The sequence below is a fragment of the Heteronotia binoei genome, chromosome 2 (assembly GCF_032191835.1).
Source record: "Heteronotia binoei isolate CCM8104 ecotype False Entrance Well chromosome 2, APGP_CSIRO_Hbin_v1, whole genome shotgun sequence".
In the NCBI taxonomy this organism is placed as follows: domain Eukaryota; kingdom Metazoa; phylum Chordata; class Lepidosauria; order Squamata; family Gekkonidae; genus Heteronotia; species Heteronotia binoei.
In genome coordinates, this window is record NC_083224.1 from 54,227,025 (window position 1) to 54,299,113 (window position 72,089).

General features: G+C 43.3%; 1 protein-coding gene across 1 annotated transcript; it reads left to right on the top strand.

Annotated features, from left to right (window-relative positions):
- The first annotated feature begins 18,646 nt into the window (after positions 1-18,646).
- On the top strand, positions 18,647-41,052 carry E2F1 (E2F transcription factor 1). Its single transcript, XM_060230992.1, has 7 exons — positions 18,647-19,335; positions 25,472-25,562; positions 26,302-26,521; positions 29,910-30,062; positions 30,959-31,073; positions 33,003-33,207; positions 36,161-41,052. The coding sequence occupies exons 1-7, from the start codon at positions 19,108-19,110 to the stop codon at positions 36,409-36,411; spliced, it is 1,263 nt and encodes a 420-aa protein (XP_060086975.1). The 5' UTR covers positions 18,647-19,107; the 3' UTR covers positions 36,412-41,052.
- The last annotated feature ends 31,037 nt before the right edge of the window (positions 41,053-72,089 follow it).

Consider the following 72,089-nt stretch of genomic DNA (forward strand, 5'->3'; position numbering starts at 1 on the left):
GACAATGCATTCGAGGAGCATCACCTTTGCCTGAACCCGAAAATACAGGTTTCAGGGCAATGCCAATATGACTCCATGAAGGAGTCCCAATCAGCTTTGGTGTATATGGGCCAAGTTGCAACTGAGGACGAGTTGCAATTATGCTATTATAAATTCACTTTATGTGCAACCTATGCTCCCCAAGATCAATCGATGTTTTTGCAATATTTCCACTATACACGGCTGTGACTTTAATTTTTCCACCCCAACATGGACAAAGCAAGAAATGTCTTTGTCTCCCGCATTGTATCAGTGTATTTCTCACATCTCCCTTGGTCTTGGTCTAGAGCTCATTCGCAGCCTACTCACTCACCCCCTCTTGAATCAGGAATTGCAAAAGGTCAAGGAGACAGGGGAAAATGCCACCTTCACTGTCTTACACAATGGAGCACAGATTGCAAAAATCTCTGCCAACATTATTTCTGTTGCCAAACACACTTGGTGGGAGGTATTTCTTGGATGGAGCCCTACAGCTGGAGGCATTCTAAATGTTATGCTGCACCCCATTGTTGTAATCTTAATTTTTCAAGTTATAGTAGCGGTAGCATTCATAGCTATAGTTTGCTGGGTCCGCAAGCATATCAAACACATTGAACGCTTTGCATACTCCCCACCCTTGGAACTACTGCAAGCCAGGAAGTAATGTTGAATACCCATCAGTTCCCCGCCCCCTTTTGTGTTTTAATCTTTTCTTTACTGTATTGGGTGGTCGGGGTCCCAACCCGAAGACTAAAGTCTTCGTCAAAAAATTTTGGGGTCGTTGTGATCGGCCCTGTGCAGTTTCTGTATTGTAGTGCCTCCACATTATAGAGTTTGTCATCTCTGACCTTCAAGCGGGGTTTACGCCGAAAGCTAAGACTGCTCTTATGCATGAGCCATACAAAGAAAAGGTCACAGGTTCAACAGGCACTCCTGCTTTCCTGTCAGGCAAGCCCGGGTCAGGGTAGACTCACTGGAGGCCATGGCCCCAGCCACTGAAACATCAATAGCACCCAGGTCCTACCATGCAGAGACTGACTTTCATGATAGCATGCCGATTTGAGTGTGCCTAACGTTCCAACTGATTAATAATACAGTATCGCACTCCTTTGCATATTATGTATATATTCTGTAAATTATACCTGGTGGTAAGGATTGCTGCCAGAATAAGCCTGAAACATCTCTCCCATGATGCCTCAGACAACTGTTTTACATATGCTCAGTCCCATTAGAAAATGAGGCATGCTTAGAAGAAATATGGCTAATACTGGAGGATTGTGGGAATGAGGTCAGGAGGCTTGACTATGCAAATGGCCTTCACTCCCGAAGTTCCTGCAAAGGGGGGCCACATTAAACACACTGTTTTTTACAATTGAAAGAGAGGAGACCCTGATGTCAGGATCTCCTGGGAAGCAAAGGGGAGAGGAATGGACCTTCCCTGGCCAGTTAGTGGTCAGGATTTGGTCCCCGTTTTGTGGGAGCCCCTGTCGAAACGAGACCCACGTGGGCTTGCTTGATGATGGGAGAGAAGGAATGCAGGCTTGTATTGCCGAGCCTCAACCTTAAATTGCTGAGTCCCCTTGAGTTCATAATGAGCCACCAGGACTGAGAGAGAGTTGTGAACGGAAAGAGCTTTATAGAAATAAGTCTAGGGGTTGTGTTATTTTAATGAATAATTGTTGAGTTTGATTTATGTTCCCAAGTGCCTTTATGCAGAATCGCGACTATTTTCCCAGAAGCCCAGGAATTTGCATATGCCTGCTCCCTCTGCTGATCATGAGGCCCCAATATTCCATTTATGGGAGAGAGCAATTAGTCACCAGGGCAACTGTTCCGAATCACTAGGCCTGAGCTTTTATCACTCAGTTTTTCTCCTCATGTAAGGAAAAAAAATGTCAAGTGATCTTAAGAAAATGAATGGAGGCTTTTTAAGGCAACAGACATTCAGACTTTGGGGGAATGTGGTGGTGACTAATCACACTTTTTGGCGTACTAGAAATATTAACTACTACTATATCTGAATTACTAATGGAAATAGTGGGACAGGCTATTATCCTGAGGCATGGGAATGTCCCTGATGCTATGAGATTATTTTCTGCTTTTCTATTTTTTATCATACAAGGGATGATTATCCATTGGTCAGTTAACACCATCCTCAAAGCCAGTAGTTTTTATGGGTCCTGCAGGCAAACATGGCTTGGCTTGCAGACTTTATACAAAATTCATCAACCTGGCCAGCTGAAATTATATTCTATGGAAATATGCTGCTTGATTTCAGCATCTGTAATGCAGCATTTGGCAATGAAATGGCTGGATTTTTTTAAAAAAAAGATGATAATTGTACTGAGATTTAGATCAGGAATTGGATCCAGACAGCATTTGGGCTGGTGCAAAAGGGAAGAGGGCATGCTGTTTGACCAACCAAAAGGCTATGTTAGGGATCGTGGGTCTTGCATAGATAAAGGTCATACGTGATGGGGGCTGAAATAAGAAAGAATTAAAGAGTTGAGCTAAAAAGCTGTCTGTATCCTGCCCTGAAAGTCTCCATCTTTCTGGTTACATATTTCTGACAATACTGGATATATAGAAACATATACTTAATAATAGGCATTAGTGCTGGCTAGAGTGTTCAACAATGTGTAGGAGAAAATAATGTGTAAACAATGTGTAGCAGAAAATAAAACTATAGGCTAGTAAAGCCTGACTTACTGCCAGCATAACTTTTGTTCCATCATGATAGTATCCAAATAAATACAAAACAACCAATTAAGTTTTCTGTATAATTTATTAGATTTTCTCCCTTTAAAGTGTTATTTTAAAAACCTGTTTTTATACCATCATAAATAAATTTACAAATGTAATGGAGAACACTAAAGGTTGGATACATTGGCTTTACAAAGGATACAAATTTACATTCATTGTTGTTTTCCTTGGGATTTTTACAGAGCTGATTCAGATTTTTCACACTCAAAAATCATTACAGAATAAGAATTTTGTAGAAACTTTACATGTCTGTCAAATGTAATTTGGCACCTGCCATCTTCATTAAAATATGTATGTAAATTACAGAAAGCAATCAAATATGCATATTAGCTGCAGCTGTCCATCTTATGACTATATGTTGGATTTAGCCTTGCATACTGACTAGCAGTGCAATCCTAAACAGGGTTACACCTTTTCAGGTCTATTTACTTCCAAAAAGTTAGAAGACTGCAACTCTGAGTAGGATTTAATTGCTTAATTAACTGGATGTCACAATAGTATGGAAAAGATAAACAGGTTACCATATCTTACTGTCATTTGTAGTGCTAAGAATTAGAGATATGAACCCCCAAAGCAGATTAACAGTGTGATCCTAAAAGTATTTTCCTGAAAGTAAGCCCCATGGTAGACCTGTTTGGGATGGCAGTACTAGTCACACTTTAATGTTTCTAGACACAATAAAATAACTGTGAGTTACAGCATATACACAGAGACGGCCTCTTTCTGCTTGACTGGTATATGACAGGCTGCCCCACAGATGGTTATCAGTGTAGATTAGGATCAAAGGGCAACCTTGCTGAAGCCAAGCAGGTTTGTATCTGGTTAGCGCCTGGATGGGATTCTTCACAGGAATCCTATGTAGGCACCTTGAGATCTACACTAGAAGAAAGGTGGGATGTACATGTAGTGAATAATAACACATTATCTCCTGTGCAATATTGAAAAGATGCACCTGCATTTCTTTCTCTTGTTTCACAGAAAACAGAGTACTTCCATTCTAGAAAACAGATTTTAATGGGGGAAACTAATAAGTGTTGAGGAAGGATAGACAAACTCATGTTTGTCAAAAACATCTTAATGCAGCCAATTTCATGTTTCCAAACCAAAGCACAATTGCTGTAGTGGGTTTTTTAAATAAATGATGCATACTATGCTAGGTTTATGAGCTGGATGCATGGACGATTGCATTAATTTTAGCACCAGTTTGTAGATTATAGTATCAAAACGATCTTTACAGGCTTAATATTGTCCAAACAGCACCTCCATGGTCCACAGACATATGGCAATCATTGCTGTGTGTAAAGTGTGATCTTTGAAAATAGAAATGGACCCAAAGCTTCTATGGCCTTGAATACTGTAGTTACGATCCATAGAGGCATAGAATTATCGTGGCAATAAACTGAATATTAATTGGTGAATTGGGGGAAATAAATAGAAAAGATGACAATTTCTCCCACATCCTCAATACTGTGGTACCTTAAAACTACCATTTTTATAGTTATCATTATTTTAGTAAACTTTCATGGATCAGAGTCCATTTCATTCAATACATTTAGTGAGTTCTTACTACAATTGAATTCTACAGAAAAATGTATACCTATTCTTGTTAGTCTTTAAGGTGCCACAAGACTCATATTCATTTTTATTGCAACAGAAGATGAAGAGTTGGATTTATATCCTGCCCTTCACTCAGAGTGGTTTACAATCTCTTTCCCTTCCTCTTCCTACAACAGACACCGTGTGAGGTAGGTAAGGCTGAGAGAGCTCTGAGAGAACTGTTCTTAAGATAACAGCTCTGAGAGAACTGTGACTGGCCCAAGGTCACCCAGCTGGCTGCATGTGAAGGTGTGGGAAATCAAACCTGGTTCTCCAGATTAGCATCTGGTGCTCCTAACAACGACATCAAACTGGGTCTCACCAAATTAGACACACGTGGCTAGTCCTTTGGAACTGAACACTGCCGAGTATTTTCTGTTCTGGCACTGGCAGAGAGGTGGCACCCAGTTCAATTTAATATCAAAATGCCAATAAAGACAGTACTGGGACTTCCTGTGAGTAAACTGCTTCATATACGTGGAAGGAATTTTGCATTGCAGTTATATAGGGAAAGAACAGAGCTGGGAACTGTGAGGTATCTTTGGGTTACTTTGCTGAATCTAAGCATTCGTAGAAATGTATTTTTGACCAGCAACACTCTTGAACAAAAGCAAATGAAGGGTTGTTGCTGTTTGTTTTTCTGATGAACCTCTGCAGAGATAGAAAACAAGGGCCATCTTTCTGAACATGCAGCCTCTGAAGTTATTTTAACCCAATCACAACTTTTAAAAGAAAGTGCATCCTCTTGTCCTGTAGGCTGTAATACAGACTGCTATGTTCAACCTCCATTGCAGGTTTACTGTTAATGTTACCTAGCAGCATGTGGTGTCCTTTCCAGTGTGATTTGTTACATATGCAAACTGCCACTGCAGCCTGTAAACACATCTTATGACCCACCTCTGACAGACTCGTGCACCATCATTTCTCTGCGGTGGACTGGCTGCTAGACTCCCTGGCTGTCTCAGGGGTTAAGCGGATCTGTTCACCCTGAATAAACTTGCTGCTTAAATTTGAAATTTAAACTTTTTAATTCCATTTGGCGTTTCTGAGCTCCCTGCCAACAGGGGCTGCTTTGCTTAGAATATGACATTGTTTGTGACAGGAGGATGAACAGCTGGTATAGCAGCTGTGCCCAAAAACTGCACAGTAAGAGAGTGGCAGAGGCACTATGGGGGAAACGAGAGCAGGGCAACCACAAAACTCTGCCCTAGTTTCTCACAGATGGGGTGGGGGGAAATTATCAAACCATAGGCTGCATCCATCTGCTCTAACTGTTGCAACTGTTTGCAAGCATTAGCGATGATCAGGATCAGAATCAGCACTCAGGCACATTTCCTGACCTTCTGCTAAGCAAAGCTGAGAACTCATCTCAAGATACAGTTCCCAGTTTACTTCAAAATGGCATTCCCCCACTGCCTTCTGCCAAAGAACAGGTGTGTCTTGCTGGAAAACTGCAGAAATGTCTAAAAATAGCCACGTAATTGCAGATAAGCAGCAGCAGGAGGAAAAAAAATACTTTGTTTCCTGTGGGTTACCCATTTTGATTTAAAAACATTAAGTAGCTTTTGCCCTCTGATTTAAAACATTCTGACTTGCCCACCATGTGAATTTATTCCTTTTTTAAAAAGTCTTTTGTGTTTACTGCCGTTATGTGTTACTATACCAGATATCATTAATTGGCCAAGTTTTCTTATTGCGCTATATATTTAGCATCAACAGTTTAATAATATAATAATAAAGTTGGGGAGCGACTGTGGATCCATGGAGCAACGTCTGCTTGGCAACCAAAAGTTCCCAGGTTCAGTCCCCAGCATCTCTAATTAAATGGACCAGGTAATAGGTGATGTGAAAGACCTGCCTGGAGAGCTGCTGCCAGTCCAAGGTAGACAAAACTGATCTTGATAAACCAATAGTCTGATTCAGTATAAGACAGCTTCATGGGTTCAATAGAGAGAACAGAGAAAAGATAAGCCTCTATGCTTAAAATAAGTAAGATTATAAAGGTCCGCTTCATGTGTAGCTACAACGGGACAGGGTCAGTTTCCTTGTGTTTGATCCTATGTGGTTGTAACCTATTTATTTACTGTATTTATAGTCTGCCTTTCTCACAGAGACTCACAGCAGATCACATAGCATGTCAATAACGAATCGATACAAAGAAACAGCTAGTTAGCCAATTCACAGTGACATTCCCAAAGTTGTACAAAGTGAGGGGGGAGGGAACAGATCAGCACTCAAAAAAAGTTATAGCACTGAAGTTATTTGTGTTTGGGTATAGCTTTGGACTAGTGGCAACCTACATCCTGCAGGGGCCACTGGGCAACTGGCAGGGGGAGATAGCTGTGAATTTCCTGCATTGTGCAGGGGGCTGGACTAGATGACCCCTGGGGCACCTTCCAGCTCAGTATTTTATGCTTCCAACCAATTTTGAAAACATGTTAGTTGAATTTAATAAAGAGAGGAGTTTTTCAGCTGAAGGAAAATCACCTGGGAAGGAACTGTGCTTATGAAGTTTCCTCCCACCACTAGAAAATATTACCCAATTTAGCTTCTATTGACTCTTTAACCAATGTATCATCTAAAATTTATTTCTAGTGCTGTTAATGTAAAGACTGTGTTATCTGCTTCCTCCCAAATGTCTAACCTAATACTGACTTTATCTGAGTTTTAAGAAATCACTTTTGACTTTATGGTGACCCTATAGAGTAAGGACCTCCAAAACATCCTATCATTAATAACCATTCTCAGGACATGCAAACTGAGGGCCATGGCTTCCTTGATTAAATCAATCCATCTCATGTTGGATCTTCTTTTCCTGCTGCCCTCAACTTTTCCTAGCATTATTGTCTTGTCTAGTGACTCTTTGTCTTCTCAGAATGTGGCTAAGGTATGAGTCTCAGTTGAATTATTTTAGCTTTTAGGGAGAGTGCAGGCTTGATTTCATCTAGAACGAACTTACTTGTCTATTTGACAGTCCATGGTTTCTGTAAAACTCTGCTCCAAAATCATATTTGGAATGAATCTGCTTTTTCCTATCAGCTTTCTTCACTAACCAACGGTGATACCCATACATAGCTCTGGGTGGGTAGCTGTGTTGGTCTGAAGCAATTGAATAAGTTAGAGTCCAGTGGCATCTTTATGAATTATGAATTAACTTGATCTTGGTCATCAGCAACAGATTCCCTACACTTAAGAATCTTTTTCAGCTCCCCTCCCCCCATTCTCAATCTCTTTCTGATTTCCTGATTGCAGTCTCCTTTTTTGTTGATGATGGAGTCAATAGAAAATCTTGAACAATTTCAGTTTCTTCATTGTTAACCTTGATGTTGTGTAATTCCTCAATAGTAATTACTTTTGTCTTGATGTTCGGCTAACATTCTGTTTTAGTACTTTCAGCAGTAGTCATTTCAAGTCTTCACTATTTTTTGCCAGTAATGTGGCATTATGTGCATATCTCAAATTGTTAATGTTCCTTCCACCAATTTCCGCTTCACCTTCATCTAAATCTAATCCAGTTTTTTATATGTTCTGCATATATATTGACAGGGTTGTTTTTGTAGAAAAAGCCCAGCAGGAACTCATTTGCATATTAGGCCACACCCTCTGACGCCAAGCCAGCTGGAACTGCCTTCCTGTGCTATATTGAACAGATAGGGGGATAAAATACATCCTCAACACCTTTGCCAATGGTTTCTCCATATTCTATCCTAACACTAGCCTCTCGTTTGGAATATGAAAACCATCAGGTGCTGTGGGACACCCATTTTTTTTAAACCAACCATAGCTTTTCATGATGCAAAACCATCAGGTGCTGTAATCTGTGAAACCCAAGCTGTTTTTATTCTGAAATTCTCTCATATGCTGCAATAACCAATGTAAATTTGCAATATGATCTCTGATGCCTCTTCGCTTTCTGAATCCAGCTTGAATATCTGGCGTTCCATATATGGTAAGTCTTTGTTGTAAGATTGCTTTACTCACATGAGAAATTAATGTGATGGTCTGGTAGTTGCTGCAGTCTTTGGCATCTCCTTTTTTTGGAATTGGAATGTAACTTGAGCATTTCCAGTCTGTGGATAACTGTTTCCCCCCATATTTGTTGGTACAATCTTGATAAGATTTTGATAGACTTGTTTCTGTGGCTTGGAATAGCTTTGTTCATAACCCATCTACTCCTGGTAATTTTTTTCTCCCAATTTGCTCTCAGTGTAGCTTTCACTTCACTTTCTAAACTGTAGGCCCTTCTTCAAAAGATTCTTCTTGGAAGGAATCTGTCATCCTTTTGTTTCTTTTGTATAGTTCGTCAGTGTATTGTTCCCATCTTTTCTTTATTTTGTCCTGTTCAGTTAATATATTCTGTGTTGATCTTTCAGCATGTCTAACTGTGCTTTAAATTTCCCTTTGATCTCTTGGATCTTGTGAAACAGATCTCATTCTTCCATTTTGTTGTTCTCTTCTATTTCTTTACACTGGTTATTATAATAACTGTTATGACTCCCTCACAACCACTTAGGGTAACATGGCTCTCTTTGTTTCTACATGCAAGTCGCTAGAATGCTGCATTTGGGCATTTGATTCTGTTTCTTCACCTTTTACTCTTGCTTCTCATCTATCTTTAGCAATTTTAAGAGTTTCATCCATCAAGGCTTTTCATTTCTTTTGGCTACAGTAATAGCCTTGAACATTCTCTGGTTTCAACTCATAGTTCTGGTTCCTGCTCACTTGAACGTAGCAAGGCAAATCTGTTCTTTACATGGTCTCCTTCTTTACATACTCCTCAGAAATGTTGCTTAGTTTGTATTTTGGCACTATGAATGCTTTGGGGGGTTTTCTTCAGCATTTTTCTAATTTTCGATATAACAATTCATGGTCTGTACCATGAGCAGCTCCTGGTCTTGTTTTAGCAGCAAAAATAGAGCGTCTCCATCTTCTGCTCTGATTATGTAATCTATTTGATTTTATATCCACTGTCTACTGATGTCCACATATACAATCAATTGGTGGTTTCCTGGAACATGTGTTTGCAATGAACAAATTGTTACATTCACAGAATTCTGAGTCACTCTCTTGTTTCATTTTGTGTTCCTGGCCCAAATCTTCCAACAATATTTGATTCTGCTTTGTTTCCAACTTTTGCATTCCAATCACTTAAGATTATCAGCACATCTTGTTTAGGTGTGTGATCTATTTCTTCCTGGATACTTGCACAAAAGCTTTCAGTTTCTTCCTCATCAACATCTGTATCTGGTGCATAAACTTGAATGATGGTTATACTCAGGGCTTTTTTTGAGCAGGAATGCACAGGAACACAGTTCCAGCTGACTTGGCACCAGGGGGTGTGGCCTAATATGCAAATGAGCTTCTGCTGGGCTTTTCCTCCAAAAAAGCCCTATGCTAAACAATGGTGATGTCAGGGACTGTGACCTAATATGAAAATGAGTTCCTGCTGGGCTTTTTCTATAAAAAAAGACCCTGGTTATACTGATAGGCTTTCCATGAAGTCTGATTGATACTATTTGGTCAGACTTTGCATTATAGCCCCTGACTGCCTGTGCTACATCTCAGCTTTTAAAGCAACTCCATTTCTTCTGTGTTTCTTATTCTCTGAGTGAAACACTTTGTAGTTTTTATGACTGAAAATGTGCTACTGCAGTCCATTTTAATTTGCTCATTCTAAGATCTGTAATGTTTAAATGTTCCATTTCTCATCTTACCTTGACTCCAACTTTTCATGTTCTCATACTTCTATGCATCAAACAGCTTTGGACTTCCCTTTTGCATCCATTCACATCAACAGCTGAATGTCCTTTCCACTTTAGTCCAGTTGCATCATTAAGGAAAGCACTCCTCTTACGTGTTCTCAGTTCTTCCCCAGTAGCTGATTGAGTGCCATCCAACCTGGAGGTTGCATCTTTCAGCACTATATCTTTTTTTTCACTTTGAATTGCCTCATCATAGGATTTCCAAGGTAAGAGTTGATCAGAAGTGGTTTACCATAGCCACCTTCTGTGTAGTACTAACCAGAATTAACTGAAATGGCAAAAAATCCTCTGCCAGTGTCACTTCCACTACTGCTGCTGCCCAGTAGCTGCCCTTCAAGGATTCCTCTGCCCCCATCACCATTGGAACTGTCTGTTCTCTTCTGCTGATGCAGCTGTTGATCCCTGAAGGGGGTGGATGTATTGGTCTGGTGTCTCAGCTGTGACTATTCTGTCTTGGGTAACTCTGTTAGGAGTTTAGACCTCTTACAGAATTGCTCTCAGGTATGCTGACATACAAACACCCACACCATAGTAAGATGTACATCCAAGAGGAGATGCTGACTATACCCAGTACCATTTTACTCTTTACACCTGCCTAGCAACTCTACACAAGATGCAAATAAAAGGCCTTAAGATCATAGCCTGAAATGTATCCTCCTTTTCTTTTACAACCAGCCTGATGAAGAGTTCTGGAGAACTCCAAATTTTGCACGCAGTCTTGTGTTGTTTTGGTTTCTCTTAATAAAAATGGTATTCTTTTTGGCTTTTGTTATAGGAGTTTTCCATTTAACCTAAGACCTTACAAGCATTATATTTATTGCACAATGAAAAGATATTGTGAAGTGTATTAGCAAGTGAAGAGTTAGTCATTGCTTAGTCATTCCTAGCTATCAGCTCAAATGTATTACAAATGCTGATACTGACCTAAAGGCTCTTGCCTAAGGTTCCTTCTGCAGTTTCGGAAGTTGAAGGAACAGGTCTGTGGCTTACTCTGGTTGTCAGGGATTGTGCCAAAATTGCTCTAAACTTCCAACTCAGTTCTAGTGAAAACTACGAGATTTCACAGTAGAAGTAAAAACACCAGTTTTGCTTTTAACCTAATCTGGTTGTGTAAAGCTTAGTTTTTGCAATCAACCAGCTCAGTGTTCAGGCAAAGTGCTTCCTTATGAAGGTCTAATTTTGCAATCCACCTGTGTATTTAGTTCCCCATTCTTCTTGCAAGTAAAATTGCTCAACTGGAATGAGGGGGAGGAGCTGCGCAAAGTGAGGGAGGATCCTCACTATTTAGGGCACCAACCTATGCTTTGAGTTTCAGTATCTATACAAGCCCACACTTATTTTCCAATGAGGGAGGCAAATGCACGGGAATGAAAGTGTGATTCAAAGGACATACCCTGAGTTGCCCTGCGCACCTGTTTTCAGAAGAAACAAGAACATTCCTTTGCTGGAATAAAATCACCAGCTTGACTGGATTGAATTGTCATCACTAAACAGATTGCTGTCATTTTGGGTTAGCAGGGCAAGACCTTCTTCAGCAGTAAATATCAACCTCTGTTATCTAAAACTGTAAAATAATAAATACAGCTTTGATTACTGCTGGATATATACAGAAATAATAGAAGACCAATTCCCTTTCCAGTTCAACAAACTATGTATTTATTTTGTCCTGCATTTCTAAGGCTCTTGGAGCAGCATATATGGATCTTGCCTCCTCCAGTTTATCCTTACAAAGACCCTGTAAAATAGGATAGGTTGAGATGCAGAGAACAAAATCCCAGTCTCACTCCAACACCATGATTCCCATGCCCCCAAACTGGTCAATCTCAGTGCTCAAATTTGGCTGTTCTGCTGCAGAGCAACTTGACTACCCTTTGAAACCACACTCCCACCTGGCACCAAATCAGTAAAGAGTCCACCTAGTTGGAAACACAACTACACATGGGCTTACTGTTATAAAGATCTCCATAGTGACCCTTTTATTGTGCTGATTTCAATATCCGTCTGTTCTGCTTTTGCTCCTATTTTCATCACAAATATTCTTTTTATTTATCTTAATAGTGAAGAGATCAGGAAAGAGTGAGGTGACCTTGCATCTTAGAGGGGAAAAAGCATTGCCCCAGCTTTCCCAGATATATCTTGCAAAATGCTAGATGAGCTACCAAACTGTTACCAAGGAAACATGAATGGGTGGTGAATAAACTTTGAATGAACCCTAACCCAAATCCACATTATGCAGAAATTGCGCTGGGATAATCACTTACCCAAGTCATTAACATGGGTTTGGGTTAAGTCATTACCCCATAAGGAAAAAACCCATTCACATCTGAAGTAACGTTACCCTGGGGTTGTTCTTCGGTTACAGAGAACAAACTGTTTATGGTAATTGTTCCTTGGGGATATAGTATATAGGATTGCCAGTGACAAAGTCATAGAACGGCAGAATTAGGAGAACTGCTATCCTGCAAGTTACTGCCCAGTATGTGCATCTGCCTACAAGTTACTGCCCAGTAGAATTGCAAACTACCTGAAAAAAACATTATGTATTAAAATGTTTGATTGCCACATTCAAAGCTGCATTAATTTATCTGGTTCCCCTTCCCGCAAAGTATGCATTAAAGACACAAACAACCTTAGCGTAATTTATGTCTGCATTAAATTATTTTTTCACTTTTCATCCCCCTGAATTTCACTTACTTGGTGCTGCTCCATTGGATTAGCGTCTGACATTTTTTCCCTTGCCATACCCACGTAGACACTAGACACCATGTAAGCTACTCAGGAGACAGATGAAATCCAGATCCACCAACTGGGTTGCAAATTTTCCTCTGTGCTGAATCCTATGCACAGTTATGGGTAATCAAGTGTTGAATGATACTTTTTGGGATACCCATAAGTGTCATGGAAGGACTTTCATGTAGGACTTGGCAAGAAAGGAGGAAAGTGAGGGCTCTGCTCTTTAATATCCTTCCTGCAGTTTCTGTCATGAAATATTTTTTTATGAAGGCCAATATGGGATAATTACTAGAGTTGCCTTCTTTTTCCTTGTGTCTGTAACAGGAAGAAATAAAACCATTTATCAGACCAGTGATGCATCTAGTCCAGCATTCTGTTTTATACAGTAGCCAAACAATTGCCCTGAGGGAGGGCCAACAAACATGGCACAGAGGCCAAGTTCTTCTCTCTTAGCACTGGAATTCAGAGGTTTACTGCCTCTGGGTATGGAGGTTCCTTTTTATTCACCTTGGCTTATAGTCACTAATAGACCTATCCTCCATCTATCTGTCTAAACTACTTTTAAAAGCATCTGTGCTTTGGCATCATTGCCTCCATGGGTAGTGAATTCCACAATTTAATTACTCATTGATTAGAATCATAGAGTTTAATCATAGATTAAAGGTTTCCAGTTTGGTGTGGTTAAGTGTGTGGACTCTTATCTGGGAGAACCGGGTTTGATTCCCCATTCCTCCACTTGCATCTGCTGGAATGGCCTTGAGTCAGCCATAGCTCTGGCAGAGGTTGTCCTTGCAAGGGCAGCTTCTGGGAGAGCTTTCTCAGACCCACCCACCTCACAGGGTGTCTGTTGTGGGGGAGGAAGATAAAGGAGATTGTGAGCCATTCTGAGATGCGGAGTGGAGGGCAGGCTTATAGTCACTAATAGACCTATCCTCCGTCTATCTGTCTAAACTGCTTTTAAAAACATCTGTGCTTTGGCCATCATTGCCTCCATGGGTAATGAATTCCACAACTTAATTACTCATCGATTAGAATAAAAGAATCACAGAGTTTAATCACAGATTAAAGGTTTCCAGTTTGGTGTAGTGGTTAAATGTGCGGACTCTTATCTGGGAGAATCGGGTTTGATTCCCCACTCCTCCACTTGCACCTACTGGAATGGCTCTGGGTCAGCCATAGCTCTGGCAGAGATTGTCCTTGAAAGGGTAGCTTCTGGGAGAGCTCTCTCAGCCCCACCGACCTCACAGGGTGTCTGTTGTGGGGTAGGAAGATAAAGGAGATTGTGAGCCACTCTGAGATTCGGAGTGGATGGCGGGATATAAATCCAATGTCTGTCCTGCTGCTGCAACTATTTACCATAACCTTCATTGGGTGCCCCCAGTTCAGTATGTCTTCCCTAGCCTTAAACACTCTGCATTAAAATAACACTGACCTCAATTAGTAACTTGGTTCATACTTTTAGCACAAGTCCACTCTGGCAGTTGTAATCCAAAAGCTACTCCACGCCATATATCGCTGCTCTAATTTTTGCTCAGAGTCTAGTGTAGCTTATCAGCCAACTGCACACTGGAAAACATATGGGAGGGAATGCCACAATCAAGACCACATTTTGTGGGTGTATTTTCAAAGCCAAACACTTATTTACAGATAGGAGTAAGTTCTTTTTCTTTTTGGTCTCTCCACTTTTTTTTTTACATGAGCCTACCATAGTTGCTCAGAAATAAATACTACTGTGTTCAATGAGGCTTACTGTCAAGTTAGAAATCCAGCCACAGTGAATTTCTATGGAAGGAACAACACAGTAAGTAGGATTGCCAGCCTCCAGTTGGGGACTGGAGACCTCCCGCTTTTACAGTTGATCTCTAAATGGCAGAGATCAGCTCTCCTGGAGAAAATAGCTGCTTTGAAGGGTGAGCTCTATGGCATTGTACCATGCTGAGGCCCCTCCCCTCCCCTTCCCAACCCCCCCCCCCCCTCCCCAAAGTCTCCTCGTATTTTCCAACACAGACCTGGCAACTCTAACAGTAAGAATCCTTTTTCTTTAGACATCCTAACAGATTTTCAACACAGACCTCATCTCAAGAAAGATATTAAAAGAAACAGAGGCAGTAATGTATCAATAAAGGTCTATTTTTCTCATTATTGTAATAATATCCTAGACAGAGTACAGTACAATAGCAAAAAAAAAAAAGGTCAATATATACTCAATAATCCCAATTGCTCACTTCTAATTACTGGTTTTTGCATTAGTAGTCTGGATTTCCATTACTACTAGGGTGGACAGTAATATAACACTGCTTGTAGTCATGTGAGTTAAGTACATAAGAGAAGCCATGTTGAATCAGGCCAATGGCCCATTCAGTCTAACACTCTGTGTTACAGTGGCCCAAACCCAGGTGCCATCAGGAGGTCCATCAGCAGGGCTAGAACCTTTCCCTCCTTTGTCGCCCCCCCACCAAGCATCCAGAATACAGAGCATCACTGCCCCAGACATATTGTTCCACCTTTGTTGTGGCTAATAGCAATTGATAGACCTCTGCTCCATATGTTTATCCAATCCTCTCTTGAAGTTGTCTTTGCTTGTAGCAGCCACCATGTCCTGCAGTGACTTCCATGTGTCAATTACCCTTTGGGTGAAGAAGTATCTTTTATCTAAACCTACTGGTCATTAATTTCATGAGTTCCCACAATTTCTTGTATTCTGAGAAAGGCAGAAAAGTACTTCTTTACCTTCCCTATTCCATGCATAATTTTGTAAATCTCTATCATGTTACCCTTTAGTCATTGTTTTTTCAAGCTAAAGAGCCCTAATCTCTTTAACCTTTCTTCATAAAGTGTTCCATCCCCTTAATCATTTTGGTTGTCCTTTTATGAACATTTCCCAATGCTATAATATCTTTTTTGAGGTGCAGTGACCAGAACTGTATACAGTATTCCAATTGAGGCCACAACATAGATTTATACAGAATCATTATGCTCGACATATATTTATAGTTAGGATCTTTGTTTCTAACGTGCATTACTTTGCACTTGCCCACACTGAACCTCATTTGCCACATTGAACCCACTTGCCCAGCCTTGACAGGTCCCTCTGGATACCTCACAGTTCTCCCTGTTCTCACTGCCCTGAACAACTTAATGTTATCCACAAACTTAGCCACTTCACTGCTTATTCCCAACTCCAAATCATTAATGAACAAATTAAAAAGCAACAGACCCAGTACTGAACCTTGTAATATCTCACCACTTGCCACCCTCCACAGTGAAAACTGCCCATTTGTACCCTCTCCATTTCATGTTAACCAGTCTTTTATCCACAAGAGAATTTGTCCTCTTATCCCATTATGAGTTTACTTAGGAATTTTTGTTGAAGAGCTTTATGAAAAGCTTTCTGGAAGTCTAGTTAAATAACATCTCTTGGGTCACCCTTGTCCGTGTTTGTTCACCCCCTCAAAGAACTCTAAAAGGTTAGTGAGATGAGATCTTTCTTTACAGAACCCATGCTGAGACTTCCTCAGTAGCTTTTGTTGATCAATTTTAAACTAATTATATCTTTAATAACAGATGCCACCAATTTGCCTGGTATAGATGTTAGATCAGCTTGTAATTTCCTGGATCTCCTCTGGAACCTTTTTAAAAGATGGGGGTTACGTTAGATACCTTACAGTCCTTAGGAATGGAGACAGATTTTAGTGATAGATTACATATTTTTGACAGGAGATCCAAAATTCATATTTGAGTTCTTCCAGAACTCTTGGATGTATGCCATCTTGGCCTGGTGATTTGCCAGTTTTAAATTTGTTCATCAGTTGTAGGACCTTCTCTCTCGTCACCTCAATTCAACTCAGGTCTTTTGATACCTTTCCTTAAATTGGCAGTTCTGGAGTAAACAAGCATCTCCCATCTTCCACAGTGAAGACAGAGGCAAAAAATGTATTCAGCTTCTCTACCATTTCCCTATTACCCCTTAGTTACACTGCAATCCTGAACAGAGATATACCTTTCTAAGTTTCTAAGTCAGAGATATACTCTTCTAAGCTTCTAAGACTTCAATGGACTTAGAAAGGTATAACAAAAAGGGCTAGACACTTTTAAAAATGAACGCTGGGAAAGAGTATATTGTGGCAGTAGATCTTGACAATATTATTGTGATAAAGAGATCTGTCAATTTCGTATTTAAAAAACAAAACAGCAAGCTATATGGATCCCATGGTTCATTGGATACAGGCTCCAGGTGATTAAAATTTGAAAATATGGGCTTGCATTCATTCTTCTCCATGTTCCACATTGCTTTTCCAATGCACAGGAGACTAGTAGGGAATGCACACTATAAGTCAGCAACTGATTTGGGTGGCAGGAGAGTTGTGTCGTGCCTTGCCTGAATGACTATAAAAATGTAGCATGTAGTCTGAGCTAAGAATTACTCAATTGGGTTGCTCACAAACCTATTTCCAGTGCTAGAATTCATTCTGGGAGCACGTGAATTAAATATGTAATCAAGCAAGTAATCATGGCCATCTTTTGCACATCTGGAATTAGGAAGATATTGCATGTCACACAGCATTTTTCATTTTGGAAATTAAGAATGCAGTCAACTTCAAACTTTCCCAGAATAAAGTTCTATTGAACAAAGGACTTGCCACTAAGTAAATATGCAGAGAAAGAATCTATCAAATATGAAGAGAAAGAATCTATCAACAAGCAGCTTGGCACTTCTGGATTGTGCTTTAATTCCAGTAGCTGAGAATCCAATCCTCCAGAAAGAATTGTGAATTGATACTGGTAAGAATCTGCCACTCTACGAATACCAGTTTCAAGCTGAAGGTGTCATGGCTCAATGATCATCCTCTTCATATACAGGAGGTGGGTCCCAACTTCATTTCTTGCAACTCCAGTTAACCGGATAATAGTTGACGTGAACACCTCTACCGAACCCCTGCAGAACTGCTGCCAGTCAAAGCACAGAATGCTGAACTTGACAAACTGACATACTGTAATGTAGGTTCATGTGTTCAGTAGGACTAAAATATGAACGGGCAGAAACCCGACAGACACCTATTCAGGAGTAAGTCTCGCTAAACAAAGAGGCACGCACTTCTGAATAACCGTGTGCTGGAACCGGCTACTACTGTTGAGATCAAAGAAAAGCGAATGTGAAAGAAAGAATAAAGAAATACCGGGGGAGGGGGGAGCAGGACAAAAATGGGGCTACCGCGAACAAACGATGGGAAGGCTGCCAAAGCCATTCCAAAGAGCTCTTCCTCTTCCAGGACACAATATAAACACAGCCCTACACAGCTACCCCAACCCTGCCCTCCAGTACCATAATAACGTCTCCTCTCCCACATGCCCTACTGCGGCGTCTTTCAGCTCTTTTCTGATTGGTCAGGCAGCGTTCCCCTTCCGCAATCGACACCATTGTCATTGGGCGGCTGTCAGAACGTTCTATCCGTCACCACGGCGCTCGGCGGCCGTCCGATCGTAGCCAACGGGAACGCGTCGTAATGGATCAATCTCACAGCGGCAGCCAATGAGCCGGCGGCTCTTCTCCGAAGCCGAATGTTGATGTGGCGGACCCGACCAATGGGAGCGACGATGCCCTGCTCGTGCTGCTTTCGCGGCAAAAAGGATTTGGCGCGCAAACGTGTGCGGGGCCGGGACCAGCTGGGAACAATAACAGTGCCAGAGCTGAGCGCACAGCATCGGAAGGGGTTCGAGTCGGCGCGCCTAGTCGAAAGACTCCAGCCAAAGAAGCACAAACACAGTCTAGGGAATCCCGGCTAGGCGGTTAGGAAGTCGGCACGGATCGGGAGAGCGTGGGCGGAAGGGAGTCCTGCTGTGTGCCGTAGTGTGCAACTCCCACCCTTCCCTTCCACCCGGTGGCTGGTGGCTCGCCGGGGGCTGCCGATGCCTTGGAAAGCAACCTCGGATCTCTTCGTTCTCGGTCTCTTTGCGCACACGGCCCTGGCGGGCTGCAGCTCCTCGGAACGCCGTTTCCCTGGCCTTTGCTCTTAAGGAGGATGGGGCGTGTTCGTGGCTTCCACCCCTGCCATCCGGTGTCGCCCTCCAGCCGGGCGTCCAGGACAATGCTGCTGGTCCGCTGATAGGCCTCGGATCCCCGGGAGGGAAAGCCTAGAGTTCCTGCGGTGTGGAGGAGGGGGGCCCCAAGGTCAGGGGTTCCCCCACCCCACTCTCCTGCAAGCTCATGGGCATGTGAGCCTCGGCGCCTCGGATCATGTCTCTGGAGGGCCTGGGAGTGACCCAGAATGTGGCAGACCTGGAGGCCCTCCTGAGGGGAGCAGAGGCCATCCATGTAATGGACCAACAGATCGTGATCATTTCCACCCCTGATCAGCTCCCCACCCCCGAAGGCGAGAACGATGCCGAACTGCTGCTCTTCGCCACTCCGCAGCCCGCCCGCTTGGAGACAGCCACGTTGAGGCCTGCTCTGGAGCGACCGCCGGTAATCTCGCCCGCTCTCTCCGTTGCTGTTGTTGTTCTGGATAGTCAGAATCCTGGCCGGCAATGGCATGCGTTTTCTAAGCCGTGTGTGACTTCACCCGTGTGCTTAGTAGACACATATGGACGGCTGCAGAGGGGGGTACATATTTTAATGCTAGACATGAAATGCTAGACGTTTTGCTTGGTGCCTGGCTCTAACAGCATTCAGGAAGGTAAAGGAACGAAAAGGCCTAGTTATCGAGATCCTTGTGAACAGCAGGATAGTGTTTAGATTTTTCATTCATCGTAAAAGCCAAAGTTCCCAGCCTCCATCAGAAATGAAGGGCTGTTTCCTTAACTCTTATGCAAGAGGACAAGAGGTCAGCTGCCTGTTTCTTCCCTTCTTCCTTTTCTAATGCATTCAGCTTGTTAATTCTGCTTAAAATGACTATATGGCATTGGAGAAATGTGAATAATGCAAGCTGGGGTGGGTTGTTCCTTTTCTGGCTTTCTAAGGCCCAAAGACATCTGACCAGAAGGGAGAGCTAACAGTTAACATCCGAGCCTTGATAACAGGCGTTTAAAAATCACGTGTGGCTTTGTAAGGACTCCCTCCCTTAATTACAGGGGCGATGCTGGGAGAGTTTTCAAAGCTGTGACTCAAACAATGCCTCTTGCACGTGGCATATGTAGCAGGAAGGGCAAAGAAAGTGCTCCGGACGTATGCAGAGAAATCATTAACTAGCTAGAAAGTGCATTCTTCAAAGCATTACACTGTTGAACAGAATCCTGCATCTCTCTGCTGCCTGACCTGGCTAGTTAGAATTTGCACAGCTTGCTGGTTTGCCCTGGGCCTCTCTCCTCTCTCAAAGCAGGAGTCTGTAAATGTTGTTAATGAAGCAGCTTCACTTCCTGTCACAGGATGTTAAGGCCCAGAGTTCTGTGCAGCTTGTTTCTAACAAAGGTAAATGCTTTGGCTGTATGCTGCATCCTTTTCTTTGGGGCCACTTACTCCAGGGTCTGCAGGGTCCAGCCTGGCATAACAGAAAGATGATCTATGAAAGGAAAAGCCGGAGGTAATACATGTCTTTGCATAAAGGGAAAGGGCAGTAACACCGTATCTCTGATTTCAGTTGCATTCTGCTAGCTTCTCAATGTGGAACAAAAAGCAAAGGCTCTGTTATTATTATGTAGATAAAATCACAGAAATTAGTGTTCAGGATAAGCTCTAGTTCAACTGCTTTAACATTACAGTGTTATACCTATGCTATACCTAAATATCTATGAAGGCTTTGGAATTGCAGTTAAAATAGAGGCTTAAACCCTGCTATCAAAGGTAGAATTTAGGAAGTAACTGTGCTCAGTGTAATATTGTTACATTGTTTCTAGTGAGAACAAGAAATGCTACATTTAGGTTGTCTTGTGGGCTAGCACCTGAATGTGCAAATGTTTGGAAGAAGTGCAGTTAAATGTTTTTTTATGGTGGTGATCAGTGATGTCTTCCCCCAGAAACCTGAGGGTTCCCATGCTCAGAACTGTCAGTTCTGCCCCCTATTGCCAGTGCTTTGGAGAGTTACTACTAGAGCATGGCTCCTACTGAGGAATGTCTAGTGCAGGAGTCCCCAATGTGGTGGTGCCATTTCCCATTGCCTGCTAAGTATTTTAGAAAGTAGATGGGACCAAATGGGTCTTTGGTCCAGCGGGGTTCCTGAATGGCTATTGGAGAACTGAGTAGCTGTGCAGATCTTTAAAATATTGCTTTGGCAGCAGCTGACATCACAGCACAAGGATATTCACTGCTTAACTGAAGGTACACTGTGTCTGTAAGAAGATATTTTAAAACTTTTTTTTTAATTTTAAAAGGCATTCTGTCACACAGAGCTTATGCCTGACATGTTAAAGACAGTTTACTATTAGAGTTATGCATAAACTCACTCCCTTACATTTTGTGGTTGTTTCCACTATCCTAACACAGGATAATTCTTCCAGAGGTGCCCACAGGCTCAAAAAGATTCTCTCCCCCCCCCCCTTCAGCCTGGAGTATATATTGTTGGGGAGAGTCTTTATTTTGTTGTTCAGTTTATAAGCACATCAATTCTAGCAGGCACCACAGAAGTCCTTCTGTGAAATATGGATGTCCCTGCTGGTTTCTTTTTAAAAAATTGCTTTTGCAGTTCACCTACCTTTGGGCTATAAATATAAATAAATAAATATAGGAACAGCATTTGGCAAGGTGAAAAATTAAAGGACTGGATCTAGTAGAACATTTCTGCTAACAGAATGGAGGGGGATTTCCACTGATCCCCCATCTTCTGGCAGTAGCTCTTATACCCCTCTTATGCTATTTTTAGGCATCCCCTGTGTCCCAAAGACCAGAATGATGGGGACATTTGTTATGTTAAAAATCCTACTTCATTGACAGAAGTGTCTTCTGTCTGCAGAGATTTTTGTGGGGGATCTAATAAAAAGTGAACTGACTATGAATATGCATTACAATATGCATGTTTATTTGAATATAAGTTCTACTAACTTAATCCAAAGTTTATGCACATAGGATTGCAGCTTTTACTGAATTCTTTTACTGCCAAAAAGAGTGATGTGCTATTGTATACTTGCTCATCCTCAGCCCTTGCAGTTGGACTCCCAATTGCATGGTTGTTTGATGTGGAGGATATTGCCTGGAATTCAGCATCCCACCTCTTTTGGTACATAGCAGGGTTGTCACATTTTTCGCTAGACAGAAGCCATTTATCTTTTGCCACCTGCAAGGTAATTAGTGATTTTAACATGCACAGCTTTTCTGTCTCTGAATCCCAGTGTCTGATGAGATCTTCTCGTACCTGTCCACTTCTGAGGCTCTTGAGCCATTGCTTGGGGATTGCTAATGCAAAGGGCTGAAGGGACCAGTGTAGCAGTTGCTCTTTCTCAGGAAGCAGACCAAGGGAGGTGTTGCCTGCAAAGCTTTCTGCTAGTTGACATTCTCTTCCCACAGAGAGCCTTTCTGGTGAGGGGCCTGCAGTGGGCAGCTGCTTTACAGTTGATGCTTTGTTTTAGCTGTTGGGTCTGCTGTTTGGGTTGGGAATCTGTAATGAGCTTTCACTTTTGTGTTGTCTCATCGGGGTGCAACGTCTTGGTGCCCCACCCTGTTAAGCATTGCTGCGTGTGAGCTGTGTGCTGGTTTGAAGTCATGGCCTGTGAAGGCATAGAGGATCCCAGTACCCTTGAACCTGATCTGCTCAAATCTGGACTTACTAGGGATCTATCATTTGGAAAGCAAGGAAGGGAGCTTTTTAAAAGGACTTGTTTAAGATCAAATTTGTAACTATGTTTCAAGTTCCTGTGTGCAAGCTTTAAGATTTCGGACAGCTTTCCGTGTTGCTAAAAATGTTTAGCATCTAAGATGCCATTTTTCAATTTCTAGGTGCCTCAGTAAATGGATGCCTGGATTTTCTTTTTCTTTTGCTGTGCCATTGCTACGGAGACCAGTGTGCATCCTGAGTTGTGAATGGTTTAACATTGACCCAGTAGGATAAAAAATTGGGATTAACAATCTCATGTTGCAAATGAACAGTCAGATATGCATTTAGCCGTATTAATGGGTGAGATTCCACCTGAATCTTTACTATGAAGGGCTGTGGTATAGCAGTCACCTCATTTTTTGTTCTTTGAGAGGTCATTGGGGACCCAGACCTATATTATCAACACAGGGCTTCCACTAGGAATTAGGGAGTTGTGTCTTGGGGTCTTACTCATGCTTGTTAGGAAAGGAATCCTTATTTAGCCCTGCAGTTGTGTGTAGGATTGCAAGAACTGTACTCCATATTCTTAGGTTGCTGTTGCAACAACCTCCTGAATTGCCCTTTAGGATTTCCCATGTTAGTGTGGTTATGGTGGTTCAGCCCATGCAGTGTATGGCTAGATGTTAGCATTTTTGTGCTCGTAGACATAACACATGCACTGTCCTCTAGGAAGGGAGGGGCTGGATATGACATTTTTGTATGGCAAACTGAACTGCTGGCAACTGAATATGCCTCTGTTTATAGAAACTGGAAGGGAAACTCTCAGAGCATATCATTAACATTAAATAGCAGTATTTCTAGGGGCTGAATTAAAATGATTGTCTTACACATTGCATGCTGCATTAATCATATTCACTAGCTTCTGACTCCAACCCTAACTCCATTTGTAATAAAAGACATTATTGGCATCTCTTGTGAACGCATGTCTGCTGTACAAAGTCAAACTGGTTTAATTACAATGACCTTTTATCCAGGCCCCTATAAATTCTAGTTTTACAAAGGGACTGAAAGTTTCCACTTTCAGCTGCCTTCTCACTTTCCTTTACTCTGGGAAGGACCTACATTCTGGTTGTTCATTCACCCACGTCCCTTAGTGAAGTTTGTTCATGTGCTGCAGGACCTTTTGCGCTTGTTCAAAGTCCTCTAGAGAGTATTTTACTGGTTGATCAGTAAGAACACATTTCCTTCTGCAAAAAAATCCAAAACATTTTCTCCCCAACCCTCCATGTACCCTCTGCTGCCACTTCTTGCTCACCACAAAGAAAGAAGCCTGTTTCCTTTCTTGAGCAGCTTTAGAGGCAGGAGCGCTGGATCTGGCCTAGCAACTCATTCTTTCATTAACAGAGGAAAGGGGTTTTAAAGTGAGATCCACCACTGCTGCTTCTTAGCTTTTTGTAGGTGAATCAGATTATCAGCATAACTTTTCACAGCCAAAGAGTTTCAGACTTGCCTTTTAGGCAGCATAAGAAGCAGAGGCTGGATTCCCACTGCTCTTCCCCCTAAAAGAAGATGTCATATAGGGTTGGATCCAACAAGCTTTTGTTCTGGGGGGGCTGTCACCTTTGATCACCAGAAATGCTCTGCTGGGGATCATGAGAAATGCATGGGCAAGAGTTATTAGGCTGGGGACTGTAGTCGTGACATAAGGTGATTTTTTTAAAAAAAATTGCAAAATGGAAAATTTTTCTAGTGCTCCTTTTTCTGTGGAAAAGTTTCCACTATGCATATGCAAATATAGTCTGTTTATCTATAGCTGTCAAGACTGTTGCGTTGTATATCAGTCATATGAGATGGGCTAAATGAAGAATATGAAGCATGGGTAACCCAGTGCCCGTACATAGTGGCTTTGCCTTCTTTTGCTGACATTAAACATTTCAGTTTTAATTTGGAAAACTTTCTGGAAATTTTTCCACTTCAAGTTTTCCTGGAAAGCATACAGCAATGGCTGTAATAATGGAACTGTGAGATTGGATCCAATCCAGAGCCTGAATGTGTACTGTAAAATGGAGAGCTAGAGAGCAAAATTTCAGACCCAGGAATGGCAAAGTAACAATTCAAGGGAAACAATTGCATCTTTTTTGTATGGAAGGTGATTCTTGGCAAACATTGGTATCAGAGCAAATATCTGTTTGTGCTAGGCCTTGTGTGAGTTGCTATATAAATAATGCAAACAATAGTTTATCCTTAAAACATTCAGCTGTCATGTCTGGCATGTCAACCAGCTTGTCTTCTGCTGCAAGCTGCTGGGATTTTCTTCAGTCTCTCTAGAAGCAAAGATGCCTCTGGTGTGCCCAGATCACTCCAGCTAGTGTTTGCCAAGAGTTCTGGCTGGCCATATGTCATGGTGGGAGCAAGATCATGTGGCTGAAGCATGTGCTCTTGGTGTCCAAAATGGATTAGGCTTAGGTTGAGGCTGGGAGGGTCTTATAGTAAAGTCACCTGGAAGAAACCCTGATTGATAGCAGTAAGACCAGGGATTTGATAGGTCCAAAAATAATTTGGTCAATTATTAGGCAAATACTTTTTTTATTTAGATTGACTAAGAAGGTAATTAGAATCAACAAATTTGGTACTCATGCTAGTTACAAAAACAAGTGAGTTAACCACTATTGATAGTTGGCTAACGTGCCTGAGACTTGCTATATTTGATTTCTAGTCTCATCTGTAGTCCTCAGCATGCAGATGTTCCAGCACCACTTTATCATCATGTGTACCTGAAGAAACTGGCTGTCTAGACCATGAAAGCTGATGTCACAACAGATTTATTAGACTTGTATCATAGAATTCTTTTTTTCCTCTGTAAAACTGAAATCAAACTGTTGCTCTTTAACCACCTTTTAAAGTATCTTCTTTTTCCAGGTCAAACGGAAGCTGAATTTGGAGACTGACCACCAATATATTGCAGAGAGTGTTCAGGCAACCCGAGGAAAAGTGAAGAACCCTGTGAAAGGTACAGTTGCCCAGTGGAAAGCTGTAGTTCTTTTTAACCATTGCAGAATACTTTAAATATCCTGAATGAAGTAACTTCTTGTCCCAGGGCTAAGTTACCGCAGGACTCCCTGGTGATTGAACACTTTGAGATTAGAAGCATGAAACACCCTGGGCATTTGAGGGGGAAGAAGTGGATTTGAACATTTTTAGAGCGGGTACACATCTGAACTTGTTGGGTACAGAACTGAGCTTCTCAACACCAAGAACACACTCTGGCTTCATGTTGGGCACCATTCGGGAATAGGAGCTGCTTGTAAAGTGTCTTATGCAGCCCTTTGTTGGTGGACTACCAGCTCCTACCACTTGATGGGGATCTCCACCAGCTGTTGCTCCCTCATGCTATTATTAAACATTCTGTTATCACATTGCTTTGCACTTGGTAAAACAAAAGCCTCATTTTATTTTTCATTTTAAAATTTATAATGGTACCAGAGCTTGTATTGGGCACAAAATTTTCAGTATCCCAAGAACCCACGGTTTCAACATATCTGTGGCTGTGGTGTGAAGGCAGGTTGGGGAGCTGAGCAAGCAACATCTAAGGACATTTGAGTAGGTGCAGCTTGCAGTTATTGAATCAGATTCTGCTGGTTTCTCTTCCCCTAACTAGCAGAACTGGTACATATAAGCACACAAAAACTAGTTCAGGTAAGCTGGATTCCAGTGCCTGGATGTTTTATTCTGTCCTTATTGATCCTCAGGGCTGAAGTCTCCTGGAGAGAAGTCTCGCTATGAAACTTCTCTGAATCTGACCACCAAACGCTTCTTGGAGCTGCTGAGCCAATCGCCTGATGGTGTTGTGGATCTCAACTGGGCTGCAGAGGTACTGAAGGTGCAGAAGAGGCGGATCTATGATATCACCAACGTCCTGGAGGGCATCCAGCTCATCACCAAGAAGTCAAAGAACCATATCCAGTGGCTGTAAGTAGAAGGTCACCTATCCTGGGTCCAGAATTCTCCTATGAATTTGGGTGCTCTAGTCAGATTGCACTCATTTTGTAGCCTACTGTTGGTTATTATTTGTTTACTGTATGACAAAGTTACACACAGGAAGTATATAATAATACAAGATATGTAACCAAGCTGATACAATGGGTATGCAGATCAATTGGGCAGTCCCCCTAAATACGAATATCTAGCATTTCAGTCCACTCAGTCACAGCTGGAGAGAGCTCAAAGAACTCTGTCACATCTCCATGGAAAGCATGATGCTCGCATTCCTGTGACAGATGGAAAATAGTTTACCAGGCTACACCACAATCACATTCAGGTCCTGATATTTTGCTCCATTCAATTCTAGCAGTTCGAGCTTGCCTTCCTTATGGTTCTAGAACTTCTGACTGGCAGACAATCATAGGATCTCCTGGTCACATTTCACACATGGAAACAATCAACCTACTGTTGGTATTAGAAAGTAATTTATTGTTTGCTGCAAGGGATTTGCAGAGTTATCCTTTTGGGATTTGTCTCTTTTGAGAGGAACATGTCTTTGTTCACACTGTTTGAAAGGAAAACTTGGATGTATGGTAATAAAGGAATGATTGCTTGGCATGCAGTAAAGGATGAGAGCAGTGACCATACTGAGCATAATTCATCTTCCCTTACTTTCCTTCCCACACACACATTGTTTTCTCAAAGTGGGTTTGGGAATCTTTGAGGATCCAGTAGGATATTCCAGGGGCCTGCAAGTCCTTTCTCAGGACAGAGGATCAGCTCTTTTTGTGTCCATCTGATTAATGTGAAAATGGAACACTCCCCCTCTGTTTTCTAGGAAGGTGGCAGGGGGTCTCTGCCTTAGAGGAGGGGGACAGAATTGCCCCCCCCCCTTCACAAGGCAAGATCTCATGGGGCTGTCACTGAACTTCCAGATCACCTAAGGACATGCTGATCAGGCAGTAGCTCAGCTCTCAGAATTCTGATTTAGAGAGTGGTGCTAAAGAGGAACAGTCCTAATACAGTTGTCATAGTTATTGCAAAACATTGGGGGTGGGGGAGGGAGGAGTAGAGGACGCTGCATTGATGGACAGGAAAAGCCTGTAGCAGGTTTTGTTGAATACCAGAAGTTCAGGTTTTGTGTGATGCTGGTCTCTTTCTGTTTCTTTTGAGTGGCTCTGAAAGTTTTTTCTGAGGCCTCTGTTCAGCCTGGCCTCTACCTAGTAGGTATTAATTGATAAGGAATTTTCTGACTATCTCTGGTGCGATGTTTTTAGACAGTTATATTGTTTTTTAGATTGTATATTGTTTTATTATATGTATCTTATTTTAACCTTGTTATTACCTGCTCAGAGCCCATTTTAACCTTGTTACCTGCTCAGAGCCCATTTGGGAAAGGGTGGGCTATAAATCTAAATAAATAAATGTATGTATGTATGTATGTATGTCCGTCCCAATCACAGGATGAGATTGATTAGAATTTGGGTCAGGGCTTTTTAAGTTGTGGCGCTTCATGGTCAATAGATGTTGACAGGTCTGTCTTCCACGAAACTGTTTGAGTTTTCTTATATTTGGAGGGGCAGACTCAGTGTCTGTACCTACTGGAATCCTTCTTAGTGCACATGCTGTCTGTACATGCTGCTGAGGCTACACCTGTCTTTTAAAGCACGTTTTGAAGTTTGTCTCAAGGGCTAGAAACTTACAGTGACAGAGGTGAAAAATAACTGTCTGTTCTTTGCCATATGGGTGTGTTGCTGATGTAACTTAAAATGTTCCTCTTTTTTCAGGACTGGTATGAACCCTGCCTATTTTAGGTTTTTGTTGCAAAATGCCTATGGAAGTATTCTTGTACACAATAACTAATGTAGGAAGTGGCCTTGAATCCTCATATGTAGTCTGGCCTCAAGCAAGGTCTTGGAAATCTGTAAAGAGAGACTCTGCAGTGTTGAGAGAGGCTTCTAGCAGGGCATGCCTGGGCTCCCTGCAGTGGTTTGGTCTCCATGGTTACAAAAAGGCTGTTACTTTACCCACTGGTGTTTCTTCTTCTGCACTCCAGTTGCATGGCTTGCTTGTCTGATTTTGGTATTTTGCTTGGAATCACAATATCTTATGAGCAGTGGGAGTGGGGTTGTCTTGCCAAGTTTAGGGTAGATAGATGCAGAAGACACCTGTTGGCACAGTTTGTTGGGAGACTCCATTCTGGCTTCCTGTTTCTGTAAAGGCAGCGTGTGTTGGTTGGAGAGACAGCGTGTGTTGGTTGGTTCTCTGTAAAGACAACTGCTGTTACTGCCTCATTGTGAGGATCTGCTTTCATACCCACCAAGTTGTAGTAACAGGCTGGTATAGGACCAGAAAACTTATTGCAACTCCATACCAGAAGGTGTGCAAAGCTGGACCAATTACATACTCTCTGCTTTGCTGATCTCACAGGTTATTGTGAGTATACAATGGGGAAGGAAAAGGCATGTATGCCCCCTCCCCTCAAGTTTCTTGCAGGAAGGGTTGACTAAAAATGCACTAGACAATTTGTCACTCAAGACAAAGGAACACTGTGCATATTGGATTGGCCATCTGCCTTTCAGCCTTCCTTTGATGCTGCATACAAGAGATGTCTGGCCTGGGTCTGGGGCCAGCAAGTAGTTCCTGAACAAACACAATGCAATCAAGACTGGACATGCGTCAGCAGGCCACTGGGCTGAGCACATGCTTTGTATATTTGCCAAATGTTCAGCAAGGGCCTGTTAAGAGATGAATACTGAAGCTTGCCCTATTGGTGTCATTGCTGGTACTGATCAGGGTGCTGGAATGGAGATTGGGAGGTCCAGGTTCAAATCCCTGTTGTGCTGGGATGCTTGCTGAGTGATTATGGCGCAGTCACACACACAAAGAGTCTACAAGGGTACAACATGGAAGACAGAAATATCTATTCTATCCGGGGCTTTTTTTGTAGCAGGAACTCCTTTGCATATTTGTATATTAGACTATATACCCCCCGATGTAGCCAATCCTACAAGAACTTACAAGGAGGGCTCTTCTTACAGGGCCTGCTGTAAGCTCTTTGAGGATTGGATACATCAGGGGGTATATAGTCTAATATGCAAAGGAGTTCCTGTTACAAAAAAAGCCCTGATTCTGTCCCCTCCCCAAGCACCATGCAGGAAAGGTAGCTGCCCACCACCAGATGGTAAATATAACTGGACATTCATCAGTCCAGTGCTTTTGGAAGCTAGACTGTGCAGAAGCATGCATGCAAAATGCGGTTTGGTCCTCTTAATATATCCCAAGGTAACAGCAGATTGGGCTGGGGTGGGGGGTGGGGAGGGGAGTTGTTTGTCAAGGAAGAGATCATTCCCTTTTGGATCCTCTTGTTTCTTAGGGGCAGCCGGTCTGCTGTGGGGAGTGCCAGCAGGAGCCAGGGTTTGGTGAAAGAGCTCCAGGATCTTCAGGCTGCAGAACAACAAATGGACAACCTCATCCAAATGTGCACCACCCAGTTCAGGCTCCTCACTGAGGATCCCGAGAACAAGCAATATCCTTCTCTTGGAAGATGGAGGGGAGGATTGGGTGGTTGTAGCAAATCAGAGGATGCAGAGCAGCTTCATGGCAACACGCACTATGATGAGCAGAGAGTCCCCATGTTCTGAAGAGGTAGCTGCACTCCTGACATTCCAGGACTGGGTGTTGGTGTTTTAATTTTACGTCCCCACCCTGTGAGCTAGTAGAAAATACTTACCTGGCTGCTAGGTTAAGGCTCTGTATTGTGGATCTGAGAGAGGGTTGTGGTGAATCAATCAGGATTCATTGGATTTGGGATTTTTTGTTGTTTTGCCTGGCAGCCCTGTAGTTTTGCTGCTTGGCCTGAATCATGACATCTACATCTCTCCTTCCCTCACCCCCTGTGTGGTGAGTGATCTGCCTGCAATAAATGTTTGAGTGTATTAGGAGGCAGTGTTCCCAAGGCTTGCCATGGGTTTTGAACTGCTCCCAGAAATGCTGTGGGATAGAAAATCCAACTCATCTATCTGTTTGCAGTGTAAAAAGCTGTTCCGTTAAGAAATTGGTGTGACAAAGGATGGCACTTCTATGGAAGCATTCCAGCATTGATGCCTATGAAAATAACATGGGTGCATTCATTTGAATTAGATGTTTGGAAGGAGGAAGAAAACCATCCAGACAGTGTTGCAATGAGTTTTCATTGTGTGGCAGGTTATGAGTGGGGACTAGTGTGTGCGTGTGCACATGCATGCACATAGTGTCGCAATATACCTGTATCTTCTATGCTCAGTAGAGCAGTGAAGTTGGTTTGGCTGTTCCACAGCATATTGAGATTTGGCCTTTGAAAACTGTGTATGTTATGTTGTAGTTTTATGAGTCTTGGTGAACAGCCTTGTGATCTTTCTCCTGCCAAAACTTGACTGAGCACACCTCAGCTTATGTGACTTGCCAAGATCTGCGCAGCATTGCAGACCCTTCTGAGAAGCTGGTGATGGTGATCAAAGCCCCCCAGGAGACACAGATGCAAGTCTCTGACCCGGCAGAGGTAACTTTTCCTGGTTCCTTGAATTGCAGTGCCCTCACACACCCTGGGCCATTATGTTCTGATTGCTGCTCTCAGAAGGACTGTGGGATCAAATCCTGCTACCTGTTCTGCCCACTCAGAAGAGGCTTTTGGGACTGAGTGGTGGCTGATCTTGTTGTAATATAATATCCATCCTGAATTTAGGCTGTGGCTAGCATATCCAGGTGCCACAGTGCTTGATAGGGGTTAGAAAGGAGTCAGTGAGGATTTGAACTAGCTTCTCCCTCTGTATTTTCATCCATGATGCGTATTGATCCTGTCTTGCCCCAAAATTAATAGACATTAATTAATAACATTATGCAGAAACCAGGCAATTCAGACAAATGGAACCAGGTAATTCATACAAATGGAACAGAAGTCCAGTTGTGCCTTAAAGGCCAGTGTTTATTCCAGAATGTGCTTCCATGAGTCAGAGCTTTGACGCTATGAAGAGGATCTTCTTTGCAGTGTCTGAGGAAGAGTTGTGACTTCACTAAAGTTCATGCTGGGATAACAGTTAGTCTTTAAGGTGATGCTGGGTTTCTGTTTTATTTTACTTTAATAGACTAACATGGCAACCTTTCAGGAATTATCATACAAATTAGAGTCCAGCTCCATATGTACTTGAGGCTGCTCCCCAGTTTGACAGCAAGGAAGCAATGCTGCTTTAGGCAGTGAGCAATGAATCAGAAATCCACCTGTTCCCTAAGCGGTCACAGTCTTCTAGGCTAGATGCCGCATGCAAGTCCCTGCCTCCAACCTGCCAGCGCCAGCTGGTGAATAAAGAGAGGAGACAGTGCACAGAGTGTTGACTCTGATGTAGCTGATGCTGCCTATCTTGGAAATGGGGCATGTAAAGAAAGTGGCTGCCTATGAGTTACTTCTGAGAGCCAACAACAGGCCGTAGAATTAGAGGTTTGTGCAGCTCTATTATAACTAATATTATAACACTAGTCCAAACCTGTGTTTCAGTGAGATCCAGGGCTTGCACAGGTCTTGGAAGACATTGTAAGGAGCACTTTCAGTTCATTGCCAGAGAAAGCTAGCTTCCTGCAGAAAGGAGCTACTTCTCTCTCCTTTTGCCCTATTTACCACATTGGTGGTCTGAATTAGCAGTTTCCGTTGTGTTTCTTGCAGGTTAATATTCTTCTATTATGTGGCGTGGAATGTTACAAAGATAGGAAGGCCATAGCAGGAACAGCCTCTGTCAGCTCCTCATAGATTCACCTGCAGATTGCTTACTGCAGCCTCTTGAAAGCAGAGAGGCGGAGTAAATGGTCTGATTTGCAGCCAGCGAACCAAACAAGTGAAACATGCTGCTCAGGATGTTACCACCTATTCCCCATGCAGTGCTAGAATTGGGTTCCATTCACCCACAACAAGTGATCACATTCTAGTAAATATTCCAAGTTTTTTTGAACAGAACTTCCTAGCATGTTGTGAATGTAAGATGCTCTTCTGGGGGAAAACTGTAGAGCAGGGTGGCCAAACTTGCTTAATGTAAGAGTCACATAGAATAAATGTCAGATGTTTGAGAGCTGCAAGACAGGAAGGAAGGAAGGCAAATAGATGGGAGGGAGAGGTGGAAAGAAAGCAAATGCATTTCCCAAGCTGCCAGATGGGGGCTTTGCCAACTGGGGGCTTCAAGAGCCACGCAGTATGTGTGAAAGAGCCACATGTAGCTCCCAAGCCACAGTTTGGCCACCCCTGCTCCAGAGAGAATTGGCAGTGCAAGAATGTTCTTCAGACTTCTAAATGTCTTCTTGAAGTCTGACTAGCTCCTTGTGTTTGGAGGAGAAATACTTATGGTTTCAGAAATAAATGCACTAACAGCCTTGTCATTACCAAAACCAAAGAATAACCCATGACCCAGGTCCTGTTAAGTACTGTTTGCTTCTTGATCTCTTTTAGGCTTTTCAGATTGCTGTGAAAAGCACTCAGGGCCCCATTGATGTGTTCCTTTGCCCAGAAGAGAGCTCCGGGGTCTGCAGCCCCACCAAGAGTCCATTGAAAGTGGTTGCTGAAGATACTTCCCCAGAGCCTTCACAAGCAACAGCATCTGTGCTGCTTCACCCCTCCCAGGATATGAAGCTCCCATTGCTGAGTGGAGACCAAGGTATGTGGAGGGGGGGAGCAGGGCAACCCGCACACCCCAGATTTCTCAAACAAGAGCAAAACTCTTTGCTAAGCTTTCTCTAAAGGGTAGTCTTGGCTCAGGTTTGCTGTGTGTCTTGTTGCTTGTGGTGAATAAAGATGGTAGGCCCTTGGCAGGAATGGAGAAGGTATCCATTGCAAAGACAGTATTTACTTTTCTTTCCCAGTTGCAAGGGAAATAGCAACACATTGTGCTGTGGCCATACACCTTAGCAGTTCAGAAGACATGAGAGGCTGACCATGGTATTTATCCAGAGTGCTCTGTGGCTGCTAGTGCTCTCTCAGGCTTCACTTAGAGGGCAAATGTAAACACCAACATCAATGAGTTTAAGACTAGTCCAGTCTCCATTGAAAGTCATTCAGCAAATCTGCAATAGCATATACTATACTGTTTTGTTATAAAACTCAGCCACAGAGAAACCTTTCTGATTCTTTTAGGCTCTGAGGCTAAAGGTAGCCGGTTGAGTTGTCACTGTTTCAGGATTGTCCCTTTTGGTTCATCATTTTGCCCACCCCCAGTGCAGCTGAGTTGAAAGACTTTCAGAAGTGTAACACGTGACACATATTCTGTGGTAAAGTGCTTCTCTTAATTTCCAGTGCTCCTCCACTTAATCCTGTCCCTGGGAGCAGGATTTCAGGAAATATTTTAGTTTGGAGCAGAGAGGTGAAGACTTGTTCTGCTGATGGACGTGCAAGTTATCAGAGATTTTGCTGCAGGATCCTTGCTAGCTTTGTCTGAAGCTAGGGCAGACTGGCAATAAAAATCAGCCCTAGAACAGTGACCTCCCCCCCCCCCCCCCAAGGAGGGAAGGAGAAGGAGCCATCCAGCCCTTCAACTGTGCCAGACCCTTGTCTTGTTCCCTGGGCTGGAGTGTCCCACATGGGGCAGGAGAGGGCAGGCCACTGGCCCACCAGGAAATTCCCTGATGGCTGAAATGGCCAGTCTTTTCCTGGTCTGAAGACTAAGGAGCATCCTGTCAGTGATGAGAGGCTACAAGCATGAGCATAGGGAAATAAGCTGTAGCTCTTTCTAAAGGGCATGAGAATTACCTTGTTAGGTTCAGTCATGATCCATTTGGCAACCTGTTTATAGCAGTGTCCAGCCTCTGGAAACTAATATTAAAAAACCCAAGTTTTTTAAGAGTTCCATGTGATTTCTCTGAATAATTAAGAGGTGCATCCATTTCCACTATCCACTTCTTGTGGCAGGGAGCTGAGTTCCAGTGCTCTTTCATATGGGATTGCTTTCTCTCAGTTAAACTTTGGGAGTGTCGTTATCTTAGGCCCAAGACTGAGGAGTGGGGCAGCCCGTAGACAGCCTTTTCGTTGTGCACAGGCTTTGGGTTTTTCTCCCCTTTGCTTCCCAGGCACCCTCTAAGCCTCAGGGTTGGAATCTGTTAAATGAAGGGGAAAGCGAGAGCTAGTCACCATTTGTGGGGAAGAGAGCTCTCTCTGAAGTTGGGTGGCAGAGATGTTTTGGAGGGAGCTGTTCCCTCATCCCAAATTGGAGTGAGTCTGCCTGACCTGAAGGGCATCAGGTATTTACTTAGAGTTAGAAGTCTTATATAGACAGCCACAAGAGGAAAATGTATTTTTTTTTGCCAGCCAGATTCTTTTCCTAGAAAATTTTGCCCATTATTAATCTATCCTTATAACTTTTCTTTTTTTGTTGTTGTTTCCTTTGCCCGAGTCCTTCACACTTCATATTTGGCCATGCAACATGGCACACTGAAGAGGGGGTGCAGGGAGGGTGCTCTAGGACCTCTCCTCAGTCAAACCCCAGAACCAGAATGGTGGCAGCCCTTGCTCGTATCAGTGGAGAAGGAGGAATGTGGGGTCGGACAGCTCCTTGGAAGGGACTCTCTATTCCTACATGGCCCTGCCCTTTCCTGTGACATGAGGTTTTATGATACAGGAACTTTTTATCCACCCTGATGTTGTTTGCATATATGAGAGATTTATAGTGTATAAAATAAATCACAAATCAGCTCTCTATAGTATTAACAAGCTTAAGTCCAAGTTCTTTTGGCAAACCCAAATTTATTGGTACTTTGCAGTTCTGCCTGAGATTCTTTGGTCAGGATTGTAGCAGCTGCCAGTAGAATAGCCTAGTAGAAAATAGCTCCACCTTGGGACTGGTTTGTTTTGTCAGGTATTACACCATAACAGGCCCACCGTCCTCTGATCTGTCTGCCTTTTACAGGCTCTTGCCTTCTTTTATTTAACTGAAGTGTTCATGCAAACAATAATTGTAGAATGGGTGTGTTTGGCACTTGGAGCTCACGGTTCCTTAGGGAAGTACATTGATCTCTGAAGGTATTCCCAGATAGCAGCAGAAGGAATGTCAGTAGTCTTGCTCACTGTGAATCGTGTCCAAGTGTGTATGCAAAGAAAGTTTTATAAATGCAAAAATACATTGCCCTCTTCCAATGAATCTGTATACTGTGGATTAATAAAGTGTATCTGGGTGAAAGTAAAGTGGCCCTGCTCAGCTTCCAAGCTCTCATGAGCTCAGGCTAGCCTGGGCTATTCAGGCTGCTACAGTACTCCATGCCAGCTAACTTACAGCCCTGTAGGCTTATCTGCAAAACCAGGGGGTTTTTTGTAGCAGGAACTCCTTTGCATATTAGGCCACACACCCCTGATGTAGCTAATCCTTCTGGAGCTTACAGAAGACCCTGTACTAAGAGCACTGAAACCTCTTGGAGGATTGGCTACATCAGAGGTGTGAGGCCTAATATCAAAGGAGTTCCTGCTGCAAAAAAAGCTCTGTGCAAAACAGGAGTGGGACTAGAACATCCAGGGATTTGTTGTGTATGCAGATGGTCCAGCTGGGGAGAACCAGCTTGGCAGAACAATCTTTGTGAGTCTTGATGGCATGAACAAGTTGCCAGTCACCATTTCTCTCTTGACAGAGCTCCTGCTGTCCGGGGAGAGTACGCTGCCTATCAAGTGCTTGACAGATGACATGACTCTCTCACCACTGGCCTCGGTTGACGCATTGCTGGAGCAGGGCAAGGAGGACTTCTCCAGCTTCTTGCCTACTGAGTTCATTGCTCTTTCACCACCCCAGACCCAGGACTACCATTTTGGGCTGGAGGACGGCGAAGGCATCAGTGAGCTGTTTGACTGTGACTTTGGAGACTTCACTTCTTTGGATTTCTGAGTGTCTTTGGGATTGGGGGAGGGCGTGCTCAGTTGACTCTGCCCCATTTTGTGAGGCATCCCCCCCAGAGCTGACATCTGAATGTAAATGCAAGGCCACCTGAGGCATCCTTGGCCAGCTTGCTGTGAAGCAGAGTCCAGGGGGTGGAAGAAGAGAAAGCTGGAGTCTAGGATGGTGACGGAGTGATAGGTGGGAGTTGGCGGCTGTCTGTAACTAGCCGTCTCACCACGAAGGAGGAAGGTGACTTGGCCATGTAAAGCTGACAGCTGCTGGGCTGCTGCGAAAGTGGCTGGGCCTCCTGCTGTGACCTCAAGGAGCCAGCATACACTGCTGAGCCCAGGCTAGTAGTTGTAGAAGTGGTAGTCCTGGCCAGTAGTGTGGGTAGCTGGAGTCTGTGGTGCCATGTTTTGATGCTGTTGGAGTAGTCCCAGTGAAGCATTTGGCCTAGCAACAATGCCACCTACCTTACTGTTGCCAAACCACTGCTTACCCTGAATTTTCGCCTCTGTGGCTGTAGGGTCAATGGATTATCTCACCCTCGTTCTTTAGTGTGAGTCATTTCTCCTCCTTCATGGAAGCTTTGCTTCTGAGAACACACAGTCCTTTCCTCACTCCCAGCAAAGGGTCCATGGATTTCAAGGCATCAGTGCATATTAGGTATTGCTTTGGGAAGGCAGCATTCTGCCAAAATGAGGCAGGAATGGTACTCTGGATGACAAATTGATTATAATTTCATCAGTTGTGGTTGGCTGGTATAGAGGCATTATTTACTTGGAGTTTGGGGTAGGGGTGGAAAGGGAAATGACAACATGTTCTTTGGCTGGCAAGGAGTACAATTGAGATTGGGCCTGGTAATGATTCAAAATGGCCGTTCTGAGGGGGGAAAGCCAAGTGTTTGTGGCAGGGAGGAGTGGTTCGGAAAGGAACCTTTTTTGGGAGGGAGAGACCAAGCTCTTCAAGCCTGTTAAAGAAAATGGGTGATCAGTTGTGCTAGAAAGATTTGTAACTTTGGCTTGAAAAGGAAAAAAGATGAATAAAAGGTATCCTAGAATGGCAGCCATTGAGGAGCAGGGCAGCTGCTGCTGGGTATTCGCTCAGAGCAAGAAGCTCTTGTTTCTGGAAGTTCTATTCATTCTAAAGCTTTAAGAGTTGTATATAGCTTAATTTATTTATTTTAGATTTTTCACCCTCTCATTTCCTTCTTGAAAGGCATCTGATATTTTAAATAATTATTTCTGGATGGAATGTGTGCATCTCTTATGGGGAGGGCATGCTTAGAAGTAGCTGGCCAAACAGCCAGTGCATTTTAACTGTCCTGTCTGTGAGTCTGGCAAAGCTGATGGGGCAGTGCTTGAGGGATGGAGCTGGCGATAAAACAGCAAGGAGCATTTCTTGCAGCAAGAGAGGCAGAGTGCCTTGGTGGTAAGTCTCCATGAAGGTGAGGGACTCCTTTTCTTCATTTGTTTTGCTCCAGCTCATATTGTACAGTATGGAGCAATGAACACCTTGATTTTTTTGGGACTGCCTTGCCTATAAAGTAAAGGCAAAAATGTTGACATCCAGCTTCATGCTGTCCCCTGTGCTAAGCACTGAGGGATGGTCAGATGTCATAAATCCATATTATTTATTTTTTATTTATGTGGCTCCACCCAGTGCTCCTGGAAGGTAAGGAAAGTACCTGTGGAGGAAGACTGCATGAAGTGGAATTAGGCATATCCAGGTATGTGGAATGAGGCCATATTGCATCTTGTTAGAATAGCTAACCTAGCCATTGAGAATGGAGAGCTGAACTTAGCCAGTGTGTTCTAGATAGCCAGTGTGCTCTAGGTAGTCAGTGTGTTGTAGTTTAGCTGCTAAGTCTGATGAAAAGAGATTGCTGGGTGGTCCCTATGTGATGAAGTATGACTGGTGAAGACTGTTGAGTTGAAGTGATATTTATTGATAGTAAATAAACAGCAGGTTTGACTAATGGAGGAAAAAAGGGGGGGTTGAGGACAGAGAGAGAGCCTGGCAAACAAAGCTGTAGAAAGCATAGCTCTGTTGGCATGCCCATTTTGCTGAGGAGCTTTCATCCTGAGAAACCAAGGATGAATGGGGCTTTACCATAACCTTTACAAATGTAAATATTGCCAGGTGAGAGGACAAAGGGTTGTACCTAGCAGATGGGCAGTGTGTCGAGATGCTGTTCCTTAGGTGCCTTCCTGTTTCAGTTAGCTAAAATTCACCAAAGTGTGCTGCTCCTTAGGAGGAGCTTCTCTTGCTTTACAAAGAACAAAAAAATATAATGCTGTGAGTGTCAAACTGTAGAACCCAACAAGTTGTAGTGGGAAGCGGGGAGGGGGCGGTTTATGTCTTTATAGCTGAAAGGTCCATGGAGCAGCCTGATCTGTTTGGCTGTTGTTAAGAGAGTGAGCCTGTGTAGGCCTGGCAAAGTAAGATGGCAGAATCGGATGACTGTCACCTGCTGTGGTATCAAGACTAGGGCATCATAGATAGCATGAAAATGTCTTGGCTTCAAGGGAAACTGGGAATGAGGCCCCTAGCGGGCCCTCTTTTATTGTTAATACAACATTGCTCCTTGAATCAGCTAGGCAGTGAAAGTGCATCAGTGCACCTATAGCATGTTATGTTCTCCCTGGGACTGAGACCCCTGTGGCAAAGCCAAAGCAACTGATGCGCAAGAATACTCCTCCTGTAGCACAGTCCTCTTGTCATAGCATAAGCAGGTGAATGCCTATCTCAGTTATCAGTGTAACATTCTAAGCTGAGCTGCTGCAACTGATCTTACTTGAAGCAACTGCTAAGGGCCATGTACTTTCCCCCTGCAACTTGTAGGCTAGTAGGTGAGACGTACTGTTCCTTTGCAACTTTATCCTAGTTGGGCCTTGCTTTTCTATTTCAATGAACATGCAGTGGAAGTTCTTGACCACTTACACTTGGGCTAACTTCTCCCAGCTTCTGTGTATAAGACCTCTTGTCCTGTCTGATGTTCATCCCTTGTGAATATGGGCCCATTCCTGGAAATACGGTCTCACAATTGTCAGGGAAGCTGAAGCTCATTCATCAGGAATAGAGTTGCAGGTTCAAAATGTACATTTCATATTTCATGATTTTCACTGAATTATCCTCTGAGGTTATAAGTTCTGTGGAGACCAGGGTCTTGGCAAACTTTCAAATTTTGCTGCTTACCTGGGGAGGAGTGGGGGTTGAGGACCTGGCAGGCCCCAACACATGGCCAGGGACGTTGCTTTTGGCTTGGTAGGACAAATTCCATAGTCCTGCACAAGGGTTTCCTCTATCCCTTCCTACACACTTATGGCATAAGTGTGCTGCTGTTCCCCCTAGATTGTACAGAGTAGGCATTATTTTCTTAGTTTTTCACTTTTGTATCAAAAAGTTGCCTGTGGCCTTTACCATCCCTGTCCTACCACATGCAGGAGTAGGTGGGTCTGATCTCCCCCACCCACTAAAGTTATTTGCTTCATCTCTCTTCCATCTTACCTATTTTTATATAAGCTTCCTTTGGTGAAAACATGGGGGAGGGAAGATTCTATTTGTGATCTTACCAACCTACAAAGTACCCCCCTGATGTTTGATGCCAGATAAGAGTAAAACATTTTCTCAGTTGTTTGCTTTTAAGCCATCTATATTCCAAGGAGGAAACCCAGAAAATGCATAAGGCAAACTAGGATAAAGGGATGCAGGAACACTGTCACAGGTACTTATGGGAGGTGAGTGTTTTACGTGCAGGTAGGTCTTGCACAGTGGAGGAACCAAATTCAAAGTGCTCTGGAGGGCCTTCTGCTGTTGGTGTGAGGACATTTGGCCACTGACCAGAACTTCCAAGGAGATGACAAAGGAAGACTCACCAAATATTCTACTGCTAAAATGAATTTTGGGATAGCTTTGTAATAAGTGTGCTCATAATTCCAAAGGCCCAACCTGAGAAGAGCCCAGTGAATGATATTTCAGGTGCCTTGGATGTGAATACTGATGTCCAGAAACAGCTACAGAAACATCCTTCTGACATCAAGTTAAATCTTGTGGGAAAGAAAGGTAGGGGTAATAAAAGCAGCCTATCTTGATTGTTTTCTAACTCGTATGGGGGGACACTTAGGACAGCATTTGTAACATTGATAGTTTTAAAATGCCTTGAAATCTCCTGGTTAAAAAAAGAAAGCAAGAGACCTAGATTCCTTTGTTGTTCCCTCTTTCCATAGGCCTTTACTATTTGCAGAAAGAATTATGAACACACTCAGGCTGAGACTGGCCTTTGTTTTGTACTTTTATTAAAATTGAAAGCACAGTAGAAAGGAGGGTCTTTTCTTCTCCCACCAGCAAGAGAGTTTGTGTCCTGACATTGTATAAGGGACTGTAGATTCCATTCATATTGCATCGGTGGTGCGGGTTGTTAAAGCCTGCTGGGGTCTCAGGATGATGGTTCTTGAGGGTTGCACCTTTCTGTACATGCCCAGCTGGGAATTCTGGGTCCTTTTGACAGCCAGGTGGCTCAATGCAATGCAAAACTGCTGCAAATCCCAGTGCCTAAACACTGAGGGGCAATGCACTTCTGTGTACCTTTTTTTATAACGAGCCTTGTTCATGATTTGTGCTTTTGATTTTAATAAATATTTCTACTTCTTTTTTGCTTGGTAACTTGTGTCTTAAAATGATGACTTGCCTCACTGGGACTTGTCAGTGTGACATCTCGTTTGTTTTTCTCTACACTGACTTATTCAAAAATCCTCTCAAGAAAGGGACTGTCTAATTCACATTCCTTCAAGAAAAAACAAAGTTTTATATTCCACTTTTCTGTACCTTAAGGAGTCTCAAAGCACCTTACAGTTGCCTTCCTTTCCTCTTCCCACAATAGGTGCCTTGTGAGGTAGCTGAGAGACCTGTGACTGGCCCAAGGTCATCCAACAGGCTTCCTGTGGAGAAGTGGGGAATCAAACCTAGTTCTCTAGATTTGAGTCCCCTGCTCTTATCCACTACACATGATGGACTCCATGTGCTCTGCTTTAAAAAAAAGCAAAAATCTACCCTTAGCCTGATCACTGGAAGCCCTGCTCAACCTCCTGAGGTTTTTACTAAGCTTTTCCCACAACCTTGCAAGCTGTGACCCATCACAGCGTTAAGGACTGAAACAACCATCACCCCAAAATGATGTGTTTGAAGTGCTGCAGTTAACATTTACTTTGGAATAAATCACACTGGATTCCATGGGATGTCACTGATTTTGCATTCTAAGAGCTGTACAATAAGCGGAGTGTTCACAGAGCTGGATATGTTCAATTTCTGCACCAGACAAATCCTGCATTAAGAAATAATAGTGGGGTTTTTTTTTTACTTCCACGTATTGCTTGTAATTTCAGATGTTCATAAATGATCATAAAATGTAAAATCTTGTAGCCTAGTAGACTTCATAAGCAAAATTCTGACTTGCCCTGTAATGAAGTCACAAAGATATACAACTGTTTTCTGTAAGCTTCAAGGTTCATGGGTTCCCGCCCCCTTTTTTTTAATGTTTTGCATACTGAACTATATGACTGGTGCCAGCTTTAGGTAAGTGTTGAGTGCAGTAGTTACCTTTTTGTAGGAGTCCACAGATAGTCTTATCCCTGAGCTGGGTAGCCTGGGCTAGCCTGATCTTGTCAGATCTCAGAAGCTAAACCAGGTTGACCCTGGTTAGCATTTGGATGGGAGACCACCAAGAAAGTCCAGGCTCATGAGGCAAGCAATAGCAAGCCACTTCTGAACATCTTTTGCCTTGAAAACCCAACAAGGTTGCCATATAAGTCAGCTGCGACTTGACACTTTCCACCTCCACAAATACCCTTGCAATTGCTGGAGAGGTTGGATATAAAGGGAAAATATTGTTTTCTCATCGTTTTGATTAGGTCATATGTTTGCTGTCTTCGAGACTTAAAAGAAATGGCTGGGGGGGGGGGACTCAAAGTAAACTGGATAATACTGCATTAAACACCCTTACCACAACCCAGAATTCTAGAATTTCATTCAATCCACGAATACTGATTGGAGAACAGTACTTGGCTTCTTTTGTTTTGCTTCATATTTCCCTAAGACATTTTTCTGGGATTTGTCCTAGCCGGTTGCCTGTTTTTGACAGGCACTCAGCAAGTCTGATGCTGGATATGCTGACAGCATTGGGACCTGTACTATATAAAGGGCAGTTCTAAATGCTGGGTCATTCCCTACCTACGCTTCCTTGGTTTTAAGAGCCCCATGTGTGCTGTGACCTCACACTGGACTTTTAAGAGACAGTTGGAAACAGTGCTTTTACCAACTGAAATGTTAAGTTACTTCTTTATTTAAAAATCCCCACCCATTTAGATTAGCAAAGTGTTTACTGTTCTGATATTATAATTCAAATATAAATCTTACTGGGCTCCATGGCAATGTCCTTTGAGGACAAATAAAGCTCTTGTTCTGGGTGGAATGGGAGAAAGGGGATACACAGGCTTGTTGCCAAAGCAGTTGGGCTGCTACTACCTGTGTTGTGGAACACCTAGAGCAAGTAAGAAAGGAAACCCGAGCCAGGTTGCATCAGCAACACATCACCGGGCTCCTCCGTGTTCCATACCATTCCTTGGCTTTCACGCCATTTCCTTCAAACATTGCTGCAAGAGGGGATACATTCATATAGGGGAGAATTTTGCAAAAAAAACCCCACACCCAACTCCATGTTTTGGCTCAGCTTTACTACTTTTACTGTTTAGAGAGGTAGTTTTGTTTTTGTAAGAGTGCGTAATACAAGTGAGGACGATGCCAAGAAACAATAATTTGTGCTCCTCTTAGCCTGCTGTGTGGCAAGATGGCTGCCTCTGGCAGCAGCTTTTTAATCCAAGTTGTGAGCAAGTTGCCAAATTGTGGGCTATTTGGATCTCTGTATAAAGAGTCTGGAATGCCACTGCTGGGCTACCCTTGGGAGTCTTTGTCTTTCCAAATTATTGCAGCACAGTACTTAGCTGCCAAGCCTAGCCTACAGGTGGCTTCATTACTGTGCCATATCTGTAGTATGTACTATGTAGTATGGAAATGAAGGCCCTGCAAAGTTCTGTTTTGCAGCTCTTTGGCGGAGCAAACCAAATGGCAGAAGCAGGAAAGCTGGCTGCCAAAACTAGCTCTGGTTTTTGCCCAAGCTGATGTTGCCAAGTGCTCTGTCTCAAAGGAGGAGGGCAAGTTAGTGAAATGAAACTGATGCAAGCAGAGAGTGAAACTCCACCAAAGACCAGGACCTAATTTTTTAAAGTGTATTTCCAAGGGACAGATCCACTCACACAACCTTTTGAAAGAACAGTATTACTGGATTTGTTTTGCAAATGTTTTCATTTAAACCACCTTTATTAGTACAGTGTGTTAAGTGCATAATAAAGTATTAACTTTATTCATTTATAGTCTTCCTCTTTTACTAAAGCTGAAGGTGGATTATGCATTTTGAAACAACAGGAAGCATGAGCCAGCGCTGAATAAAACTGGGTTGTACAACTGGAGAGCAATGCACTGAGCCAGGATTTATTTAATTCAAATGGTTCTATGCCTCCTCGTCAGAGCCCTGCTCATTATTTGTATCGTATGAACAAAGCATACAACGGAGCTGAATTGAAAAACTGGTGAACAATGTCAGTGAAATATTTGGGTCCTGAATGAGGGGCTCTTAATCCAATAGTTACACTGAGGCAGTGAAAAAATTCTAAACTTCCTTGTGCCATAGCTAAATAATCCTAACTTTAAAAGTGATAAAAACATTCTTCTTTCTTCATGATACCTTACATTTATGCTGCAGCTTGTGTCACTTTTACATCACTTCAATTCCACCAGTTATGTAGCATGGCAACTCAATACATCCAGGCATTTGCGGACATTTGCTAGCATAGCTAGTAGTCTTGAGAATATTTTCTCACATTCTTGGGCTCTATCTGTACTCAGCTGGCTGAAATGGCTTCTAAAGTTTCCAGTTATTCTGCCAGTTCCTAGGCCACAAGAGTTCATTCAAGCAAATGGAGTAAGCAGCATTATAAAATGGCATTAGTCGTGCTGAAGGGTAATTTTTCCTTCAGGTGCAATAAACAGTGATGCATATATGGAACACAGCAGTGGAAGCTGACTACATTTCACCTAACACAGGTGGTTTAACCTCATTCCCTGTTATAAAAATTCCCTCATGATTAGATCCATTTTACACATTCTGCAGAATGACTAAAAAGCCTGGGAACTTTCCTGATCTCAGCCAGGCTTAGGCAGTTCCACCAGATGTGGCTGTGGCATGGAGCGCTTAGGTACAGGCAGCTGCTGATCTTGCCCAGTTTCTCTAACTCAAAACTGTCTGCAGTTTGCCTCCTTTTCTGCTCTACGTGCTGCTGCTGCCTTTCTGCCCTCTGCGTATCTCATACTATGTGCTCCTTCAGCACTGTTCCTAATTTGAATATCTCCGCTGGGAATCCATGCAGGAGGATACTTGAAGGCACTTCTTCGCTTTCTGTAAGAGTGGATGATTCTGAATTGCCATTCACTGAGTGCTGGTGAATTATTTCCCTTGGAGTTGCCAAAGTAAATATTAAAACAATTACCCAGAGACCTAAGGACACTTTTGAGTGTTGTTTACTTGCTTTCTGCTCTGTATAAATTTCAATCCTTGGAGCAATTTACAGTTCAGCTTTCTGTTCATGGATCTGGGTTCTTCCACTATATTAATATATGAATCAGACATATGGTTCATGGAGCCAAGGCATACACAACACAAAGCACTCTGAGAAATGCTTTTATATTAACTCATCAGGCTGACTTTTTTGCAGCTTAATTTTGTGTTTGTAGTCTATCCTTTTTAATGCTTCCACCTTTTCTCTTCCTACCTCACTGCACACTGCTTTCTGTAGCATAAAGGCTGTCCTATTTCTCTTCCTCTTTCTTTACACTTCCAGCCTTCTCCGTTTTTGTTTTCTCTGTTATTAGCTATATGGATGTAACTACCACCTCTTGAAGCTTTTTGTTTTTAATTTCTGGTTTGCCACCAATTTCAGCAGACTCTCTAAGCCCATAGCCCAACCAAAGAATCCCAGACTACGTAGCAAGCTTTTGTGTTTCCTGAGCTTTTCAATAGGTTCAGTGTTCAGTACCAAAAAAAAGGAGCAATAGATGTTTCAGAGGACGATTGAGAAGTCCCTGGTTTGCAGTTTAAGTCCTGAAATGAAATGGTATCGTAGGCTTGACTGGATAAGGCTTCAAAGATGCACCAAAGCCTATGGGGAAAGAGAAGGGAAATAAAGGTGTTAAGTCAAAAATTAATTGGATGTTTCCACAGCAGTCCTAACAATTAAAAACTTGCAGAAATGTGGCTGTAGTACATGTGTATGTCCAGCAGGTGCCAGTATAGTGCAATAGGGAATGAAACTGATGCAAGCCCAGGGGTTTTATACTTGTTGCAGTTCATCTAATGTTTGTTAAATTTGAGAGTATGGTTGAGGGCTCTTAAATTCACTTATTGGAGGGTCATGAGTTTTTGAGTCACAGATCTAAAACTTACTTACAGCTGGGCATGGTAATATGTTGAAGGTCTGCTGTCAGACTCCGGAGTTAGGAAACACGCAGAGGTTAACTTCAGACGTTTATTGCAAGCATCCTTAAGGCAGTACAAGAGGTTGCTGAAACTGGTGTTCCAGCCAGTGGGCTCCACCTATATACCCTCAGTGGGTTGTTACCAATTCAAGCAAAGCGTGGCAAATAAAAGCAGGAACATTTGGCGGGCTCTCTAATCCCCCGTCCCCCCTCCCCTTCAGTCCAGGTATCTATCTATGCACTTCTCCGTCTCCTCCAGCATGACCTTGGTTACCATGTTAACATGTCTCTAAGATAAGCAATTGGGGATGCATTCTCAAAGCAAAGCAAAAGCAAGCACAAGCAGCAATTATACAGTTCAGATTGGAATGCAGACCGTTTCATCAGTTACATTAGCTACACTAGTATTCAGCTACACTAGTAACATTGTCTGAGCAGTTTATGTTAAGAGGATACAAGGAGGGGTAGACTCTTGACATTTCCACCGTAGGACTGTCCTGCCCTACTCATAGCTGCATTCCTGCATTGCATTGCAAGTCCCTGGCACTTCAGCTTACAAGTCCAGAAGAATGTCAAATAGCTGCAGAATAGGCAGAAACAGCTATAGGACTGCGGGCCATCCTAAAAGCTACTAGACTTTGGAGTCTGAAGCATGCTCAGGATGCTTTCCTTGTCAAGCTTGCATTAATAAGCATGATGCATTTGTGTGCTGTGTTTTAATCGCATGCTAGAGCCTCTCCTTGAATCACACTGGATTGGATCCTTTGGCAGTGGGAGCAACTGTGACCAAAATATGCCATGTATCAAGGACAACGTATCTGTGCAGTTTTAAGGTATCAAAAACTTTGTTTGGTTTTGCTTTTTTTTTTTTACCCTGCGTTATAATGCAGAAAGCTCATAAAAGAAATTAGTATAAAATAATAGTTAAATTGGAGGGGGGGGGGTTAGGGGACATTCCATCCTCTCCGATACACAGCACTACAGAAGGGCAGAATTCCACCTGACCTCTAGTTCTCATTGTCAGTGTGACTGTTTCCATAAAAAGGTAACGGTAGTCCCCTTTGCAAGCACCAGGTCATTACTGACCCATGAGGTGACATCACATCATGACATTCTCCTTCTGCCCCCAGCACTTGAGCTCTTCCCCCTTTCCATGGCAGCTAACCCTCTGTGCTGAGTCTGGGCCTAAATGCCAATGATAATGTACTTGTAGGGTTGCCAACTCTGGATTGGAAAATTCCTGGAGATTTTGATTGCACCTGAGGAGGGGAGAGATCTCAGAAGGGTATGGTGCCAGAGTCTACCCTCCAAAGCAGCCATTTTATCCAGGGGAACTGACCTCTGACCTCCAGAGTTCAGTTGTAATTATGGGAGATCTCCAGGCCCCACCTGGAGGCTGGCAAGCCTATTAAGGCATACTGAGGCTAAAGTAAAATACAGTGTGCAAATAATACATTGTGCCTGCAAATGAAAACTCATGCCTGATGACCTGCTGGCCATCTGAAGCATGCGACTGATGTTGCTGAAGGGACTGCAGTGGAAACAATGGCTGATGTTCAAATGGGCAGAGTAATTTCTTTGTGGAAAGCTGACACTGAATTTGTGCCAAGGGGGGGTCCATGTGTTGCAGCTGAAGATTACAGCAAACTAAATGGGAACTGTCTGATGTGATAAAAATGATTTGGAAAAATGCATGTTGCATATGAGGGGCTACATAGGTTGAAGCTGTCACTTATCTATTGAATGGTAAACACAGTGCAATTCGTTGTGTAGTCATTGCTGCTGCCAAGGAATTCACAGTGGCAACAATTGAGCCTCCACATGGGAGAAGTCTATGTAGCATCCTCAGTTATCCCCACATGGCTTCCATCCCCCCCCCCCCACCAAATTGTAATGTTATGCTATAGCAAATGTGTGTGTGTGTGAAATGCAGTCAACACACAGTTGACTTCTGGTGACCTCATAAGTTTTTCAAGGCAACTGATTAAAGAGAGATGGTTTGCCATGCTGTAGCACATACTACTGATGCTTAAAATAGCCTTCAGGGCCAGGGGAGTGGCAGCTGCCAGAGAGGATGGCTGCAAAATCGCACCAGTGTGGGAAAAGGTTTGAAAATATGCATTGTCCTGTCTATGCAATGTACCAGGCCTTTTGGACTGTAAACGTTCAGAACATATTATGCCAAAACAGGTTTGAGAAATACTGAAGCCAAGCAGGGGAGACCTTTGAAAGTAGATGAACAGAGGATGATGCCATGTTGATGATCTGAAAGCAAGGCTCCCATTGGAGAGCCAAAATGTCCATGGGGAAGTAGCCCTGGATTTGAAGCACTGCATTACCCCCTGGGACAAGAAGTGCCCTCAGATCTTATACATCTAAGAAAGTAAGCTGTTAATTTCCCAAGAGATTTAACAAGTGTATTCCTTTCCCTCTGACTTTGTTGACTTAGGATCAAAACTAGACATTACAGTGGCCAAAAGTCCCCTTATCCTTCTGTAGCTCCATTTCTCAGAACTTTTGATCCACACTCTGTGGCCTGGTTTGGAATTAGATTCATGAGTCTATACCTCAGCAGCCTCTTCCACATGAGTTGGAAAGTAGGCATCTGTGCTCTCAGCACTGCCTTTCTATCACTGAAAGAGCCTGTGGTATGTTCAAAAGGCACACTCTTTAATGCAATCATCAATAATGAAAGCTCAAAGACAGCTGAGATGATGAATAAACCAGGAGTGCTTTGTGATGTACATTCCATGCTTCACTGCTCTGTCTGATATGCAGAATTCATCACGGGAGGCCACTCAATAGTGAAAATCCTGTTTTGATAGTATCGAAGAGCATTTAGCTTTGCATATTGCATCGCCTGCTCTCTGTATAATGTGGGGGAAGGAACAGCCATAAAAGAAGTCCAGGAGATTATGTGATTTCCCTAGACACACGCAGAAGATCTGTGGTAAAAAACCAATAAACAAGATTGCATAACCTCAAAGCTGCCACACAAGCCTTCTTTCCTATGATATGGGTAGCTAACATCTGGTGCCAGAGTTACATCATAAGTATCCAATTCTCTTGTACTTTGGGAACTCTGGATCTATTAGAGGAAGGGGAGGGGAAGTCTTTGGCAAATTACAAAGCAGACTTTGGCAAATTAAATGCCTCTCGTCCTCTATACTACAGTAAATTTAGAGTAAGACTACGCTTGCACGGCTGGCATGGCAGTGAATGGATTAAAGGCTATGAAACACTTTATGCATTAAGGACATGACCCACTGTCGTTAGGTACAAGACCGGCTGCCATCAGAGGTTTAAGTTGGATTGTACACAGGATCTGGTCCTACAAGTGCAGTTCCATCCTCTCCCATTCTACTGTCCTGAATCCAGCCCCTGTACTCAGAGGTGCAAGTATGCCTCCCCTCCTCCCTATGGCCTTGGTGTTCTTTGGTTTGGGAGTGCTGGCATTGTGCCTAAAACAGTGGCTGAAAACAGGTGGGAAGTGGAAGATCGGTCTATAGCAGTGTGTTGGCAGGACTGGAACTCTCCATCCTATCCCCTTCCCACTTGGCCACATTTGCTAATCCTCTAGCATAGGGGCGTAAGTCAATTTCTTCTTGTCCTTTGCCCCATGTTGACATGACTAGAAAACAACTTAGAAATGGCTTGAATCGCCCTTAAATGTATCGAGCTAGTTGTTACAACTGGGCATGATCTACGGCTCTGCCACCGTAAACTTCTTGATGATAGCCAGTGATCTGACCCAATTATCCCTCCTGCCCTGTGACTGTTCCCTGTGTTTCTTTAGAATCAACTTTGATTGGTTTCCCAACCGGCAGCACGTGGAGTTTTACTCAAGAATTTTCCCAAGTGTGGTGCTGAGAATGAGAAGTCAGGTTTCAATCATCAAGTGTGGGAGCGTTCTCTGCCTCCGTGGATCTGTTTAACTCAATCAGCCTTTGTGTTTAAGCTGCCTGTTGCTCTAGCAGCATGGGATGTCAGGAGGTCGTTAGCGTCCTCTGCATCCTGCTATTCCAGCCAAATCAGAAGAGACAGATTTTGGCAAGCATCCTGCCATGGTAATTAACAGAGTAGCGCTGTGTTTATAAGAAAGACTGAATCCCTGGAAAGATGGTAAAAGCATGTCATATAATGTATGCCTGGAGTAGGGCTTCAGGATCATGCCTGTGGGCTCCACTCTGACCTTCATGTGTTGATATTTGCACAGGGGCCTTTATGCAGGCACCCTTAGGGTACATAAGCTCCAGTCTCTACTGTCCATTTCTGCACATTTCTGTTTGATATGATATGATAAATTTATTGTCATTGTTCTCAAAAAGGAAAATGAGAGCAACGAAATGAGGTGCTCTTCCACAAACATACCAACACTAAAGAAAAGACATATACATAAACCATTTAAATACATCTAAAACAAATAACCATTCATGACCCTACATTTAGCCTACATCTAAAACAAATAACCATTCATAGCCCTGCATTTAGCCTAACGACAGCACTTGGAAAGAAGCTGCCCTTAAATCTATTTGTCTTAGCCTTCAACACTCTATATCGTCTACCCGACGGTAAGATCTCAAATAGTAAGTGGCCCGGATGTGAAGGGTCCTTTAAGATCATTTGTATCTTCCTTTTACATCCCATATTATACAGATCCACCAATGAGGGGAGAGAGCATCCACAAATCTTCTGTGCTCTTACCATCACTCTTTGGAGCACCCTTCTCTCTGCTTCCGTGCAGCTCCCAAACCACACGCAGAGGCAATAAGATATAATGCTCTCAATGGAACTACGATAAAAGGCAACCAGCAGACTCCCTGACAGTTGTTGTGATCTTAAGAGTCTTAAATAGTATAGTCGTTGCTGGGCCTTTTTCTCTAGAGCTGAAGTATTTGCCCCCCATGTTAGATCCTGTTTCATAGTAATTCCCAAAAACTTCCATTCTGTCACCTGTTCTACCATAACACCATCAATAAACAATGGCTGAATATCCAGACTACTCTTCCTGTAATCCACTATGATTTCCTTCATCTTATTTACATTAAAAATAAGATTATTTACTATACTCCAAAGGGACAGCTGATGAACTTCCCTCCTATTCGCAGACTCATCATTCTCAGAGATGAGCCCCACTAACGTTGTATCATCTGCATACTTAATGATTTTGTTACTCAGACTACTAGAAACACAATCAGACGTATAAATAGTGAAAAGAAGTGGACTCAAGACACATCCCTGAGGAGTGCCAGTGTTTAAGTTCTTCACGGAAGAAGTATATCCGTCCATTTTAACCCTTTGTGAGCGACCTGATAAAAAGTTCAAAATCCACTCACATATAGAGTCCGACAGCTTCAAATCCTTAAGCTTAAACAACAATCTATGGGGTGATATTGTATTAAAAGCGGAGCTAAAATCCACAAACAACATTCTAACATACATCCCCTTTTTCTCCAAATGCGATAAAGCAGTATAAAGGACAGTATTAACAGCATCCTCAGTAGATCTGTTTTTCCTGTAAGCAAACTGATGTTCATCAAAAGTAACAGGCAGGCAGGAAATAATATATTTTCGAACTAATTGCTCAAAACACTTCATTATCACAGAAGTCAAGGCCACTGGCCTATAGTCATTTAAAACCTTTGCTGGCATCCTCTTTGGTATTGGGACAATAAGAGAAGCCTTCAAACAAGTGGGAACAATAGATTGTGACAAAGAACAATTAAAGATCTCAGTCCACACCCCAGCTAACTGCCCTGCACATTCCTTTACTACACAACCAGGGATATTATCAGGACCTGCAGCCTTTCTAGAATTTACTGCTTGCATTATGCGCCTAACATCGTGCTCCCTCATAACGAAAGGAGCACCTTGCTCGGTCCCCAGCGGTGATGTTACTAGTAATTCCGCTTCCTTTTGATCCACTTCGAACCGAGCATAGAAAGTGTTTAACTCCTCTGCCAGCTCCTGCTTTCCATTCATACTAGCCTTTAACACCTTGAAATTAGTTAACTGCTGAATCCCCTGCCAGGCTTGTCTCAAATTATTCTGAGAAAGCCATTCTTCTATCCTGCCCTTATATGCAGCTTTGGCCTGTTTGATACCCCGCTTCAGATTTGCTCTAGCCACACTGTAAAGTGAGGCATCCCCAGACTTAAAAGCCTTATATCTCCTATGCAAAAGGGACCTAACAGTGCCAGTCATCCATGGCTTTTGATTTGGATAGGTTCGAATACACTTGCTTGTCGTAACAGTATCAATGCAGTGGGCCATGTACCCCAAGACTGTATCTGTATAACACTCAAGGTCTGGATGTTCAAAGATGTCCCAATTTGTTCGTTCAAAACAGTCTTGAAGCTGCATAGTCGCCCCCACAGGCCAGCATCTCACTGTCCTAGTTACAACCACCCCCCTCTACCGTTTAGAAATATACACAGGAACCAAAACCAAGGAAAAATGATCCGACATTTGGACTCCTGCTTCCTGTGGCCCCGTGGCACAGAGTGGTAAAGCTGCAGTACTGCAGTCTGAACTCACTGCTCATGACCTGAGTTCGATTCCGGCGAAAGCTGGATTCAGATAGCCAGTTCAAGGTTGACTCAGCCTTCCATCCTTCCGAGGTCGGTAAATTGAGTACCCAGGTTGCTGGGGGGAAAGTGTAGATGACTGTGGAAGGCAATGGCAAACCACCCCGTAAAAAAGTCTGCCGTGAAAACGTCATGATGCGACGTCACCCCAGAGTCGGAAACCACTGGTGCTTGCACAGGGGACCTTTCCTTTTTTCCCTCTTCCTGTTCATTCTAATTACACCCTGTATAATTTAAGCCAGAGATTCCCAATGTGGTGCCTGAGGCTGACATGTAACCTGCCAACACCTTTCCTGGTGCCCACTGAATTTTTTTTAAAAGAAATTGGGTATGGCCAAGTCAGGTTTTTGCCCAGCAGAGTTTCTAATTGACCACTGGATATTTGATTGGCTGTGCTGTTTTTTTTTTTTTTAATTGCTTTGGCAGCAGTAGCCATCATAGCACAAGGATATTCACTGAGTGACTGAAGGTAAGCTGTGGCAGCCATTTTGTGACTGCACCCACCACACCATGTCACAATTTCAGAGGTGCTCACTGGCTCCAAAAGGCTCCATCCCTAATAATTCCAATCCTTTGCCTCCAGAATCTTGATTTTAAAAGACCACTTCTAAATAGTAGGTTTCCGGGCTATCCCATGAGACAGTTGCTTGGGTTATCATTGTTCACGAAACTGAAGGTTCGTTACAGATTTGTAAACAGCTGCTTGCCTGGTTGTCTAAGACAAATGGGAATTACTGCTGTGGGACCAGAAGAGGTCACTTGATAAATGCTGTGCTTTTTAAGGCCACTTGTAGAGTTTCCAACAACCAGGAGAAGAAAAAAAACCCTGTCCCTTTAAAAGAGGCTTAATGGCATGTTATTTGCCAAGTGTGTCAGGAAAAGCTTCAGTTGTTCATTTTCACACATTAACACTCTGTTATTAATTAATTTAAAGCCTTTATTAGGCGCCATTTTTCCTTACTATGGCTAACAACCTCCAGGTGGTGGTTGGTGATCTCCCGGGATTACAACTGATCTCCAGGCAACAGAGATCCGTTCACCTGAAGCAACTGGCCACTTTGGATGGTGGATTGTACGGCATTATATCCCACTGCCCCAGCCTCCTCAGGCTCCACCTCCACAATCTCCAGGTATTTTCCAACTAGGAGCTGGCAGCCCAATTCCTTATACAGCTCTTGCTGGCTTACAAACATGATAAAACACACAGAATAAAATATATTAAAAACATAAAAACCAAAATTTAAAATCATTACTCAGGACTGCTATTAAAATGAACCAAAGATCTGTATCACTTAAATTTTGAGGAAGAAATGAAGGAAATTAAAAGGCGATTATCCACCTGGCCACAGTTAAAACTAATGTTGCTGGGTATGGTAAATTTAATTAAAATGTTGATGCTGTGTAAACTGAATTTTCTGTTTTGGCCAGAATTTAAAAACATATAAAATGTTTATCTAATTTTATCTGGAATTATAAGAGACCAAGGATAAATTTTCAAAATGCCAAGAATACGATCGTAAGGGGGGGCTTGACAATTCCCAATGTTCAAAAGTATTACCATTCGGCTAGAATAGGCTGCGTAGCTAAATGGATAAAAGAAGTTAAAGACACAACATTGACTAGTTGAGCAATCTTTTGTGTCAATACCTTTGAGAGTCTGGATTTGGTTGAATAAAAGAGATAAAAATAGTTATTATGCTAAGGATAATTTTGTTATCAATGCCTTAGAAAACGCCTGGATAAAGGTCAGACAAAAATTAGCTCCTGGCTTCTGTTACAAGATCTAAAGAGTTTAGCTTCAAAAGAAGAGAATTTTAAAATCTGGGAAGATCAGAAGATGTCAAGAGTATAAATCTGATGGGGTAAGAGTTGTTACATTTGCAGAAATATCATCTTTAAGCCATGGGCAAATCCCTTGGATTCAGTATTTGCGGGTTAGAAGTCTTCTACAAACATTACAATGTAAAGATGAAATAAGAACCCAATTAGCAAGTTTAAAAAATTAGTTATAAAACAGTGAAAGGAATATATTCTTTTCTAAGATATATAATTTTCTATTGGATGCTGATAATGAATGACAGAAAACTCTGGACAAAAGATTTGAAAGCCCCAATAAGCTCAGAGGTTTGGGGCATCAGTGTTAAGAAGCAGTTTAAATGTATAAATAAACCTTTCTGCCACAGAAAATTTAATTAAAATGCTTTATCAGTAGCACCTGTGTCTCTATAAATTAGCAAAAATATACCGGGGGGGGGGGGGAATGGGGATTGTTGGGTATGTGTGGCTACCAGTGCCAATTATATACACATCTGGTGGGAGTGTAAGAGAGTGACAGAGTTCTGGAATATGATCACTAAGATATCTCTAAAAATATAAGGAAAGAGCTATCTTTATCCCCTACGGGGGGGTGGAGTGGTTAGATCATGTAGAATTCCCTTCTAAAGATGTTTGTGAATTTGTTCTTAATGCCATAACATCTGCAAGGCTAATTTTTGCTCAGAATTGGAAGAACATAATCCCAAAGAAAGAGGATTGGTTAGAGGAATTAGTAGAATGTATTCCTCAATGTAAATTAACTTGTCCATTACATGATCAAATACCTGATAAATTTGGAAAATGGAATGCTTTCCTGTCTAAAATGAGAAATTAATTTTGAACTTGCATAATTGATGTTTTATAATAGCTTTGTTGCTTGTATTTCAGAGCTTTGTATTAGTTTTATTTCTATATTTTGAAATCAAAGATAAACTTAAAAAAAAAAAACTTAGCCAAATGTAGTTCTAAATAAAACCAGCTGCCTCCCAAAGATCAAAAATGAAGGGGACAGGCTCACTTCCCTGGGGAGGCCATTCCAGAATCATGGGGCTGCCACTGAAAGGCCCTCTCTCTTGTACCCACCATATGAGCTTCTTTGATTAATAGGATTGATGTTAAAAGAAAAAGCCACTTCCCTCCCAAGTTGTTAGCAACCTTAGCCACCCAGCAGCCAACATATATAAAGATAATAAAAACATGTCAGCAGGTAACTTTTGTGGGCTTCTTAGCAAGGCTGGAGTGGCTAGATTCAAATACGGAACACACTGGGAGTTTGCTGGCTACTCCATTGTTCCCATAGTGATCTGTCTAAAAAGCTGGAGGAATCCCTGTGAGATTTTCATCCTGGGGCAGGTCCATCATCCCACATATATGAGACCTCCAAGCCTTGCTGCCAAGCTCTCGCTCACTGTCTGTTTGTGCTGCTGAAGCCACCTTTCCATAAAACACTGGTTTTAGATAGGTCCACTCTTGAGTTTGACCACTTGCCAGCTTGGCTCGCATCCTGTTCACCAGCCATGAACAAGAAGTTGATTTTTTTGATCCATTTGTTAAACAGTTTGTTGCTATTTGGCAGGTTCCTTCACTGTATTCCTTCCTAACCATAAAAAAAAGGTAGTCCCCTGTGCAAGCATCAGTCGTTTCCGATTTTGGGGTGATGTTGCTTTTCACAACGTTTTCACGGCAGACTTTTTACGGGGTGGTTTGTCATTGCCTTCCCCAGTCATCTACACTTTCCCCCCAGCAAGCTGGGTACTCATTTGACCGACCTCGGAAGGATGGAAGGCTGAGTCAACCTCGAGCCCGCTACCTGAAACCAGCTTCTGCCGGGATCGAACTCAGGTCGTGAGCAGAGCTCAGGACTGCGGTACTGCAGCTATACCACTCTGTGCCATGGGGCTCTTTCCTAACCATGCAGCAGAACAAATTGGCTTTTCATGCATGCACATTCTCATGCAGCTCAAATGACTTCTACAGCCCTCCTATTCTCTCTGCATAATTGCTTTGTTCAGCAGACAATTGTTTAAATAGACAATTTCATCAGTCACAGACCAGTCACAAATGTTGTTTTAATAAAATCTTATCCTTTGGTGTTTGTCTAAGTAGTCTTTAGTGTAACGAAAGGCTGCCAATGAGTTTGAATTGGCAGCATCTTTGCACATACACAGTTTTGCAGAAGCCTGATACAAACCTTTTCAGCAGGCATTCATGACTGTTCAGCAGAAACTAAACAGAGTGAGTGAGAGGCTCACATCCAATGAAGACCTTTGACCATGGTAAATTTGACTGTTGAATATGTCAGTGGTGAAATCTGCAATATCTTTACACATCAGAGCATCAGGTTAGGCTGCAGCTCCCTGTGGAGCGTATGGCTAATGATTTTATTGCTGTGTCATACATAAGTGAGAAGCTGCCCAGAGGGGCAAATGACTGCCCAGCAAAAAAGTAGCAGCCCTCCGCTCCCATTGGAATATCCTGCATACCTGATGTAAGCATCCTCTTCTCTTGCTGAAGTTTGCCTGACATCTGTGCTAATTACTGATCGCCAGTCTCCAGAGCCTAGAGTCTGATGCTTTTAATCAGCACTCAATCCATTTAATTTCAGTTTCAAAAATGTGTCTCAATTTTCTTCAGCGCATTGGACACAGTCAACAGAGCCCAGTCTGTTTGCTGGAGGCTTAGAATGTAATTAAAACAGGAGAGAGTGATGAAAAGGGATTTGAAGATTCGCTCAGAATTATGAGTAAGCAGTTGAGGGGCCAACCAAAACAAGCAGAGAGAAGAGACCACCAAAACTTATTTTCCTAGGAAGTGGACATAGCTTGGTTGCTTAAGCCACGTGGGATACACCTCTGGCTTAGTGAATTCTGCTCTTTCTTCAGCTCTGCTTGCCCCATATCATACATAGGCAGTATACGCTTGGCTCTGAAGCATTCAAAATCTTGTGCTCCCTCTGGCATAATGACTGTCCAAAGGAGACAGAAGGCTCATGCAGATGTTAGATTTGCAAAAACTGGAAGCCTACCAGCTGTGTGTATCAGAAATGGCACACACGATTGCTGTACCATGTGAACTGAAAGTGCATAGACTTTCCTTGTGCATGTCTATGGTGGCAGTATGCACATGGCAAATCCATGTATTGCACCATTCGCACCACACGGTGATCATGCTTTTTAAAAAATCTTTTTAAAAATAAATTTTAATTATTTACAAATATGCAGATACAAAATAGATTCAAGACGTTGAAACCTAAAATGTGTAGTATCCTTTCCCTGTTTTCATTTCTATTCAGTTTGAGTAAGACAGAAAATCAATACCCCCCCCCCCCTTTAACATGATATAGTTGACATGATAATCATGCTTACTGGGTGCATTGTGGGGACCAGACTCCCAATATATAAGGTGGGAGGCTCCCAGTTTGCATGAACATAACATCTGCAGAAGAGCTGTTAAAGGTGGATCTCTTCTACTGAGCTATCCCCTAAGTTTCTTTCCTGTTCCTCATAGGGAGAGACTGGAATCAATTGCTGTGTCCCATTCTGTCAATCTCTTTCAAATCCATGCCTTGCCAAAGTATAGTCTTCTCCCTGGCACCTGCAGTAAGAGGCATGTTCTAAAGGAAGGGTATGATGGAGCAATGGATGGATGCCTTCATGACTACCAGCTGTCAAGTCCCTTCTCTTGTTAAAACCTACCTTTACATCTGTCTCTCTCCTGCAGCCACACTAGTGTTGTCCTCCTGCCTGTGAACCTCTTCTCATGATATCCTGAGAACCAGGTATACTAGTTCAGTGCATCCAGGCCCTCAAAAGCGATATGGACCCATCTGCCTGGATGGTTCCCCACCATCTGTAAGAGGGAAGAAGAGGAATCACAAGTTGAAACTCAGTTACCTGATATGACTTCTTTTTGGAATTCTATTCCCTAGTAGAATGGGAAGTGAAATAAATGCCAATAGCAGAAGCATATGGAGGTGTCACTGAGTGCCACTCATGAGATTTTGGTTTTTCTGCAGCAATAAAAGCTAAAGGTGGAGGTTCTCAGCGCCAAACACAAAATTCCACTTCTGCATAAGTGTAACTGGTGGTGCACAGAATATGCACATTCTGCTTTCTTATCCTTTTCCCAATTGCCTTGTCCTCAAAGGTTATGGGATAAGGTAGCTGAAAGAATGCTTCATCCCAGGTCATCAGAGAGGGTCCATCTGCAGCTGTTCCTGCTCCCAGGAGTTAAGCTGTAGAGACCAGAGACTTTTCAGCAAGGTTGCCCTACTTGCAGAGTTTTTGCCAGTGTTTTAAATTTTAAATTGTGTGTTTGAATTGTACATTTAAGGGAGGGACCATGTTTTAGTGATAGAGCATCTGCTTTGCATGCAGAAGGTCCCTGGTTCAATCCTTGACATCTCCAGTTAAAATAAGCAAGTAGCTGATACAAAAGACCCTAAGACCCTGGAGAGATGCTGCCAGCATTGGGGTTTTGCTTAGTGATTGTGTATGCAGTACTTTGCAGAACATTTTTTTGCTTACTACCTTACGTCTGTGGCATCAAGTACACCAATCCTCGTGACAAAAAATAGGAAAGAATTGGCCATACGATAAACCACTGGAGATCTTTCTTGTGAAAAGAAATAACCTCCATCATTATAAACCCAGGCTCTGCGAAATAATATTGTTTGCCTCCAGCACCCCCTATAAATCAACCATTTAAACTGCCACGGCCGATTTGGCTGGATGCTGATCTAGTTTAGCGCTGGTCTCCTAGGCTCCTAATAGAGGAGTTTAGAATTTAATTCCAGGCTCCTGTAAGAAATGTTATAGCAAAATGGATGTCTATTGATCATTGACAAATCAAGATTCTTTTTCAGGTGAATATTTCTTGCTATCGTAATCTTCTTCTTGTTATTTAATCCATACCAAAATTATCTATTTTCCAACAACATTAGAGCCATTGTTTCCACAGCAAGAACAGTAGTGAACATGTTCATCCCTGATATTCATATGTTTCTCTCTACTATTGAACAAGTAGCAGCAGCAGTAGTAGCAGCTGTTTATTGTGTGTGGCCAAAGGCCATTATAAAGTTGGTCTAATTAAAATGTAGGAAGCTAAACATAGATATTTATAGAAACAGAACAAGTGAAGTGCCTTGGGCAACAGGAATGTTGGAGGCTACTGTTCTTTCCTGGCCAGTAAGGTGGATAGAGAAGAGAACTGACAAGAAAAAAAATAGATTCATATGAAATGTGATGTCGGGGAAGAATTTTATGCATACCATGGACTGCCAAAAAGACAAATAACTGGGTTCTTGATCAAATCAAGCATAAATTCTCCCTAAAATCTAAAATAATTAATCTGCTATCATAAGTACATAAGAAAAGCCTTACTGGATCAGATTGAATCTGTGGTCCAGCATCCTGTCTCACACACTGGCCACCTAGTTCCTCATAAGGCCACCAACAACAGAGGCCAAGGCCTTTCCCTGATGTTGCCTCCTGGCACAGGGATTTAGTGGATTAGTGCCTCTGAATGTGGAGGTTTCCCTCAGACACCATGGCTTGTACCAATTGATAGAATTATTCTCCGTGAATCTATCTAATCCCTCTTTGAAGTTGTTTATTCCCGTGGCCAATACTACATCCTCAGGCAGCAAATTCTAAATTTTAATTAGTATTTTTTGCACCATAAGACTCACTTTTTCCCCCCAAAAAAGTGGAGGGAAAAGTGTGTGCGTCTTAAGGAGCGAATACTGCAAAAAATTCACACAAATGCCTCTAAATTCACACAAACGGCTCTAAAAACTAGGTGCGTCTTATGCTCAGGTGCGTCTTATGGAGCGAAAAATACGGTACATTCCGTTTAAAGTAGTATTTCCTTTTGTCCATCTTGAACCTACTGCCTTTCAGCATCATTGGACGCCCTTGAGTTGTCTTACTTTGGGAGAGGAAGAAAAAGTTCTCTTTTGTCAGCTCTCTCTACCCCATGAATAACTTTATAAACCTCTATCATGTCCCCCCTAGTCATCTCTTTTCTAAAAACTGTCCCAGCCTTTCCTCATAGGGAAGGTACTCCAACCCTCTTGGTTGCCCGTACTTTGGTCACATCATGAGAAGACGAACGTCACTGGAAAAGGCATTAATACTAGGGAAAGTTGAAGGTAGCAGGAAAAGAGGAAGACCCATCATGAGATAGATTGGCTCAATAAAGGAAGCCACGTCCCCCAGTTTGTAAAAACTGAGCAAGGCTGTTAATGGCAAGATGTTTTGAAGATTAGCGATTCATAGTGTCTTCATAATTTGGAAGCAACTTGATGGCACCTAACACATACAAGGTGGTGACAGTTTATGTAGCATGTGATGCTTCTGGGTCCAGGCATCTGTTTTATCTAGTGCTCTCATACTAGAAATATATCTTGTTAGGGTTCACTACCATGTGTTTTGCCTCCTAGGCTGAAAAGGAAATCTAGAAGCTGTCTGGTTTTGAGTGAGGGAATATAGAAAACTCTTGTTTTTCCAAAGGATGCTCTTTCCAGCTGTTTCTGCAGAGGGAAGCTGACTTCACTGCCCTTTTCAACTGTCTAAGGGCAAAGAGAAGCTTAATTATTCTTGGGTCTTTCAGATTTATAGCTTGAGTCCATGTCAAGATCAAATCCTTCAGGGAGGAAGAGACAGTGGTATGTCAGTGAATGAAGCAGAGCTATCCAGTTATTTAGTTGTATTAATTGACAGCTTTTCGACTTAAGGGAACCCAAAGAGACTTACAACAAATAAAAATACAATAAAAGAAATACAAACTTAAACACAATTTAAATGAACAAAAAAGATAACGCAAACAAATTGTATCATGGAGACGGGGCTGGTTCAGAGTCCAGTGAGTCCAAGGCCACAGGACACAAGCCACAGGCCAAGAGCCCTTTGGCCCACTCCCAAGGGCTCAAGCCTCCTAGCCATATCAAAGGTATATACCTAAGATGAGCAAACAAGCCTCCAATCAGAATGTGCCTTCAAAAAAACACAGCAGAGGGGAGTGCTAGAGGTACAATCAGCAGGTGGAAAATAATAGTTCAAAATATCTTACGCTTGGAAACAATTTGCACAGGAGCATATGGCAAGACAGGTGATCTGTCAATGACTAACTATTACAGGTATTACATTTCATGCCACAAGACATAGTATTCCTTGTTGGCATGCTGTGGTCTGATAAAAGTAGAATCCAAACAGAAGGTGCATGATACATTCCCAATTCCAAATTGCTTTGTTTTTGGTATCTTTGGACATCCATCATCATACCTAGCTCCTTTGGCACCCCTTAATTTCAGACAAAAACTGAGCACATCAAGAATAATGTCTCAGTCTACCTAAAACACATCATTTGATGAAGATGAAGAGTGCTAACCAGGACTGGGCTTCAGCCTCCTCCTCCTACAGTATGATTGTCAGTTCTTTCTTAAGTAATACAGGCACCCCCTCTAGATTATAGTAGGGCCTGCATACATAAGATTTGGTGCCAGTTTGGACAATGTGTTTACCCAGCATGTATCTTGTAGAGGGGTATATGTTGGCATTTTGTTCTCCACTGCTGATTGCAGCAACTGTCTATATCGGGGTGGCCAACAGTAGCTCTCCATGCTGGCTGGGGCTGATGGGAGTTGTAGGTAAAAAACATCTGGAGAGCTACCATTGGCCATCCCTGGTCTATATGTTGCCACATCATACCATTCAGTCCACACAGATTCCATATGAATTAGTTTCTGGTGGCAGTGGAAAGTGCTGTCAAGTCATAGCTGACTTATGACAACCCTGTAGGGTTTTCAAGGCAGGAGATTTTCAAAGGTGTTTCACCATTGCCTACCTCTGTGTAATGAGCCTGGACTTCCTTGGTGGTCTCCCATCCAAATACTAGACAGGGCTGAGCCTGCTTTGCATCCAATAAGATTCGGCTTATCTTGACTTACATACATTATACTGCATGATGATATGGCACAGGGCTTTTTTTGTAGAAAAATCCCAACAGGAACTCATTTGCATATTATGCCACACCCCTGACATCACCATTGTTTCACATGGGGCTTTTTTTTTTTTTAGAAAAAGCCCAGCAAGAACTTATTTGCATATTAGGACGCACACCCTGACACCAAGCCAGCTGAAACTGTGTTTCCTGTGCATTCCTGCTCAAAAGCCCTGATATGGCAATATAAGGATGCATGCTGGTGTAGGCTTGCCAGTCCCCAGGTCCCAGCGGGGGTTCTTCTGCTTTCCCAGGCTCCTTCCCACCCCCGCCCCCAGAGAACCATGTGCCTTTCCACCTCAGGAGGCTTCAGTTTCCGATTGAAAGACTTCCTCTTGGGATGGTGTGTCTGTGTTACTTTGAAGAAGTTGGCAGCAACTCGTGAGTAGAGAGGCCAATCCCTCATTTCAGAGTCGCCAGAAACGGGGTGCAGGGTGGGGGGAGGGAAACGTCTGCTGAGCTCTTCATTATTCCCTGTGTGGAGATCGATTCTCATAGGGTATAATGGGGAATTGATCTGGAGGTTTCGGGGGCTCTGGGGGAGCTGTTTTTTGAGGTAGAGGCACCAAATTTTCAGTATAGTATCTAGTGCTTTCCCCCAAAGTACCCCCCAAATTTCAAAATGATTGGACCAGGGGTTTCAATTCTATGAGCCCCAAAAGAAGGTGCCCCTATCCTTCATTATTTCCTATGGAAGGAAGACATTTAAAAAGGTGTGCTGTCGCTTTAAATGTGATGGCCAGAATTCCCTTGGAGTTCAATTATGCTTGTCACACCCTTGTTCCTGGCTCCACCCCCAAAGTCTCCTGGCTCCACCCCCAAAGTCCCCAGATATTTCTTCAATTGGACTTGGCAACCCTATGCTGGTGCCTGAGACTGGTCTGGAACACTGAGTGGGTGGGAAGGAAGGTATACTCCCATCTCCTTCCACTCTCCTCTGTACAACCAATAAGGTGTCTGAATTGACTCCTTAACAAGTTTGTTTTAAATGAACCTTACTATGTTTTTTATTGCTATGTATGAAAATGCACAAAAATGAAGAGTTAGTTCAGAATAATCTGTTTATGACTTGGGACCTGCATAGCTGCATGATCGACTCCACTCACATGCCCACAAGCCAAGTCCGATCAGCAGACCACACATTGTTTGTAAAACACCCTCCCACCCCCCTTAGATCACTGAGAAGAGTTGCTGCTTGGACTCCCATTCTCTTTGTGGCTGCACCTGTATTGTGGAATGGGCTTCCAGGCATTGCCAGCTCTGGCTTGGGAAGAGTATCTTTTGATGTGAGATTATGTTGTTTTTTAAATTTATGTAAGCCTCTTGGAGTCCCATCGATCAGAATAAAAGTAGGATATAAATATTTTATATAAACATATATCATTATGTTTCATTTCGGCTTGGGAACAGTACCTGGGGCAGGTGGAGTTTGGGGAAGAGAGGGAGATCAGCAAGGATGTAATGCGACAGAAACTACCTTATGAAAATACCATCTGCTCCAGGGCAACTGGAAGTCTGGAGATCAGTTGTAACTCCTGGCTGTACCTGAAGGTTGGCAACTCTGGTCAGGCCATGATAATGCGCAGGTTTTTAATGCTTTGTAAAGCAGAGATCTCTCACTGGGCATTCAGCAGCCCAGGAGTGAAAGTTGTGACTTGCTTCCTTTTATCTGTATCTATTTGTAATTTTGATGTGATATTATACATATTTTTAATTTATGTGAGCCTCTTGGAGTCCCATTGATCAGAACAAAAGTAGGATATAAATATTTTAAATAAATACCTATTATGTTTCATTTGGGCAGGATTTCCTGGTGACCATATGGCATCTGCCTATTATAGTAAGAATGAAGATAATGCTAGAATATTGTAGTGAATAAAGAGTTGGACAGCTCAGGAAGGCCAGGGTTCAAATCAGCATTCACGCAGAAATTTCTCAAAGGTGTGATTTTGGCCCATTAATCTTTTTTTCTTTATGGCAGCTTAATCTACCTCATGGGTATAAAGCAGAAGGGGAGAGATGTACACCATCCTAATCTCAATGGAGAAAAGTCAGGATCTCAGTGTAAATAATAATCATCATCCACGGATATAAAAATTTGAAAGTGGTGCTCTGGGTGCAGACAGCAAAAACAGCATAATAGGGTGTGAGAGTAGGGTGCTGCATATCTGACAGAACTTCCAGTTATGCAGAAAAAAATGAGACCACCCTCAACTTTGAGTCAGCCCCCTTCTAAATAAGTTTCTGCAGTACACACATGCATCTTGGATATGGTTACAAAGAAAACTAAAACAGTGGCTGAAGTTTTGCAAGACTTTGGGTGCCATTTTTGGATGCTTTATCAAACTAGTTGGATGTCAAGGTCTACAGCTTCCATTTTGCTGTGTGACCTGGCACCATACCATGCAATGGCCAAGGATCCAGTATCAGGTAGAACATGGTGTTTGGTTGAGAGCACCGTAACACTGTGGGCAGGTCCCACAGCATATTAGGAGCCACATGTGGTGATGACAGAATATTGTGGCAACCCAAAATTTCACAATATCATCTTGCAGGACTTTGCAAGCTATTTTGGCTTGCTGTAGAAAGCCTAGTTAGGTCAACAAGTAGGAAGGGGAGGGGAGGGGTGGGAGAGTAGTGGAGATGGAAGGAAGAAAGGAGAACTGAGGGAGTATGAGAATGGCACGTCGTTGTTGCTCCCATTGCTAATATAGCTACTAGTATAGCTTAAAGTTGCCTTTGCATAGTAGTGGTTTTGCCATGACACATGTTAACATTAACAGGATTTGGCAGCAGGTTCTGCAGTGTAATTGTTCATACAGCTCAGTTGCCATCCTCTGTGCTGTATCGGCCAAAGTGCTTGCTAGCTAAAGGTAAACCAGTTAGTGAACATTCCTTCCCCCTTTGTAGTGCTTTACTTTCTAAGTAAAGATAAGCATTCTGGGGAACGGAAGCATGTCCCTCTCCTTGCCAGGTGAAAGAAACCTTTATCTGTGGGATGCTTCTTGTACCCCTGAAACCTTACATCTCACAACAGTGTTTTTGTTGTTGTTCAATACTAGCTAGGTATGCCTCAGGCAAGGGAGGACAAGTTGACTCACAGTAGCAGTAGCTTGTAGTTCTGCTTCCGAAATTCCCCTTGGAAGTATTCCAGTGTTTGTTGTATGCATGGTCCTGTTCTTACAACATTGTCCTCTTCTTCTGTGGTTCCATTTTCTGAATTGTTTATGATCTATTATGACTCAGACATTGTTGTGTCCTAGGCTCAAATGGGAGAACTGTTACTTTTGGAGGGAAGCCAAACAAGCCAGAGCTTGAACTCCACACCAGAGTTCCAGAGAAGGCCTAAGCGTGCCCAATCAGGGGAAGGATTGAAACATAAGTAGCCAATCAACATCCAGGCTCATACTGTACCCTGATAGGCCCTTAGGGCCCTGTAAATAGCCAATCCATGTAGATAGTTAAGGACCAATCAGAAGGGGGCAAGAATTGTATAAAGGAGCAGGAAGTTTGAACAGAGCTCAGTGTGTGTGTGTGTGTGTGTGTGTGTGTGTGTGTGTGTGTGTGTGTTCCTGAAGTAAAGCTTGCTGAAATCACTCTCCGACTCTGGTCTCTTACTGCGCCGACCCCAGTGCTTTACACTGGCGACGAGGATGGGATTCCAGTAAGAACCAGCAACAGAACCAGGAACACGGAAAGGCGGCTAAATCCGAGCCATCTGGGTCCGCACCTCCGCTCTGCGCACACACCCCGCTCGCAAGCTGCCCAGACGCGCTGCCAAGAATGGAGGCTCCAGCCAACCTCCTACAGTGTCATGCCTGCCCCTGCTGACTCGGAGCAGGTGCCTGCTTCAGACCCAGCCCCTGCTGTGCAGATGCCTTTACCAACATCGGACGTAAGTCCCGAAGGAGCAAGCCAGCAGCAGGGGCCACCTGGAACCGATCAGGCTACACCAAGCACTAGCTCATCCCCTCCTGAATCACCACCACCTGGAGACCGGCTACGCGAGAGGAGACGGCTGGAGTTCAGGAACAGGCGTAGAGAGGCACGCAGGCGTGCTAGGAGGGATCTGAGCCCAGAATACTAACAAGCTAATTAGCCAGCACAGTATATCTGGAATCCTGGCCTCAGTACAAACTGTGCTGGCAACAAATGATCACCCTCGGACGTGACCGCGCCCTGCACCCTCTTGCCTGCTGAGCAAACCTGTCTGTTCCCGACCCGGCTTGACTTTTGGACTGGACACTGGACCCTGCTTTGACTCTGCGACTTGGCTAAGTACTTTGGATATATTCGGCTTGCTTTCCCCGGTTATTGACCCTTTGCATTCCTGACACCGTGCTTTGCTACTCCCTTCGGCTGGACTGATTTATGGTGAAGACCAATTAGGACTGTTAAGATAACGCTTGAGCTCCCTTTGCAAGCACTACAGACGGCAGCCCGCGTCCTGGCCGATTGCCAGGGCAACAGAAGCTGCCCGTCGCTGCCTGCAGGTCTGGGTCGTGACATACAGCCCTTTAGCATTGATCGCCCCGAGCTGTGGGACTCGTGGGTCGAAGGCTTCCAGTCATACCTGACCTTCCGAAAGATTACAGAGACTACCATGCAGAGAGCTCTGCTTATCAGTACGTGTGGCACGGAGACCGTGGACTTAGCCAGGGCTCTTCTCCAACCCAGGAAGCTCTCAGAGACACCGGTGGACGACATCATCAGCGCTCTGGAGAAGTATTTCCAGCCCCAGCCAACCAAGCTCACCCGGCACTGGGACTTCCGACAAAGGACACAGAAGGCAGGCAAAACAGTCATGGCGTTTTTAACAAGCCTGCGCCGGGTGGCAAGCCGATGCAGTTTCGCAGACCTCAACGAAGCCCTTCTCGACCAGTTTGTATGGGGCTTGAGGGACGAAAAACTAGTGTGGAAACTCCTGTCCCTCTCCGATTGCGACCTAACAAAGGCAATCGACGTGGCCACCAGCTGGGAGAAGGGCAGATCAGCAGAGCCATGGCCGACAAGACAGGCTGCGGCACACCAGATCAACCCTGAACCATCTACTGAGGACTCGGACAAGGACAGAGCTCTACAAACCGGCTATCGTTCAGCAGGAAGGAAGACCACCCACGTTCCACAAGGCATGAGACACAAGACACCACCTGCATGTGCAAGTTGCGGGGGCCAGCACGAGCGGAAGACCTGCCGATTCCGGAATGCCACCTGTCGACTCTGCAACAAGGAAGGCCACATCGCCTGCGCCTGCAGATCCAAATCCCGAGCACGCGTCCCGCAAAGATCTGCACACTCCGAAGGCCAGCCAAACTTCGAAATCGACGCTCTCCACACCCACCGATACCCGGTACAGTACCTACCCTTGCCAGTCAGGCCCTCCAAAATCTGGGTCAATGTAGGGATCGGGGGGGGGGGGGGGTACCTTGCTAAATGGAGGTGGACTCTGGGTCAGCATCATCTATTATAGCGGCAGAGACATTTTTTAAAATTCCCACCAGGCTGAGGCCTCGTCTCAGGGACCTGGGGTTTACATTAGTGGACTTCCAGAAGAATAAGGTGCCTATCTTGGGAGTGGGCCCGGTCCCAGTCCAATACAAGGGGCTCAAGGGCCAGCTACAAGTGCTAGCGGTCAAGAACCACCTTACAAACCTTTTGGGTCTCAACTGGTTCAAGCCCCTGGGACTAGAGATCAGGGGGGTCAATAAGACTGTCGGAGTGGACTTTAACAAGGTTTGCGAAGAGTTCCCGGCCGTCTTCGATGGCACATTGACCCCACAGTGCTGCCTATTAGGCTTAAAGCGCGGCGAGTTCCATTCGCGCTCAAGCCTAAAATTGAGGAGGAACTGGATAAACTGATTGCACAGGGAATACTAGAGCCTGTCACCCACGCAACCTGGGAAACTCCCATCGCGACTCCAGTCAAGCCCAGTGGGGAGGTGCGGATTTGTGCAGACTATAAGTGCACCCTCAACAAGGCTCTTCAGGCCCACGCATACCCTGTGCGCATCGTCAGCCATGTTCTAGCCACCCTAGCCGGTGAAAAAAATTTCGGCAAGTTGGACTTGGCCCAAGCTTACCAACAGCTGCCGGTGGATGAGGCCACGGCCAACACCCAAACAATTGTGACCCACCGGGGGGCCTTTAGAGTAAAGCGGTTGCAATTTGGCGTGAGTGTGGCTCTGGGGTTGTTCCAGGAACTAATGGACTCCCTTTTAAAAGGACTTCCTGGAGTCACTCCATTCTTCGATGATGTGCTGATCGCGGCAGCCTCGCCTGAAGAATTGTATAAAGGAGCGGGAAGTTTGAACAGAGCTCAGTGTGTGTGTGTGTTCCTGAAGTAAAGCTTGCTGAAATCACTCTCCGACTCTGGTCTCTTACTGTGCTGACCCAGAGAGCACCAGAGACTTACAACAACTGTTCATGCTGAGCACAGGAAAGCAGGAAACCAAAATACCCAGATCTAACTTTAAAGTAGTATCTATTTACCCCCAAAGCAAACAGTTTCTGCTTGGAGTACCTGCCCCACAGGCTATTTCTTTCCAGGCAGCTGCAATATTCAGATGTCTGTTTCCTTTGTTCATTACCTTGGAAATAGTCAGCATTATTTTGCCATACAAGTCTGCAGGGGGTCTCACAATGCATCCCGTAAGCAGCGTGTCACCCTTTCCAGCCCATTGCTTTCAATGGAAATAGTTGTATCTCTGCTTGGAGTTGCACTATTAGGCTTCGAGCTTTGCCTATTGTGGAGCTAGTCCTCCACTGCACAGTGCTTTCCTCAAGCATTAGATCTTTGGCTCACTGAAAAAAATGCTATTCTTGTGTGAGTGGAAGCTCAGAGTGCTGGAGCCAGCGTTACTAATTACCTGGAGGAAATGCTGATCATCATCCTTATCACTCAGCTCCTAAGATGAAGCCAGTAGCAGGGCTTTTTTTGAACAGGAACACACAGGAACACAGTTCCAGCTGGCTTGATGTAGGGGGTGTGTGCCCTTATATGCAAATGAGTTCCTGCTGGGCTTTCTCTACAAAAAGAGCCCCGATAGTGTAAACCAGAACTGGATCAAATATTTGACAGCAATTATTTTTACCATGAAAGGGGTTTGGGAGGGAACATTCTCTTACTCTTTCATGCTAGCAATCCTCATTGGTTGCGTTGTAGTGCCATTTACTTTTATCAAACCATCACTTCTTCCTGAAAACTGTGATGTTAAGATAAGCAGCATGATTGGGGCTATGTGACTGTCACTGAGGGCAGATGAAATGAATGCAGAATGTACTAGCTTCATTGGCTCTCTGTGATGTCATCCTATAACTAAGTTTCGTTGATTATGTGATAAATATCATTGTGCCCTGGAGGAAAAGACATGTTTTGAAAAGAGATAATGAAACTAGAGTAGTAGCTAAAGGAGGTGCTGCCATCTAAAGATCTGGGACTGCCACTACCCTAAACTGTACCAGATGCGGGAGGGGAGGATGACTTGATGCTGAGGAAGGGTTTCCAATATGGAGGGGAAGCACAATTGTCTGAGTGTGTGTGTTTTGTCATCAAGCTGCGGTTGACTTATGGTGGCCCCCATAGGGTGTTCAAGGCAAGAGACATTCAGAGATCGTTTGCCTGCCTCTGTATAGCAACCCTGGACTTGCTTGGTAGTCTCCCATCCAAATATTAAACATGGCTGACCCTCCATAGCTTCTGTGATCTTGGGCCAGCCTAGGCCGCCAAGGCCAGGGCTGAATGGGTATGTGGGTGTAATTTTTTATTTTTTTTTTCCTTTTGAGTCCCCTGATGAACAGTCAAGAAAAGTAGGGGTGAGTTTCATATAGTGCAAAGAGAGTTTGGGAGGGTGAAATATGCACACACACACACACTCCCCTCAACCCTAATATAAAAAAATGCCCTGTTATCAGAAGCATCTTTTGAATTTTCCAGATCCTATTCTAGAAATTGTTCTAACTTACAACTATTTGTGCAATATCCCAACAAGGGAAAATGGTCTTTCTCAGTGATGAGCTTGCATTTCAAAAGAATCGGATTTTCAACCCCTGAGATGTATTCTATTCAGATGCATTCTGGCTGATGTTGCTGGGAATGCTATTATTCATAGCAGCCAAAGCCCATTATTGGATTTCACTGAATAATAGAGCAGTGTCATACGGCACTGTGCTCTACTGGTTAAAGCATACACCACCTGCCTTAAAATAGCATGGCTTTTCTCTTGTTCTTTCATCACGTCTTCTTTGGAAGTTTCTTTGGAAGGAACTTTTGGTGCTTCAGTTCAATTCATCTCCTGCTAAATGAAATCTGCAGTGTTTTCTTTAGAACTCTCCTTTTAGAGCAAGTGAATTGAAGCAACATATTTTACCCAGCATGCAAGAAACTGTTTCATTGGTTGTGCTTCCAAAAGCAGGAAGGGTGTTTCCAGGAGTGAGGGCAAAATATTTCACTCTTACAATCTGTTGACAGCCCTTCTGTTCTTTTCTGCTGCTGCTAAAGTATCCAGCAAATCCCACAGAGCCAGTTTGGTGTAGTGTTTAAGTATGTGGACTGTTATCTGGGAGAACCGGGTTTGATTCCTCCACATACACCTGCTGGAATGTCCTTGGGTTAGCCATAGCTATCGTAGGAGTTGTCCTTGAAAGGGCAGCTGTTGTGAGAGCCCTCTCAGCCCCACCCACCTCACAGAGTGTCTGTTGTGGGGAGAGAAAATATAGGAGATTGTAAGATTGTGCAATCTAACATATTCATGGCAATCTTATTAGTATCAGGAAGGGCTTTTTTGTAGAAAAGGCCCAGCAGGAACTTATTTACATATTAGACCACACCCCCTGACATCACCATTGTTTCGCACAGGGCTTTTTTTGTAGAAAAGCCCAGCAGAGACTCATTTGTGTATTAGGTCACACCCCCTGACTCCAAGCCAGCTGGAACTGTGTTCCTGTGCGTCCCTGCTAAAAAAAAAAAAAGGTCCTGGTATCAGATATTATTCTCATGGGAAATGTAAAGAAATTTCATTTTTAAGATGGAGCAACCTCAGGACCCAACTATGTGGGATGTTTGGGATCTGCCATCAGATTCTTCCAGGATGTGATTTGCAGAGCAATCTTATGCAGAATTATTCCAGTCTAAGCTGGTTTTAGACTGGAGTAACTCTGCACAGGATTGCACTGTTGCGTTCCTTCCATCTAGCCATAGGGGAAGGTGGGGTGCACTATGGAGCAAAGCCATGGTGCTGAGAAAGAGAATTTTCAACTATCCTCCCTGCACTCTTACTCCAACTGAAACTGTTCCCTCCTGAGCTGTTTCTAATGCAGCAGAGAAACAAACCCCAAAGCTCCATTTTACACAGTGGGTTTTCCCTGCTGGGCACAGTTGCCAACTTCCAGGTGGTGTCTGGTGTTCTCCTGGCATTACACCTGATCTGCATACTACAGAGATCAGTTACCTTGAAGAAAACAGAAGCTTCAAAGGATAGACTGTGAGGTATACCATAAAGTCCAGGGGAAACAGAAGTGCTAGAATTACATCACGTCTCATTGTTCCCTGCTCCTCCATACTCAACCCTTCCCAAATACCACATCCAGATCTCCAGAAATCCCCCATGTCAGAGTTGGGAACCCTGAAAATGGGGCTAAAGTCAGCCACAGCTGAAGGTGCAGTTCCACTCAAGAAAGCAGCAAGTGGTGAGAGAGCTGAAT

Coding starts and splice junctions, on each gene's coding strand:
- E2F1 (XM_060230992.1), top strand. CDS start 19,108: ATGTCTCTGGAGGGCCTGGGAGTGACCCAGAATGTGGCAGACCTGGAG. Junction 25,563..26,301: donor AGTGAAGAACCCTGTGAAAG/GTACAGTTGCCC, acceptor ATTGATCCTCAG/GGCTGAAGTCTCCTGGAGAG. Junction 26,522..29,909: donor AAGAACCATATCCAGTGGCT/GTAAGTAGAAGG, acceptor CTTGTTTCTTAG/GGGCAGCCGGTCTGCTGTGG.